General features: G+C 40.0%; 1 long non-coding RNA gene across 1 annotated transcript; it reads left to right on the plus strand.

Moving 5' to 3' along the window:
* The first annotated feature begins 5,732 nt into the window (after positions 1-5,732).
* Positions 5,733-49,484, plus strand: LOC142876864 (uncharacterized). The gene is made up of 3 exons (XR_012923700.1): positions 5,733-5,821; positions 41,768-41,849; positions 49,400-49,484. It is a non-coding gene; the product is annotated as an uncharacterized LOC142876864 (long non-coding RNA).
* The last annotated feature ends 22,605 nt before the right edge of the window (positions 49,485-72,089 follow it).

Raw genomic sequence — 72,089 nt, forward strand, 5'->3', positions numbered from 1 at the left:
GAGAGTCACATAAATGTTGTGTCCTGAAAAATTCACCATCCATTTGGAGATATATTTATTAAATATACACTATTAACCAAAATATGTACTCAATTGTCTTTTTACATCTTATCTTAAGGATCTTATCTGAAATGATCTTGTTACTACTATTCACAATCTTCCTATGAGATGATAATAGTCAAAATGTCCCTGTTTTATAGGAAATGTATCAGTTAGTTTTTACTACAAACAACCTCTCCAAAACATAAAACAATAACTACTCAGCCCACAGTTTTGTAAGACAGCTTGACAGTCTATCTGATCTGAGATTGTTCAACTGATCTTAAGCAGGATCACTCAGGAGTCTGTGGCGAGCTCACAGCTGGATGATCTAGCGTAGCTTCCCTCACTCTTGAGGTTGACCAGCCCTCATGGGGACTATGTGCTTCTCATTCAGCTAGCCTGCCCAGACTTCTTCTCTCAGAAGCCTCAGATTCCAAGAGCAGCAAGAGAGGGTAAGCCTAATTTTTAAGTACTTCCCAAGCTTCTTGCAACAAATTTGCTGTTATTTCATTGGCCAAAGCAAGTCATGAGGCCAGCCAGATTCTAGGGGGATGGAAAAAAATCCACTTCTACATGAAAAGAGTTGCAAAGTGTGTCCAATTTTACAATGTACTACATAAAACAGAACTAGGGACATTTCATAGAGGTAGCAAAATCAGGTCTTTTTTAACCTGGGACTTCAAAGCATGAGGTTTGTACATGGACTACTATTTAAACTTTTCTCCTACTTCTAGATAATTTCTTTAACAATTACTTTTGTCTTCATTGAGAGCTTTTATTAACTATTTTGATAAATGTAGGACAAGCACACAAAAATAAAACATAAGGGAAAAAAAGAGGTACAAAATAAAAAGACTTTTCCCCTATCTTTCTCATTCCTTCACCCCTCCATACCTCTCCTAAGAGACAACAATTTTTGACTGTTTCTACTTTAGGCCTTTTGAAAGTAATACTAAGTAAAATGTCCATGACTTTATGTGTGGATGTATCAATACTAGGCAATGCCTGGTAAGGCTCTATGATGGCACAGAAATATTCTCTATTCCTCTACTACCTACTTTCCCTTCCTCCTCTTATATTTATTGATTACATTTTTAAACATGTTTAACCATACAATAAAATCTCTATTTTATACCCATCAGCTTTAAGCTGCAGCTCTTGATTCCCCTACATATAAAATGAATATTATCTAATGTTCTGAAATCCTTCCACTTGGCCTTCACAACCTCCACCTGCACCCTTTCTCAGAGCCCAACCAGGCTTGCATTGTGTGGCATTTATAGCCTATTTATAATCACGTTTTGCATTCATAGTTTGGTCCTGAAAATTATGAACTAATAAACAATATTAAAAATATAATGATAATACAGAAATCAGTGGCATGCACAAACCCACAAAAAGGTAATCATGTGTCCTTTAATCAAAGTCACTTGAAGGAGAGCATTTCAAACATCCCTGTCAAACGTATCCTATTACATTCCATCACTTATTCAAGATAAGATACGTTTCATTTTTCTTCCAATATGTAGCATGATTTTCTTATAAAACTTTGTAAATTTCTTGGAGAATTTCATTGCATTTTTTTCCTTGTTGTCAGAAAGCAAGTATTTGTATTTTATCACATTCCTAAAAGCATCCACTTTCCTTATCATACTACTTGTTGGATGACATAAAATGCTTCAAGGCCATAAGCATAGCTGTGTTCTTATTTATTTTTATTGTTCTCCTGGGTTAGTTCTATTGTTTCCTAAGGCCTTTGAATTTCTCCTGGATTCTTTTAGAAATCATGTATAAAAAATGAACTTAATGAGTACTTATAGGAATGAATTTATCTCTTATTTACTAGAATTCTAGGTCCACATTTATTCCCCCCTCAGAAATTTGAAGGCATCTTTTAATATACAAGGTTGCCAAAGACAGAATTTTAATGTCTATTCAATTCTTAATCTCTAGTATGCAATACAGTTGTATTTATTTAAATTTTTTAAGTATAATAAGCATACAAAAAAGTGGACAAACTATAACTACATGAGTTAACTCGAAATGATCATATCAGCATAATCACAACACTCTTCAAGAAATGCAATACTCTGTGCCTCAGAATCCCCCCTTGCACCCCTTTCTAAATTACCAGCCCCACCTTCCTGTAAAGCACCATTAACCTGACTTCTAATAGCATAAGTTTGTCTGTTTTTAAAATTTATATAAAATAACATATATTATTTTGTGATTCATTATTGTCATTCAACATTATGTTAATGAGATGATCCACATCATTCCTTACAGAAGTGATCTATTCATTGCAATTTCTGAATATTATCACGTTGTATGTATATACAGCAACTTACCCTTTCTAATGGTGATACCCATCTGGACTTTTTTCCATCTTTTGTTATTATAAATAAAGTTGTTGAGAACATTTTTGTTTAGTGTACCTATATTCACATTTCTAATATGTTCTATTTTATTCCACCTAGAGTATAGTTATAACAAATTTTAGAAGATACTACCAAACCATTTTCCAAAGCAGTTGTACCAATATCACTTTTACCAGAATTGTATAGGAGTTCTACTAATAGTTCCACCAAATATTCACCTACACTTTGTATTGTCAGTCTATTTAATTTTAGCTGCTCTGACTGATGTGTAGTAGCATTTTTAAAATAATTTTTAATTGTGTATCTGTTTTTAAAAGACTGGTTAAGTCTTTTGCTAACTTTCCCATTGGGATGGCAATTTTATTTTTTTTCAGAATATTACAGAGATACAGATGTTTTGGTTACGTAGATTGCTTCTCTATATCAAAATATAAGTGCGCTCATCACCCAGCCATTCTCACTGGATTCAGGTGATATCTCATTGTGGTTCTGATTTGCATTTCCCTATAATTGGACACGAGCATTATTTCATATGTTTATTGGCCATTAGCCTGTCTTCTTTTGAAAAGCTTCTGTTTATGTCTTTTGTCCAATTTTTCATGGAATTGTTTGATATTTTCTTGCTGATTTGTTTGAGTTCTTTGTAGATTCTGGTTATTAGCCCTTTTCTGGATGTATATCATGCAAATATTTCACTCATTCTGTAGGTTGTCTATTTGCTCTGTTGATTGTTTCTTTGGCTATGTAGAAGAGTTTAAATTTAATCAAGTCCTGTTTATTAATTTTTGTTGTTATTGTGATGGCTTTTATCAAAAAGTCCCAAAACAACAGATGCTAGTATGGATGCTGAGATAATGGTTGCCTGTATTTTTTTAAATTGATTCATAAGAGCTCTTTGTATATACTCTGGTTAGGAGCCCTTAAATTGTTACATGTGTGGCAATTATTTTCTTCCATCCCTTGGTTTGACTTTTATACTCTTTTAATGATATGTTTTAATCACTAGGAATAATTAGTTATATCAGTATTTTCCTTTATAGTTAGCACTTTTTGTGTCCTCTTTAGGAAAGCATTCCCTACACTTTGGTCCTGATTATAACTACCTTCTTTCTGTCATCTAGAAATCTGCTGATATCTTCATTTTGCTGATGTTCCTATCTCCTACTAAAATTCTTTCTGGCCATTCCAATCTTTTATCTTTTGTTTTTACTTTGTTTTTAAATTTTATTTTATTAATTTTGAAGAACAGATAAGACTAAATGTTTGAGGCAGGATTCTTGAATTTAAGTATTAATTTTTTAAATTTGAATTTTGCTTATTACTTATTAAGGTTATATCAATAACATGAAACTGGGGAATTTAAAGTAGTAGAAGAATATGTTTGAGATTATTTTGACAATGCTTGAGAAATACAAACACTCAAGAACATACATAGGTTGAGAGAGAAAGAACAAAACCAAGGAAGAAATTGGTCCTCTCCCCAGGCAACTGTTTGGATTGTTTTCTGATTTTAATGAAGAACAATCAGAAATATGCTGGAAGAAGGTTTAAAATTTGCCTATGCTGTAAATCTTAGCACTCATTAGAAATTAACATTTTTAAAGTCTATGTCTGCTAAAATACTATTTGTCTTCATTTCACTCATACCTCTCAAGTAGATGACACATATTTTGTGTGAGATACACACACACACACACACACACACACACACACACACACACACACACACACACCTAGGAATGTCCTAATTCATCCATACAACTACTCATTCTATTAGCAAGTTAACTTTGTGCTTATACTATTTTGAAGACATGTATATATTGGTCTTGAAAACAAAATGCATACATTTTCAACTTCCCTTTCTCTGCCTCCTACCCCAGTACCAACCTCATTTCCCAAAAGCTAATCTTCATGGGCCTAGAAAAGTTAAAAATAAAGCTAGAGGGGAATTCTGGGCCCAGAGCTGATGAGTGACTGATTTAACTGGCCATGCCTACCAATATAGGAAACTAGTTGGTCAGATTAATTATTTTATAAGGTATAAAGAATTCCCATGTTATACCACATTTAATTTCTAAAACATATTTTCTCAATCTGAAAAATAATCATCTTCAAGATGTGAAGATTATTCTCATTTGCCTATTCTAATTCCCTCCTCCCATTCTCTACTCTGCTTTGTACCCCAGAAGGTCTCTTCCCTCTGGACAGCCTCTTCCACTTCTGTGGGGCCACCAGGAAGTGCTGGCAGGAGAGCGGAGGATGGGAAGTGAAAAAAGTCAGACAATTTTTCCCTGCTCCATCCCCACTTCCCTACCTCATCTCTGGCAGTAGTGGTGTCCCTCTCATCTACAGCTTCCTCCACACTTAAAGGACTGAGGTCCCTGTCATCTTCCTAACTATTGGACAGGGACCACTCCAGGGACTCCAGAGACACCAATTTGTCCTTACAGGTGGTAATAGTCTCCATCCCTTTGTTTCTCCATCCCTTGATTTTTCCTTGTGCCCCACCTACAATCTCAGTAATTAGTTTTTTCACCAATGTCTCTTCAGGGGAACTTCCTGGGTGAGCTCTGTTTCTAGTTGCAACCCTGACAGATACACCAGAGTTCAGAAATTGTTTAGTTTAAATCCCATGGGTATTTAAACTCAGATGCTATCTCTACTGTGATTAACATTGTGCCCTAAGTAAATCTCTGCTATCTCATAGCTAGAAATTCTACTGATGTCCCCTGATTGGTGAAATTTTCTGATGACTAAAATATGTATTTCTTTTAAAAATCATTGTATTGGAAGGTCATTTAATACTTTGCCGTTTGAATTATTTGATACATTTAGTCTGGTGATGCCCAATCTCAGCTGAAGAGATGCTCAATACTGATTCTGGCACACAGAATTCTAGGATAGTCTCCAAATGTCCTGTACACCCATCTCCGGGATTGTGAATTTAATGGATTTTACTTTTGTGATCAGATTATGTTTTATGGCACAGTTGACTTTAAGAAAGGAATATTATCTGGGTAGGCCAGACCTAATTATCCAAGCCCTTTAAAAGCAGAGAGTTTTGTCCAGCTGGTCACTGAAGAGAAGTCAGAGAGATCTGAAGCATGAAATGGGTTTAACAGCAAGGAGGTTCTCTGTTGCTCAGCTGGAAAGGGTCACATTAGGACATCAGAGTGGCCTTCTGAGACTAAGTGTGGTCCCCAGACCACAGCTAGACAGACAACAGGGACCTTAGTCCTATAACCACAATGAAATGAATTCTACTGGAGAGCTTAGAAGAGAATCAAGAGCCCCAGAGAGAACTGCAGCCCTGGCCAACAAGTCGATTTCGGCTCGATGAGGACCTGAGCAAAGAATCCAGCTACTAAGTGCCTGAACTTCTGACCTGCAGAAACTATACGGTAAAAACTGTGTACTGTTCTAAATTGCTAAATTAGACTGGTAATTAAGCAGGTAATTAATTAAACAGTAATAGAAAACAAGATGCTTCAAATAGAAAAACAGTGCGCCAACCTCCACGATTCTGTTTTTTTTTTTTTTTTTTTTTTGGGGGGGGGAACTTCCTACCCCAGGTGATGCTAATATCCAGCCAGGAATAAAGATCATTGCTTTTCCTCCTTAACCAAATTGAAATTATCTGAAAAATAAAACAGATCCCTAGAGTAGCTTTCTTCTTTCCGGTTCACCTACTCAACAAATAGTTACCGAATGTTTATTCGGTGACAAGTGCTAGGTCCTGGAAATTTATTTAACGGTAAGAAAATCAAACATACTCTCTTCCTTCATGGAAATTTCAGGCAAAGTAAGAGATAACACATTTTTTAAACACCATATGATTTCTTGCACATAAGGCAAGGTTCATGTTTACAAAAATTGTCTGGAAGAAAATAAGGACATGCTTTATACTTGGAGCCTTCTATTATAGGGCGTTTTCTCAATTACTTTAGTTTGAACCACAAAGCCCTGTTCAGGGAAAATAAATTTGCCTCAACTGACCTCAATCAGTGCTACTTTGGTATGCTTTACAGAGGTCACTTAATAATTCTGGAAAAAAGTAGGAATATAATTTAACACAGATTTAGTCATTATTCTTGATATTAGGACACCAAAATTGCAAGTGTAGGATGTCACAGTAAACAAGACTTTTAAAGAGTTTTGAGAAGACAAACATTAAGCAAATATTTTCACAAAGAAATGTAAAATTACTACTGTGATAAAAACTTCTAAAGGAGAGGTGCGTGTACAATAGTGGGATTTGATTTAGGGTTGGTGCCAAGAAAGGTGTCTCTGAGACAGGAAGCCAGGAAATCAAACACGAACAGATAGGAAGTGGAATTGGGAGGTGGGCTGAGAAACAAAATGCTCCACAGTGGTTGCCAGGCTTGGTTGCAAATTGGAATTCTCCAGGGAACTTTAAAAGTACTGATGCCTGAATCCCAGCCCAGATTTAATCCTGATTGAATGCGTCTGGGGTGTAGTCTAGGCATCCCCAGATCATCCCAGTGTATACCCAAACAGAAGGGCCAGAGATTGGAGGAGAGTCACAGATTCTGGAAGCTGAAAGAGGGCTGAGGACAAAGAAGCCATGACCCCTCAACATTTTCAGTAATTGTAGCCACATCACAGATACATTGCGACACAGACTTGCCCTTTCTGAATCACTTGCCGAAGCCACCTTCTTACATATTTTAAGTTTGATCTAGAGGTTTCTCTGTAGATAATGAACTGTAACCTAACTGGATATGTAAACAGACTGTGATCTTCTCTTGTGCCGATCACCAAGTTGTGGCCAATCACAAGCAGCCAACTAATCAACTGTGTTCAGATAAGGCAAACACTGAACTGTAACCAGTCCAGCCATTTTTGTACTTCACTTCCATTTTCTGTACTCACTTTCTCTTGTCTGTCCCTAAATCCTGCTCTACCACGCAGCAGCGTGAAGTCACTGAACCTATTCTGGTTGGGGGGGGGGGGCTGCCCGATTTCTTGAATCATTCTTTGCTTAATCAAACTCTGTTAAATTTAATTTGCTTTGAATTTTTCTTTTAACACTACTATTCAAAATATTTTTAAACGTGCTACCTTGTGTTGAAAGTTAATCACTAGGAATTCAATATGTGAAGTCAAAGAGATTTCACCAAAATTCAAAGGATCGTTCCAGATGGAAAAAAAAATGAAGGAGTTTCTAACTTATTTTTACAGCCCTCCACCCCCAGCCTGCTCTGAGATTTTGCCTAGACAGAAATATGTTTATAAATTTCAATACAATTATGGGAGAGGGGCAAGAGAGCTCTCCTAAAAAAGAGGAGTGGGGTACTATTTAGCAGCACATGCATTTTCTTTTTGGCCTGCCCAACTGCACAGCCCATGTTATATTGCAGACATCAAACAAAGAGTTTACTAATATTGACAGCAGTGCAGATTGTCCTTCTAATGGTATTTGGTGTCATCTGAATAATTATCATATGGCATAAGACATGAAGTTGATTGATTCAAGATAATGCTTGTCAAAAAGAAAGATTTTAGGCAAATTAAATTTAATAGAGTTTAGTTGAGACAAGAACAACTGGGGAACCAATGTACCCCCCACCTCCTGAACCAGAATAGGTTCAGAGACTCCACTGCCATGCGGGCAAAGAGAATTTAGGGACAGAAAATGCAAGTGTGGTACATAAAGAGCCAATTGGTTACAACTCACCATCCGCCTTATTGAAACACACTGAACAGTTGGCTGTTTATGATTGGCTGAAACTGTGATTGGTACAAGAGTAGGTTACAGTCAGTTTACACATCCAGTTAGGTGACAGTTCGCTATGTACAGAAAAACCTTTAGGCCAAATTTCAAATGCGTAAGGAGGCAGCTTTAGGCTAAAGTTACTTTAACATGTTCCAAAATCTCTTTTTGGCATATCACTCACAAATTAGTAAATCAGACATGTTTATGCAACTTGCCTCAGACACTTTCCTCTCTTACTCAGCTGCAGCCAAACTGGGCCAATTGTGATTTTTCTAAGCCCATAGCATGCTCCTACCACAGGGCCCCTTGCACTCTCTACTGCCTCTCACTGAGATCTCTTCCTCCCATATTCCTATCCTTCTCTTCCTCACTTTCCTCGGAGAGTCACTTAATCAGTGACTCTCTGTCACTGATTCTCTGATTCTCACTTAATCAGAGAATCTCTTTGACCACCCAATTAACAACATTAGCGTGATTCTTAATTCACCTACCTCTTCTCAACTTTATTTACAGCATTTATCACCCTGCGGCATATTGTAAAAGTAGGTGTTTATATTTTATCTGTCTCCCCACCCCCCGCCCAGCTTGGAATCAGATGCAATCAGCAGCCTTGTCTTATTTGGTTGCTAATTTCTCCTGACCACCTAGAATGGTATTCAATATATATTTGAGTGCTCAATATATACTTGTTAAACTCATATATTGGAGGGAAGTTAAATTTCTTCCCCTGAAGCTTCAATAATTTGAGTCTATAAAACAAAGTAACAAGAGATTAATAGGAAGAAAAAGGCCTACAAATTTTATTACATGAACACGTGCACAGGAGTCATACAAAATGTAAAACTCCAAGAAACAGCCAGATAGTTGACACTTTTATACCTTCCTTGAAGTTACAGAAAGAATAGGGGGTGCCTAGAAGTGTTATAAGATAGGTTTTAGGAGGGAGGACAACGGAAGAAAAGGTCTGACTTCTAAAGGTACTCTTTGTAAAAAGAAATTACTTTATTGTTTAATTGACAGTGATTGTACATATTTGTGGGGTACATAGTGATGTTTTGATACATATAATGTATAGTCATCAGATCAGAGTAATTATCATATTCCTTATCTTAAACATTTATCATTTCTTGATGTTGGAACATTCAATATCTTCCTCCTAGCGATTTGAAACTATATATTATTGTTAACTATAGTCATCCTACAGTGGTATAGAACAATAGAACTTATTGCTCTTATACTCACAGGTAGGAATCCCCAGAAAAAATAGGTAGCAGTCTATGGTTAAAGTTTCTCTTGTCAGAATTTCAAAGATGTCAAACTCTCAGGTAATCTTTCCTAGATCTGCACAAGGCAGGGCTTCAGACAAAGCCTATTTGTATCTGTTGTTTACTTCAATTTAGTTTTTTCTACAGATATAAATCTCCTCCACAAAAGACAGCTTTGCAGGGCTATTCCTGTTTGCAAACTCTCTAAATAGCCATCTCAAAATATGTCAAGGAAATATATTTTGGGAAAAAAATATTTTGATTTCCTTTGATAGGAGTGAACACAAAAAGGTGTTTTTAACAGAGAATATAGTCTTTTGAAGAAAGGTAATGTTCTTTAGAAGTTATAGAAAGCAAGTAAAACAGGATACAAATGGACACATAAATGAAAATTATAACATTTCATAGTCAGCTATTTTCTGGATAGTTGGTGATTAAATTTTACAGAATTTCAACCTTCATTGAAAACTGTTCTTCTATAGACGTGTCTATTAGAATAAAAGTTAACTTAGTTTTTAATGTGCCATATTCCATTAAATTCCACAGACATTTTATTTCATTAAGGCAAATGAAACCGTGATTTGAAGCTGAACAGTCTCTCATCTTTCTGTTAGAAATCTCTGTGAAATAGACAGTGATATGTATGTTATATGAGAAAAATAGCTATATGATGTTTTACATTAAAAGCAGTGTACAAAGTATTAATATATTCAAAGTGTGGGAAATAACAAGTGCAAATAAATATATTTTCAGTTTCATTCTTAGTTCTTTAGTTCCCAACCGTATTTGGTGTTATACCAAGATAACTAGTATGATAATTAGTATAATGAATATATTTCAGTGCCATGAGGACTGAAATCCCTTCTTTGGATGTCCCGTTTTTCATCCTAGTCCTGGAGAAACCTCCTGTGAGCATTTCTCAAGGAAAGTGAACTAACCACATCACTGCTATCCTGTGGGCGTGTTCATTGCTTAGATGTATTAATAATTAACTGTTTTCTGAAAAGAGATGCTTTTCAAAGTTGGATTTTTGCACTGGAACCAACTGGAGAGCTAGTTAAAATGCAGATCACTGGGCTCCATCCCCTGGCACCTTTACTCAGAAGGTCCTAGGTAGGTCCCAAGAACTGCATTTCTTGCAAGCTCCCAGATGATGCCAGTGTTCCTGGAACACTCTTGGAATACAACTGAGGTTCTGAGGGTGCCATGTCCTTTCTGTGTCTCTAGTCCATTCCAGAACCACTCTGTGAAGTGAAGCCACCAAAGAAAGACTGAGTCAAGAATCTGTACCTAATTATATACAAAAAGTATTTATTACCATTGTAGTGGTGACTGGCAATACTTCCATTTAATTTATCTGTAAGTGAGTGGGTCCTCTTTTGGCTTGGTTCCATAGCGGCTGACCTGATTTGACAGTTTGCCTGAATACCCAACAGCAGCTTCCTTGGTCCAGTTCATTGGGATACTTAAATTACTAGCCTTTCTCTTATGTCATTCCAAGAAAATGTCAGTTTATTTGAGTTGGCAGATTTAGTAAGTCACACTTATACACTCCTTCCTTAGATGGTTGAAAGAGTCCTTTCGCCATGCTTTCCAAGGTTAGAACTCTCTGGATGTTTTATGTGTGCACAATAGTTCCCTTAAAAATTGTGAATATTAATTTTTAATTGCAGTAAAAACACGTTCCATGAGATCTACTTTCTTAAATTTTTAAGTGTATAGTACAGTATTAACGATAGGCACAGTGCTATACAACAGATCTCTAGAACTTTATCACCTTTCATAACTGAAACTATACCCAGTGAATAGCAACTTCCCATTTCTGCCTCCCCACAGCCCTGGGCAACCACCATTCTACTCTCTGCTTCTATATATTTGACGATTTTATTAATAGATACCTTATATAGTGAAATCATGCAGTATTTGTGTGACTGGCTTATTATGATCACCATAATATCATCAAGCTTCATCCATATTGCTACAAACAGCAGAATTTCCTTCTCCTTTAAGGCTGAATAATATTCCATTGTATAGATACACCACATTTTCTTTATCCATCCATCCCATCAGCAGACATTTAGGTTGTTTCCACATCTTGGCGGTTGAGAATAATGCTTCAATGAACATGGGAGTGCAGATATCTTTTTGAGATCCTCATTTCTTTTATAAATATCTGAAAGTGGGAATTCTGGATCATATAGTATTTCTATTTTTAAATTTTGATGAACCTCCATGCTGTTTTCCATAGCGCTTGCATCATTTTACATTCCCACCAACACTGGGTAAGTTTCCAATTTCTCCACATCCTCTTTAACACTTAAGTTTTGTGTGTTTGAGAGTAGCCATCCTAACAGGTGTGAAGTGATAGCTCATTATGGTTTTGATTTGTATTTCTTTGATAATTAATGATGCTGAGCATCTTTTTATGTACTTGTTGACCATTTGTATTTCTCCCTATAGAAATGTCTATTCAAGTCCTTTGCCCATTTTTAGTCATTTTTGTTTTTGTTTTTGTTTCTTTGCTATTGAGTTGAAGAAGTTCCTTATATATTTTGGATATTTACCCCTTATCAGGTACAGGGTTTGCAAATATTTTTCTCCTAGTTGGTAGGTTTCCTTTTCACTCTTTTAATCGTTTCCTTTGCTCTGCAGAAGGTTTTTAGCATGATGCTGTCCCACTTTTCTATTTTTGCTTTTATTACCAATACTTTTGCTGTCATATCCAAAAAATCATTGCCAAGACCAATGGGATGAAGCTTTTCCCCTATTTCTTCTAGGAGTTTTACAGTTTTCGGTCTTATGTTTAAGTCTTTAATCCATTTTGAACTGATGGTTGTGTATGTTGTGAGATAAGGGTCCAATTTTATTCTTTTGCATCTGGACATCCAGTTTTCTCAGCATCATTTGTTGATGCTGAGACTATGCTTTCTTCCATTGTGTATTCTTTGCACCCTTATCTAAAATCAGTTGACTGTACATGAGTGGGTTTATTCCTGGGCTCTTTTTTCTTTTCCATTGGTCTAACTGTCTGTCTTTATGGCAGTAATATCATCAATATTTTCAATTATTTCAAAATTGAGAAAGTATTTCAGCACCTGAACTCCTCCTACCAATTCTTTAAAGATAAAACTCAGACATGGCTGAATCTGGCCTTCTTCCATTTCCATCCTTCTCTTTCTCCTTCTCTTCCTCTTTTCTTCCTACCCTCCTAGAGATAACCACATAAGTTGGTAGGTGGTATATTATTGCATATGTTTCTGTAAACAAAGAATCTCTTTTGCATGTGTGTGCTTCTTTATTTTAATTTTCATAAATAGTATCATTTTCCAAATATCCTTCCTCAACTTCAAACATTTCAGATTGAAGATTCTTCACATTGAAGATTCATAGCTTGTGTTAGCTGCAGCTCCAGTTCTTTGTTTTCTCTCTGCCTTGGTGTTTGTTGTGACTTTTCCAACTTTTTAACTCTTCTCTTGGTGAACATTTAGGACCTTTCCAAACATTTTTTTTCTTAATTACAAATAATACCACAATCAACAAACCTATACATGTCTTTTTGTACCTATGTGTCAGAGATTTTAGGAGTAGAATTGTTGGGTCATAGGAAATTGAATCTTCCATTCCACTTAATGAGCCAGATAGATTGAATGAATGGCCCCAGTCAGTGGCCTCCCTTTAGTCATACTCTTTTCCCTGTAATGTAGTTGCCCTCCTCCACTCTGCTTCTGAGTTTGGCCATGGGACTTTCTTTGGCCAGTTAGGGAATATGATGTAAGCAGAGGCATGAAAAGTGCACCTCCGCTTGTTCCTGTGCATGGTAGAGCTTTCTCATGGTTGCTTCTCTGAAACTGCCAGGTAGAATATATCTAGCCAACTGGAAGGGTATAACAGACACATATAAGAGACAAGTGGAGGAGAGTTCAGGTGTGTCTGCATGGCCAGCCTAGACCAGCTTTCAGCCAGCCACCACCCAATCACATGACTCATCTAGACTTATTAGATATGTCTAGCTGACCATGGATATATAAGTGAGCCTATCAGCTTTAATCAATGATTCCTGTTTTAAGACATTAAGTTTTAGGGTGTTTTGTTACACAGTATTATTGTATGTAAAAGATAACTGATATACTTGATATTGCTTAATATTTTGCCAAAGTGGTTGAACTAATTTCCACTTTTCATAAAAGGTGGTTTCTTATATCCCCCTAACACTTGATAATATCAGACTTAAATGTCTTTGTCAATAAGATGGTTATGAAACTGTACCTTACTATAGTTTTAATTTTATCTCCATAATTACTAATTGGGACAGGCACAGTGGCTCATGCCTGTAATCCCAGCACTTTAGGAGGCCAAGGCAGGAGGATTGCTTGAGACCAGGAGTTTGAGACCAGCCTGAACAACATAACAAGATGCCATCTGTATAAAAAAAAAATTAACTGGCATGATGGTGTACACCTATAGTATTAGCTACTTGGGAGGCTGAAGCAGGAGGATCACTTGAGCCCAGGAGTTAGAGGCTATGATGATGCCACTGCACCCCAGCCTGGGCATCAGAGTGAGACCCTATCTCTAAATATATACATACATATATATATATATATATATATATATATATATATGTATATAAATTAACAATCGAGCATGATTATATTTTCACATGCTTTTTGGCCATCCATCCCTTTGGATTTTGTACTTTTCTTTGCCTCAGCGTGAATTACAAGAGTTAAAACTGTTCTAGGATCAAAAAAAATTTTATGATAAAAAGTATGGGACTCTGATCAATGGAAATCATTCTTCCAAAGTAAGACCCATCAAATCATCCTCAATTATTCTGACTCGTTGTTATAGGATGGTTTTCTTCATAAAAGATAGATGTCATATGGTGCCCAATTTCAGTGTGACATGACATGGCTGGATTTGTCATAAAATAATATCAATAGCAACTGTGCTTTTATTTAAGGCAGACAATCACCAGCTGATTCCACTTATTTTAACATTCTTATTTTGTCATTGCAAGAACTGAAGTGATAGTCCCAGCTAGATAACAAAAGAGCTGAATCTTCTGAATCGAGGACCAGGAGCCTTTTCACTGAATGTGAAGAGTTCTCTTCGTCTTCTCGTTAATTGGCCACATTTAATAGTTTCCTACAAAAGAAGTGTACACATACACAATTGTCACCCATTTAGACATTTATACCTCTTGTTTTGCATTCAGTATATTAAAAGAAATATTTCTAAAAGCAATATATCATCATTTTTTTTGATATATAATATTTAAAAATCAGTATTTTCCAGATAACCCAGGGGCCCTTTATTAAATGAAAAATTACACTGAGATTTTTTTTTTGGAGCATCTGAAATCATGTAGACATTTTGTTCCCTCACTGGCGCCATAAAGCATTGCTCATTCATTTTCTCTTTATGGCATACATCATGTGTAGTGCCTGACATTTACTGAGTGTTCAAAAAATGGCAGTATAAGTACTAATAGTGTTGGAAATCATGGTAACAATAAGAGGAGAAAGGGAAAAAATAATAACACTTGTAATCACATTTGTACAGCTTTCTTTTTCTATACACCAATAGCTGTCACTTCTATTATATATCATCTATACCTTCTGAGGAAGGGCTTTGGTGTGGTTCCACCTTTCTGGTAGAATTATATGCCTGTATTTTGTGGCTTCTGTTTTTCGCTCTGAAATCTTCATAGGTCTGACCCTGGTTCTTGTCAAGGATTAGGAAAGTTTGTTGTGCAACTAAATGGAGAGGTTGTGCATTTCAATGAGTCAACCATCGTTGAGTGGGAGCCAAAGACAACTGGCAAGGACCAGGAGGAGTGACATGAAAAGGTCATGCTCAAGAGCTCCAGATAAATAGCAAAGTCTCTTAAATATCAAATTTGTGGTAGGCATTTTTCTAAGAGTTTTCCATGAAATACCTGAATTAATCTTTACCAAAATAAATAAAGAGACACTGTCATTATTTCCACTTTACAGACAGGAAAATGGAGATACAGAGGTGTTCACTTGAAGAGGAAAACTCCAGCATCCTCTTTTTTGTGGCTATCTGTGTCTTATGGAATGTTTTCCTGATGCATGGCCTTGATATTGGTGCTTCATCCAAATCTCTCCTGGTCCAGTGCACCCTCCCCCAGCTGCTGGGAGTGTTGGCCACTGACTGCTCATAGTTGTCTTTTCTCTGGAGACCTGTCCCTGGTCAGTGGGTGTCATCTTGGGCAAAATGCTCAGGAGGTTCTGCTGTCCCTTCCCACTTCAGTTGAGGCAAGCAGCCTGTAGCTGGTGACAGACTGAAATGGGAGTACAAGGGCCTGTCACTTCAGGGTCCCCAACGCTATGGTGCCATTTATGCTCCAGAGCTCTCCGTGGGATCAAGGTGAAGAGAGACTATGCAGCTCAAGCTATCTTGTTGCTTGATTTCTTCCTCCATAAGATCTTCCTTCTCTCCCTCCCTTTCCCCTGGGAGCCCTTCCTGAATTACTCACTTGCCCTAGAATTCCTGTCTCAGGCTCTGCTTCTAGGAACCCTGAGCTAAAATTGACTTTCTCTCACCCTTCAGACTTTACTGCCAGCATTACTTCTCCAGCTTTGCCTTTTCCTTCTTCCTTAACTACAGTGCAGGGTCCCCTCGGCTTCACTTCCTTTAGCTTTAACTTAAGACATCCCACCTGGTCCAGTACAGGCACCAGAATACGTTACTTACATAAATACCATGCACCCCAAAAATCTGATGAATGCTTAATGGCTGAAAACAAAAGCATCAAATTCAACCAGTCAAATATTATAATAGCAATAACAACAGCAGCAGAAAGTGCCTCCCTGAGGCTAGCTGAACTAATCAAATAAGAAAATGCTAAAGTTATCAGAGATAACATGCAGCCAACTGATATAGATTGGTATAAGCCTTCAAAATCGTGTGTTAGGACCAGTGGAAGGATCATTGCTTAGTCCCTGTGCCTGCCTGATGACCTCCAGTTCATCCCTAAAGACCTGGACCTATAACCTTTTTCCTTCAAATTCTATCATAAGTTCCTCCTCATCCCACCAAGGCTGAGCTGACCACCTGAACACCAGACAGCACCTGCTGCTCATTTCTATTGCAGTACTTGTCCCGTTGTACAATCATTCTGTTGGCATCCTTTTCCTCCCTACTTACCTGTGAGTCCCTGTTTAGTTATTGCTTCATCCTTTATTCTATCAAGCCTGAAAACCATAAATAAACAATAAATGTCTCTTCACAAAATGAATGACTAATGCTGAAGAAGAAAGCAGGCAGGACTGGAACCAACTCTGGATTCATATAAAATGTGCTCTCATCTCTCTTGATTGCAAAGCAAAGAACTGTTATTTCTGATACAAAGGAGAAGTGAGGATCTCCCTTCTGTTTCTAATATTATCAGTATTTAATTCATGTCTCTGCTCCTACTTTAAACTGGGACCTTTTCCTGAACTCAGAAGACATGGTACAAATTGCCATTCCGTTTTTTCCATGAAAAACTCTTTATTTTGCCAAATAAGATTTTGCCACCTAAAATGTTGTCTATCCCATCTATACAAATCTTACCAGCTACTCATGCACAACCCAGGTTCTCTTTTCGACCCTTGAGGATACCCAAGGATTCCAATTTTGCTGGAGAGGATTTTTTCTCTTGCTGTACGGTAACAGCATTTATTTTCTGGCCTCTACCATCCTGAATTGCTTTGGTATTATTCCTTAAAGCCTCTCCTCTAAGTACATCTGTACTTAAAAGACTGCTGGGAAAAGCAGTTATCATTGCCATCAACCAGAAGAAAGCCTCCATGCTGACCTTTCTTCATCTGCAGCATTCTCCGGTTCTTGGTCATTTTTACATCCAAAGAACACATCTGTGCACGCACATCAACATTACTTCCAGCTACTATTGACAATGCAAAAACCTTGCTAGGACTTCTGATGCTTGTCATAAAGTAGTGACTTTCCACTTAGCTCCTAAACCCTCAGCTGGCCCATTGGATTATCTGTTGCCACAACAATACTGCCATTCAAACAAGCATAAAACTTTGGCAACATACAATAATATGTTCATTGCTTTTGAATCTGGGATCATATGGGTGTTGCTTCCGTGGTTCTGCTGATCTTGGCTATGATTGCTCACATATATGGGGCTGGATAATTGTCAGCAGGGACTACATAGGTCACATGACTCAGCCTCACATGTTTCATGTTCCAACAGGGTAGCCCAGACATGCTCTTATGGAGATAGCAGAGGTGACAGAGAGCAAGCAGAAACACGTGCTTCCTCTTAAGTCCTAGGCTCAGAACTAACATATCATCACAGTGTGACTCCCATAGGCTTGGTCAAGTTGAGTCCAGGATATCAGTGGGCCCATGCTTTGGAGTGCCTTTCTCAAATGTTCTGAAGCTCTTCCAGTGACTGGGACCAGCTGGGGCCAGTAGTGTCATCTGGAAGGACACTTGACCAAACTGGACCTATTTTCATGTGGGTCCTGGTCTTCTAAGACACCTACTTTGGCTTCTTCTAAATCCCTCTGTTCTGGCTGGGACCAGCTGGAGCTGGCAGTGCCACCTGAGCAGGACATGCCAGGCTAAGAGCAGGACCCACGAGGGCCCCACTCACTGCTTCTCCCTCTGTAGCACTTTGTGGCTCTCTACTCCATAGAGTAAAGTTGTGGCATAGAGTTGACCTGATGCCCCAAAGATCTTCAGAACTCCTGCATATGGAGTTGTCCTTGTGTCCCAGGATGGTGGCAGGGTGAACACATGGAATCAACTGGTCAGCAGAACATTTCTTTTATGAGGTTGCATGAAATTGGACCACCAGAATGCTGCTGACTTGCTAATTTTGGTGACTCTCACTCAAATCAGACATGGGACAAGATCTGGGCTCTGATCTGAGCCTATCCTCGAGCCTGATTGGTGCCCACCCATTTGCATTCTGATCAAGGTGGCTCCATTGGTGCACAGCACCTGAAGGCAACAGGTGTGACAGAAGCATCCTTTACCCTGCAAGCTCTCTGCAGCTGGTTCTGAGATTTGCCACTGCCCCTTGCTCAGGCTCCACACCCTATATTAGAAAATTCCTGGGAGTTGGAGTCCCTGTGTTGTCCAAGATTTTGGTAACCGTTGGTCTCCAATGTCAATGTGGTAAAGTAATACTTTCTTGAATCAGTTCTAGCCATGCCTCACAAAGGATAAACATTTCTTGTTCTTATGGAACCTCTGTACTTGCTCCACCTGTGGGCCCTTCACCTACCCTTCCTGCTGGTGTTGATGATATAGGGGTGGGATCAATATTAATAGATCACATTCTAGAAATACAGTGATTATGGCCTAAACAGTTCAAGAGAAGAAATGATGGGAAGATATGTCACTCTGTTTTCATCCTATAAAATTCCATATGGTATTAACGGGACCAGAAAACTATCATACATATGTTTCTGCATAGTCTGAGCAAGACACTTAAATTGTGATCATCTTCAATAAGTCACAGCAACAGGCTTTGAGAGTTGCTAGGAGCCAGCACCCATGCAGGCATGGTAGGTGGTACAGCATCATGAGTAATGAAGTCATCAACAGTTTGAGGAAACTGCAAAGTCAAAAATGGTCTGGATTGTTTCAAATAATTATGATACAAACAAATTCTCAATAGTTATGATTCTCTGAGGAATAAAAGTGTCACTACCTTTTTTTCTTGCAGTGAGAAATATGATATTAGCCCAGAATGGCCTATCTGACAATAAACAAACAAACAAACAAACAAAAAACATAAAGAGATGGTTCCTACACTAGTCAGAAAGAGATGTTACCTGGATTATGCATAATTCTCCCCTATCATTTATTGAACAATAAGTAAATGGATAAGTACCTCTTCTCCACCTATTATTGTGAATCTTCATGTATCACTATATTCTCACATGATCCTGTGGATTTTGTAACACATTTTTAAATCTAATTGTCAATATAAACAGAGGACCCCCCCAAAAAAAAAATTGCTAGAGTCACACACCCTCATTGCAGCTCTGAGCTGTCACTGTTTTGGCCCATGAAAAGGATATGGTTAAGCCACATCAAGGAGAGGGACAAGTCACTCATGCCGTGGTCTAGAGAACACAGCAAAGTCATGTGGCAAAGGGCATAGATAGGGGGAGGGATGAAGGATGGGAATGATTATATTGCCATTCTCTACACCTTGCATATTCCCAGTCTGTTTCCTTCCTGATCACCCAGCATCTAATGACTTTTATTTCTCCAGTTGCTCCCCTTGTTTTTGGTGCTTCTTCACTCTACACTGGGTGCAAGACTGTCTTCATGGTACTGAGCCTCTGGCATACTTGATTCCCTGCTTTTTCCTATCACCACCACCAGTCTTAATCATGTCTATTTCCATTTCCAATTTCAAGAACTATTTATTAGGTGCCTACTTGTGCCAACACTGCTGCACCCTGGAGACACAGCGATGGAGAGGCTGCTTGTCTCATGCCCAGCACAGAAAAAAAGACATTTAGAGGTGATCACACTTCTCCTGGGGATGACATTAGCCTCCACTGAAGTCACAGTGGATGCTTTACCCTGAGTGTGTTGGGACTTAAAACATAACCCACAGGCTTAAGGGGCTAGTGATATGTTTAAGGTTAAGTTAGTTGCTGTTCTTAGTCTATAGTCAGTTACATTTTCTCATTCTCATTCTCTCCATAGTAAAGAACACACACATTAAAAAAAAGAATAAATTTAATTATGAATATGAGCATAATGTCACATTCATTTCAATCTTGTAGAAAACCTGGTTAAAACTCCCCGAGGATCCCTCTCTGTGTCACAACATCATCTTCCCTGTGACACATTTCACATTTCTTTTATATCACGGAGTAATGACTAAATTGCTGCTCAGGGAAATGGTATTTGGCTAAAGGAAAAAAAAAAAAGATTATTGGTGCAGGGGGAAAGATTTGTGCCAATATGAATGCCTAGGCCAATTTCTAATCTGAGGAATAGAATACAAATCATGTAATGAATCAATATATTCCTCATACCTTGGCAGAAAAGAAAAAGGAAAAGGGCAGTGGCCGTCTCAAATGCGATACACTACAGAGCAGAATAGGACTCTAACTCATGGAAATTTTCTATGTGTCACATGCAGGGGAAAAAAAAATGAAAAACAGGAAAAGTGCCTTTTATGCCAAACATATATCAGATAATGACATATAATGAAATGCACACATCTTTTGGGGAAAAAGAGAAGCTATTATATTCCATTGAGAGATATTATGTGTGGAAGAACTAAAAGGCTCCTTTCAATGCCATAATTTTCTTCAAAAAATATTCTGGAAGCATTATATCACTGTAAAATATACCCATTAAGACTAATATTATCTACAACAATTTTAAGGACTACAGATTGAACTTGAATATGATTCTTCATATACATTCCCTTGCATAATAAGGAGAGATAAGCAAGAAATTCTGTGTACCATAGTACATACTGCCAGAACTTCACAATAGTTCCACATTTCTCTACAGAAGCTTCACGATTGGTTTTATAAGCCATCCACTCATTACTATTCAACAAATATACACTAAACACATACCATATGCCAAGCGTTCTTCTAGGATTGAAGATAAAATGGTGAAAGATGAAATCTCAGGCATCATGGACATAGAGATTTTTAAGCTTGTAAATAAGTACATTCAGAGAGCATTAAGTACACCAAAGAAAATAAATTAGTACAAGAGCATAGAAAGGGAAGGGGAGAGACATGACCCACATTAGATACGGTGATCATGGAAGGCCTCTTGGAAAAAGTCCTAAGACATGAAGGATGAAGGAGGCATCTGGACACTTGTCCTGCAGCCTCCTTCAGAGGTCATCTCTCAGGCTCCCAGAGCCAGAGTCAGAAGATGATGTCACCTAAGGGGAGCCAAAGCCAGAGGCTGACTGCTACAGATGTATGAAAGCCCTGCTCTTTGAACCCAAAGGGAAAGACCTCTGCAGGGTTGCTCGCACTCCTGAGATCCTCAAGGGATCAGCCTGAGGCTGAAACTTGACCTGAAATCATACCCTTGCTTGGCATCTTCTTCTTCCTTAAGCCCCTTCTTCTATAACCTCACTGGCTTCTCATGGGAGCACAGTTTAAAGAAATCACCTTCACTCCAGTCCTTATTGCAGCATCTGCTTCTGGGGAAGCAGCCCCAGGAGAGCTTCCATGGCAACACGAGTAACAAAAAAATACGTCAGGCACATACAATGCTTTGTCCTGGCATTTTTGAGTGGTGGTGGAGTTGTGGAAAGAAACATGGACGATGATGATGGGTTGTGGTCCCATCTTCTCCACCACATATAACCCTGGACAAAGTCATAACTCTGGGCTTCTGCTCCTCATCTATAAAATGGGAGTACTGGGTCCATGGTGATCTCCAGGGAACACTTCCTGGTCTAAAGTAACATGTGTAGATGTGGATGATGTATTAATACACATTCACATATGATACATGGCTCTAGAGAGATAATGATGTTGCACCCAATGGGATATGGAGGAATTGGTGAGTATTTTTCTAGTAAGTGGTTTCTGCTGGGTTTACTACTATGAGCCAAAATGAACAGCTGGTTAAGTCCAAGGGCCATGATCAGAGCCCAGGAATCAAAAGGGTTATGCTGCAATTACAGTGGTTCTCCCTAAGATCTGAGTAAGATTGAAAGAAAGGCAACTCAATCAATGAAGGAAAAGAAGGAGAAGCCAAATGTTAACATACTTTGAAAAAAGTCTGTTTTCTTGGTGGGAAAAGTGGAAGCAGGGAGGAACCATGATGAAAACTGCCAAATGATGATTATTACGGAGTCCCTGGACCTGGACATAGTCACTAATTCTGACTGCACTGTAGCTAGAAAGTATTTGTTAAAGGTTATAAAGTGAAAAAACTGAGAACAAGCAGAAAGAAGCTCAACTTTATACGATGCAGAGGAAACAGCTCTTTATATAACAGATGCTCAGAACTGATTATTTAACATTCCCTTAACAACCATTACAGCCAGAAAAAAATAGATTTAAAATTAACTGTATGATATCAGTGACACTATTGAGTCTCAGATTTCCAACTCTATAAAATGGAGACAATAAATTTCAAAGGGATACAGTGAGGTTACAGAGCAGAAAAATAGTTGGTATGGGAGGCAAGACAGCATGAAATGGTTTAGAATCAACTGGATGGGTCGAGCCGCGGCTCCCCATCCCTAGTGGGCCGTGTGACCTCAGACAGGTTATCTAACTTCGAGTCTAGTTTCCTCTAGTGTAAGATGAGACACTTACTGTCCATACTTCACAGAATTGTCAAAAGTTAGGCAATTTTGCAGGTTTTATAATAAGATGTGTGCCCGATAAAGATCAGTTCCCTTTGGCCACATTTTCCAACTGAATTTTCTGGAATATACGTGAGATGTCAACGAGCACCCCATCTGGCATTTTTTGAGCTCAGTCCCCTCACTCTGCCTTCTCTCTTCTTATGCTATGGCTGGCTCTGTCCTCACTATTCACCTGGTGACCGCCACCTTTTCCTTGATAAATTACCAATTTTGATAAGTTATATAGTTTATTCTTTGCACGTTTCCTCTGGCACCCAACACTGCAGGGGGTGCGGGTGCCTGACATCTATTCCCCAGCCCTGCATTTGCTTCCCTGCAAGTGCAAGTGAAAACCATGGCGTAGTTCGTTTTTCCCATGCTTATTGCAAGCTTTTCCATATAATTTGATCTTGTAAAAGATAAAACACACACACACACATACACACACACACACATACACACACATCTTTACATCCCCAGGCATTTTGTGTCCTTATCTAAAATTAGCACCGTTGCTGCTATGCTATTTTAGGAAATGCAGGGCGTCCCTCACTCTAGCTCTACCAGCTTAGCCAGCTGAGGAGCCGTGTGCAATATGGACTATGTCAGTTCAGCACCAAATCCTGAAACCACCAAGCTGCTCCTTCTGCTCCAGTTTACCAACATAGTTAGCAAATGTGTAAGATTAGGTGGGTACAAGAGCCAATACAAAAGATAAACATCACATAGGTGTGAAGATGTAAGTGAGAGAACTAAAACCCCAGAAAGATGACGTCCTGGGTCTGGTTCCCTGGAAGCACAGCCTGAGACGGGGATTCCTGGCAAGGGAAGGGGTGCTTTCAGGAGGGTCCCCTCAGAAAGTGAGAAAAGAAGAATAGAGCAGGGAAAGAAGACAAGCAAGTATGGAGCTTCAGGTGAAATCTAGTTCAGCCTGGTCCCATGGGAGTTCTAAAGTAGGAATGGCACCAGCATCCTCCTGTCATTGCCCAAAAGCTACCTAAAAGAAAGGACATGACCTGTAAGAATTTCTAGATGGTGTAGCAGCTCCCAGAAGCCTAAAGCAGTTTCTCAAGGAGAAAGGGGGCAGCTGAGAGCCAACAGCAGCCAACACACCACAGCTGGAAACTAGGGCACCACCCAGGTTAAGGAATTTATTAAGGGGCACCAAACCTGGTGGGAAAAATAACAGAAACATCAGAGCAATGCAAAAAAAAAAAAAAAATTGCTGTGGAATGCTTAGGATTCGGGGATCATATCTTACACATTTGTTAAATTCTCCAGCACTAATATTGAGATAAATTCATTGATGTGTTCAAGGACACAAAACATAAAAAAACACAAGTTTGTATTTTCTGACACCACATCCCAGGAGATATCCATCTTTTGTCTCCCCCCAAATCTTCCTTTTTCCTGGGAAAAAAGTGCTCACTAAATGATTGGTGCTCACTAAATGATTAAATCAAAATTTCTTTGGGATAACGTGAGCTGGAAAAAATAGTTATTAATCTCCAAGTGGGGACATCTGAGTTCATAGCACATGGAGATTTTGATTTCCATACAAATGGCAAATTATACCTAATGAATGGGTGGGATCTTTCTTGTTTTACCTTCCTACCCTTTAGCAGCATATAAACTATATGGTAAGGAAGAAAGGCATTGGACTTGGTGTAAAAAAGAGGAAACGCTAATCTCATTTGGTCACCTATTAGTTTTATCTCAGCAGATTGATCTCAAATAAACAGATCTCAGTTAATTCAATTCCAGGATGGAAACTGTAATAACTGTGCCATCTAACTCATGGTGTTCTTATAAGACTCAAAAGAGCTAATGCATTGAAAACGAAGCCTGTGTCTTTTGAATGCAAGTGACAGACCCCCGCAACTCCAAGGGCTTAGGGGAAAAATTGACTATATAGAGACACCCTAAGAATGTTATGTAGAACATGGGATCAGCTGGCCTCCTGGGCTGGCACCACCCACATACAAGCCATTAGGATTCCCTTCTCTCTCTTCAACATCATTTTCATGGACTGGAGTGTTTTCTTATGAGACTGGAAATATGACAGAGAAGAGCTTTGAATTTTATCACCTGAGAGGGAAGAACCTTCTTCCCTTGGTTCTCACTAGAAAAAAATTGCTGACTGGGACTCTCTTTTTATTGCATAAATTATAAACCCTGGGAAGAGGTGTCAGTAGGACACAGTGTTAGCAGCTACTCTACGACTTTCATCTGTCAGGAAGAAATCGTTTCCCAAAAGGAGGCCTGGTCCCAGGAGAAAGGAAGATTTGGGGGAGAAAAAAGATAGATTTCCCCTGGGATGTGGTGTCAGAAAATATAAATTTGTGTCTTTTTTATGTTTTGTGTCCTTGAGCACATCAATGAATTTATCTCAACATCTTATTCATCCTTAAAATGGGAATACTAATATATATTTCACCAGGACATTTGAGGATTAAAGTAGATAATTTATGGGTACAGATGCTTTGTAAAATGTAATGTTCTTTTAAAATTATAAAAAGATGTTATTATGAATGATTGTACATTAAATACAGAGCACTTCCTGGGCATATGTACATTTTAGATTCGTTTGTAAAATGGAAAACAAAAATAAAAGTTAATGGCTGCCTTCTCAAAGCTTGCAGCCAAATCCACCACACCACAAAAAAATTAAAACATGTGCTCCAAGGAAACAGCTTTGGCTGAAGGTGGCACCATCTTCAATCAGTTGCTTCTTTAGAATAGTTGTTCTCTGTAGGGAGTGACACAAGGTACTGTTTAGAGAGGTGTCAGTTATGTAGAGTTTTCTCTTTTCATTCTCAGAAATCGAAAGTGATCCCCACATAAAGCATTTGCAGCTGTGTTGGGAAATGAGCTAGTCACGCCTCGGCAATTTATGGCCAATTTTCCATTAATAAGAGAGAATGGAGTGCGGTTCAATCACTTTACAATCCAAACACTTGTTCTTAAGAATGGGGGAGAGAGAGTACAATAGTTTTGTTCTGTTTCTAAAAGAGCATTAATTCAATATTGTGTATCTCTGAAGAAAAACATTTAGATGGCTCTAAGTGGTAGGAAGGTAAGTTATACAGGAAAATACTCAGAAAGCAAGGCATTAGAGATACCACCTGCCATGCATTAGAAATACCACCTGGGGTCTACATGCAAGAGACAGGCCGGAAAGCCAGGATCACAGTTCAGGTAAGAGAAAGGATGAGGAGAAAAAGAAAGACAGAGTGGGAAGTGAGACTGGGAGTTTCAGGGAATAAGTCCAAGACAGGGGTCTCAGTTCAGTGGTGAATTCTAATAGCAGGGACCTGGAACCACAGGTAAATTGAAGGTCTAGGTGAAGCAGAGCTAGCAATCAGGATAAGAAACAGAAATCAGACCACAAAAGGTACCAAAGACCCATGATGGCCAGTTTGTAAAATTTAAGGCAAATGGAGAGTTAAAGAGGTGAACTAGGGAAGGAGAATGAAGACAAGATATCAGTCTAACTCTGGTCCCAGCCAGAAGCTTGTAGCACATATCTTCCTAGGGCTTGCAAAGAGGAAGGCAAAAAGTTGATTTCAGGGAAGGACCATGTGCGTAAATAGAAGGATGAAAATTGCCTAACAGTCCGAAGAGGGAGAGGCCAAATTAGATTTCCAAAAACAGTGGAAGGTTTGTTATGTATTTTCCATTTAATCCACTCACCAGGACAATTCTCTCAGTTCCCTCTATACAACAGAGTGATTGGTGCTTGTCTTAATTTAGGTGCCCTCAAAAGAAGACCTAGGCTCAAGGATTGGGGGATAAGTTGTTTATTTGGGAGGTGATACCAAGAAGACCCATAAGAATGGGGAAGGGAACTGAGAAAGGGGCTATTAGCAGGTGGCCACTGTGGGTATCTTGGGGACTGAGTAGAATCTATTTTAGAACCATCCTACTAAAGCACAAGAAAGCTGGAGTATTTATCAATCCATGCCCATCCTTCATGAACCTCATTCATTAAGGGTTGCTCCTGGGGCTGCTGGCTCCCCAGCAATTCCTGACTTCCCTCAGGTAGAGAGACATGGGCATTTGAGGGAGGAGGACACCAAGGCTGCAGGTGACATCCAAAGTGAGCCTAGGAGCCAATGCAGGGCACAGTCAGCCCCTGCTGCAGTGCCCCAAACATCAGCATCCCTCGGTCAAAGCTTCTCTCTAGTAAACCAACACACCTCTATTCTGCTCGATAATGGGAATACTTACCAAGAGTCAGTTAGGTTTATTACCAAATGTGTTAGAATTAGAATTGTTACATAAGTAAGTAAGCAAATTAATGAATCAATGAACATGAAGAAAAAGATATTTGAGTGAAAAATAAGTTGAATGGTTTGATGAAATTGAGCCAATAAAAATGGTTTGTTGAATGAGGTGTGGCTGAGAAAACTGTAAAGGTGTTGGAGAGAAATGGTTAACAATCGAGGATGATGATTCAATCAGATTGCTTTGCAAGTCACTTTAATTCTTGCTGCAATGTAAAGAAACTGAAGTTGGAAATCTTAGGGGATGCATTAAGTGTGTGATATATTGAGAGAGACAACACATGAGCCCAATTAAGAGACCCAGAGTCAGAGAAAAGACCTTAGCTTTACATCAAAGATTGGCAAATGAACACCAATTGACATGTTTTAAGTTAAAATAAAAATGTTTAAGGCATGTATGAATCATTTTTTATGAGCCCTTACTTCAAATGATTTTTTTTCAGTTAATCAACCAGCCACTAGCCTTGCATGTGTTACATGAAACATGCTTCAACTCCATCCTGAGGAAAATACTCCAAGACTATAGCACGATTCCTCATGTAAAGTTGGCTGCCTGGAGTGTTTAATTTTAAGCTTCCCAGGAAAATCGAAGTACAAAGGAAAAAGCACTTCCTCAGCAACTTGGAAATTGGGCTTAAGGGTCAAAAAGGTGAAGATTTCATGCCGGGTACTATTTTAGACCCATCACAAAGAACTATGGGAGAAGGCTAACAAAATTAAATGAAGATTTAGGGAGGAAAACATTCAAGCTTAACTGCTGCACCTCAGTTAAGCCCTGCACAGTTGCGTGGAGCACAGCAATACAGCTTCAAAGATTAAAAAAGGAAAGAACTGAAAAACAAACTCTAATTTTCAGAATAAGAAAGGTGTCAAATTCTTAGGGGCATAAGATTGCAGAAGCTTAAAGTCCAGAGACTGTCTGGAGTCCCATCTTCTTGTCATTTAATGCCAAAGTCAGTTTATTTAATGCTCTGGCTACTTGGACACTTGTCACTTTACAGAGAGAGTCAGCATGCGGCTCTTCAGGTCGGCAAGATTCAGAATCACTAAGGTTGGGTACCAGGCTTTGTAGATCAGAAGATTGTTCTTATATCATATTTGTATCCACTGGCTTACTGTGGATAAATTCTTATTTCCCTGGAAGTGTTCCAGCAACATCAAAGTAAGCCTAACATATTTTTTTTTTTCTTTTTGGTAATGACTCAACTTTTCAAAACAACAAGGTAACCATATTTCAGCCTCTCTTTCCTCCAGAACGAACACAAGTCATCCATTGTGTGATTACATGAAATTATAAGTTAACACTATGTGATATTTCTGAGCCTGTGTGCATTAAGAAGAACGTTTCCAGTCAAGTTGAAAAGATTATTTATTTTATTTATACCTCATTTTGTTCCAGAAATAATTGAAGCCAAACTATAAAGCAACATAAAGTGCAGCAAGAGAACAGAAACATCTGTGATTTCTTTTCTCAAAAATATCAAAGAACTTACAGGATTGGGGTTTAAATATCAATTAACCTTCTTTTAACCAGAAAATTGAAACACAACTTCTTTTTTTTCCTTTTAGTGGTGTAGCCTGTCCCCACACCTCCCCATGCTGTGAGGCCCCCCACCAAGGTGCAGATAGAAGCTCCCCAAGCTGGCTGACAGTCTGCCCTTTTCGCACCCCACCCACGTGTCCATCAGGACTGCAAGGGTACTCCCAGCCTGCATGTCCAAACTTCTTTCCTCTCTGTCCCCAAAAGCTGCCCCTGGGCCACCCCTCAGCCCTAGGGTGCTCTCCCACACAGAGAGTCTGCATTCAGAGGATAGACGCGATCTGCTCAGGTTTGTCTAGGGAGAGGATTCTGGAGTCCTGGTGTGGGTGGCAGAATAAGGACCTCCCAAAGATGACCACACCCTAATCCTCCAAACCTGTGCATATGTTATGTTACATGATAAGGGGGAATTGAGGTTGCTGATAGAATTAGGGTTGCTAATAAACTGACCTTAAAATAAAGAGAATATCCTGAATTCTCCTGGTGGGGCAGTATAATCTCAAGAGTCTTTAAAAGTGCAAGAGGGGGGCAGAAGAGTAAGAGTTAGATTGACGGGATGGGAGGAAGCCTTGGTGGCCATTGCTGGCTTTGAAGGTGGAGGGAGAAGCCAGCAGCAATGCAAGGGGATCTCTAGATGCTGGAAAAGTGAGAAAACAGATTCTCTCTTGGAGCTTCAAAAAGGAACCCAGACCTACCAACACCTTGATTTTAGTTCAATGAGACACATTTTAGACTTCTGACACCAAGAACTATAAGATAATACATTTGTGCTATTTTAAGCTCCCATGTTTATGGCAATTTGTCACAGCAGCAATGGGAAACTTATACATCTGGGTGCCTGCTGTCTGGTCTCACAGGGGGTGTGCAGGCTCTGGGTGAAAACATCCCTTTGCCCTGTAGACATCTTGTCCCGGAAGGAAGGATGTGGCAGAAGTGAGCTGCTGTGTGTGTGTGTGTGGGGTGGGGTGGGGGGGGGGGAGTGGTCTCCAGAGTGCAAGTGCCTGCATGTGTTGGTCTAAAGGAGGTGGGTACTGCTACAGGCAACAGGAAAAAAAAATGCTGCAAGAAAGGAAAAAAGCCTTACTAGACATGTTAAAAAGGAAGGCCCAGTTCTGCCCAGCAATTTGGAGGGACTAGGTAAGCCAATTTGCTGGAAGGGAACAAGCCCTCCTGCCCTACCCCTTTTCAGCCCAGTGTGACTTCTGCTTATTCTGCTTTGCATAATAGAAGGAGCATGAGGAATAGTGATTCTGACAGAGATGGGTGAGACCAGAGCTGGGCCAGGAGAGGAAGTAAAGACTGGGCCAGGGAAGTGGTGGAAAGAATACTCCTCATGACTCCCAAACCTGGTTAAATTATACTCACTAAATACTTTCTCTGAAAACTGGTGGAGGAATGGAGTTCTCTGCCTGCAGAGGTGTGAGGTTAGAGCGGATGCTAGAGAAAATCATCCAAACCCCCAAGGAGCAAGGTTCTTGGTCTCCTAGCTCTTGGACTCAGCTGCTGATGGTGCAGAGCTGAGTCCCTCTCTGAGAAGTGCCCATCCAGGGGACAGGCTGCAGCCAATGAATGCCACATGAGGGTACAAAGACCTGACTCTGTGCCCCAGTTTGAGATAGCTCTGTGGGGCTACCCCAGTTCCAGAGCACCCCTTAGGCTCAGCTGAGGCTTCTGTGGCAACTGCATTGTCACCCAAATTCTCTCTTGGCCCCATCCTCCCTCTTTCACTCCCCACAGGGGATTCCCAAAGAACTTCCCATAAGAATTCCTGTACAGAAGTCTGAGTCTCAAAGTGGGCTTCCTGTGATAACTGATCTACAGCAGGGGTGAAATCAGCAAAATAACCTCAAAGACCATGAAATCAGATGATGTTGGGGGAGAATGGTCATCAAAGAGAGGTTTGGAGTGCAACCAACTGTGGGATCATAGTGATTTAGATCCTTGAGGGTCAGAACATCCTCAGGACTGTCAGCAGGAGTCACACATGCTTTAGATGCAAGTGTCTTCTCAAGGCCCACGAGGCTGAGGAGAAAAGGGAATAAAAGAATCACCCATCTTCATCCTTGGGTCACCCAATCATTTCCAGGGCTTCTGCATTTTTGTGTGTTTGCCTAATAAGCTGCCTTATCAACTTTAATTAAAAAGCAAAATGGCTAGAAACTAGAAGACAGGAACAGATATGCTTAAAGAGACAGGGGAGTTTCAGTGTATAGGCAACTTTTAATCCATTGGAAGAATATTGTCCATATTTTAAATAGCTCAATTTTAGATATGAATCAATATGTGAATAAATAATTTTATTGTTTTCATTCCCAACAGTGCTCCTAACAGAAACATCAAGAGTATAGCAGTTATAATAAACTCAAATTTAGACTTTTTCACAGCTAGAAGTACTCTAGAAGTATCTACAGAATTGGAGAAGCATGATTTAGGACAGATAGTGATGAAATCATTAGTCAGTGGTTTTCAAAGTCTGGTCCCTACCAACAATATCCACATCACCTAAGAACTTGTAAACATGTTAGAAATTTAGAATTTCAGGTCCGATTCCAGCCCTACTAAATCAGAAACTCTCAGGTGAGACACAGCAGTCTGTTTAATAAGCTCTCTAAGGGATCCTAATGTAGGCTAACATTTGGGCACCACTGGTCTAGAAGAATAGTCCTCTCCTGAGATTTATGAACTAGTAGAGGTGGGGGAGGGGAGGACGAGACGGCAGAGTTGGGTATGTGACCTCATGTCCCCTACAGTTTTCAAGGGAGTTGATCAAAAGCTCTTATTAGATTATCAAAAGAGTTTGCGATTTGGAAAAAGGAAAAAAAAATAGCAATAGTAACAACAACAATAACAAAGACATGACCCTTCTAAACAATCAGAAGCCTCCCTTTGTCTCAATGCCCCAGTGGTTATGATGTGGTTTGTAAGGACAGATAGATTTCTGTCACTTGGAGCAATTTTTTTCATTAAAGTCACCAATTAATGGCTTCCTGCATCCTGTAAGTGGAAGACCAGTGATAGAGTGGTCTCCGCTTTTTTGGTCTGCCTGATCCCTTCTAATAGGACCAACTCCAAGTTCTGGGACTGGCCCACCCTCTGCTCTGTAAAATACATCACTATATTCTACCTTTCTGGCCACAGGAATAAACTGGTGATTTCCAGAAACAGCACTCTATCAGTTTGGTCAAATGGGTTGACCAAGGAATTTCACTTGACCAAAAATGGACCAAAGGAGTCCTTTCTTGAAATTTTATATGCATACTTAGAGATAAGAAGTTTCCTCTTTTCTCTGAAGTTACTGAGCTGAGTTTATGTGAACCTGTACCTGTGTGTGATGCACTTGTAATGCAATTGCATGAAGGAAACCATATGTATTAGGAGATAATAAAGCTACTGAAAATCACAAGACAAAGAGACAGAGATTGCTAGTGGACACATTCCCATCTATGGAGTATTTGTGTGTGTGTGTGTGTGTGTGTGTGTGTGTTGTAGGGTTCTACGAGTTGGCAAATGCACACAGTTGTGTATCCACCACCACCATCTGAATATAGAATTGCTCCATCACTCCAAAAAATTCCCACACCCTCCTCTGTAGTAAACCTCTCCCTAGGTCTAGTAGCCATTCATCTGTTTTCTGTCTCTGTGGTTTGCCCTTTGTGAAAGTGTCATGCCAATAAAATCAGATAGTATGTGGGATTTGGAGTCTCATTTCTTTTACTTAGTACAACGCACTTGAGATTCATCCAGGTATGGTGTGTATCAGTAGTTTATTCCTTTCTTTTGCTGAATAGTATTCCATTATACACATAGGTGTATAAAAATTGGTTTGTTCGTTCCCCTACTGAATACCATTTGGTTTGTTTCCAGTTGGGAGTAATTATGAGTAAAAGCTACAATAAACATGTGCATACATAGATTTTCATCTCATTTGGGTAAATACCTAGGAGTTAGATTGAATCATACAGTTTTATAAGAAACTACCAAACTCTTTTCCAAAGTAACTCTACCATTGTGCATTGCTACCAGCAATGCTTGAGAGTTCATACCCATTCACCTAGGAGTTCTTAAGGCCATCCAACCCCCTGATTTCCCAGTTGAGTAAACTAATAAATTCCTAATTTAAGTTCAGTTTCTATTATTTCCAGCCAAAAAAGTCTTGACTAATATAAGAAATTGTAATTAACACAGCTCACAAACCCTGTATAATTTATTCTTTCTCTGTATTTACTCTATCATCCCTAGGGATACTTGTTGGGTATCTACATAGAAGATGCTACTTTCTAGGAACCATAACAAAATATATATTTTTTAAGTTTTTATTTTTCCTCAAGGGACTCTAGAATTTGTTGCTATCATTAGCCATGGAAGATTTAAGACAAAGTCTCTCCTAGTAGCGAGGTGAAATATCCCAGTATCTCCTGTATCTCCCTTTATCTAATTTTCACAATAAGAGCTAGCCTTCTCTTATGACTCTGAGGAGGAAATATAATACATAACCATCCCTCAAAGATGCATTATTAATGTTCACTTTGGGTGATGGGGATCATTTCCATGGTTATATTAAAACCTGATATGTCATATATATATATATACATATATAAAGTGACAATAATCTTTGGGAACATTAGAGATTTTTAGCAGAAAGATGTTTTAGCCAAGATCAGTACAATCACCTCAATGAGATGAATCACCATTTGCTGCTAAGCAGGCTTTTTGACAAAGAGTTACTTTCCTAGGAAATCTGAAGTTGAATATCACCTTCCTAGAAACTATTTCCTAGTAAGATACCCAAAAGTCAGGCACCCCTGAATTAGTCCCCCTTGCCCATAGGCAAAACTGAGCAAAAAGTATGTCTATCTGAGACCTTAAGCCAGGGAATTTGTTGGCAGCAGACCCAAGAGAACACCATTGTAACAACTTCTCGGTTGTATCACACTTGATACAAGGCTCCTAGATAATGCATTAGGAAGTACCCCTGACCATTTTTAGGAGATACAATGTCCAGTTGCTTCTGACTCTCCCCTGCACCTTCAGCAGACACAGAGGAAAACAGACTGGCTTGTCTCCCTCTACGTCCTGTTCTCCAGGACAGCCTACAGGACCTTCATCCAGGGCTATGAGTAGGCTCTGTCAAAAATTTGGTTTGGAAGATTCCCTTTGTATAAAATCCTATTTTAAAGTCTGTCCAGATTTTAGGTTAATTAGGAGTATTTTAAAAAGTGCACTGCATATTAACAAAATCACTGAACTATTTCCTCTCTACTGAAAACCAACACTGTTCAGTGTTTGTACTTCACTTACTGCCCAAATAGAAACAGAGGGATGGACCTGGTCATTACTCAATGTCCATTCCAGTGACATTAATCTCTGGAAATGAAGACAAAGTGAAAATAACCAAGAGTGTTTAGTCTGGTCTGGTTACAATGTAACAGAGAAAATTGTCCACTTCACATAAACCTATGAAATAATGAACAACAGAGTTGAAATTAGAAAGGCTTTCTGAAGGCCAACAAACATATGAAGAAATGCTCAACATCTCTAATCATCAGGGAAATGCAAATCAAAACCACAATGAGATATCACTTAACCCCAGTGAGAATGGCCTTTATCAAAAAATCTCCAAACAATAAATGCTGGCGTGGTTGCGGAGAGAGAGGAACACTCCTACACTGCTGGTGGGACTGCAAACTAGTTCAACCTCTGTGGAAAGCAATATGGAGATACCTTAAAGCGATCCAAGTGAATCTACCATTTGATCCAGCAATCCCATTGCTGGGCATCTACCCAAATGATCCAGTGACACTCTACAAAAAAGACACCTGCACTCGAATGTTTATAGCAGCACAATTCATAATTGCAAGGCTGTGGAAACAGCCCAGGTGCCCATCAATCAAAGAATGGATTAATAAAATGTGGTATATGTACACCATGGAGTACTATTCAGCTCTAAGAAACAATGGTGATATAGCACACCTTATATTTTCCTGGTTAGAGCTGGAACCCATACTACTAAGTGAAGTATCCCAAGAATGGAAAAACAAGCACCAGATATATTCTCCAGCAAACTGGTATTAACTGAGTAGCACCTAAGTAGACACATAGGTGCTACAGTAATAGGGTATTAGGCAGGTGGGAGGGGGGCGGGGGGCGGGTATATACATACATAGTGAGTGAGATGTGCACCATCTGGGGGATGGTCATGATGGAGACTCAGACTTTTGGGGGGAGGGGGGAAATGGGCATTTATTGAAACCTTAAAATCTGTACCCCCATAATATGCCAAAATAAAAAAAAAAAAAAACAAACAAAAAAATAAATAAATATTTAAAATTTTTAAGAAAAAAAAAAAAAAAAAAAAAAGAAAGGCTTTCTGAGAAGATTAACAAGTGATCTTAACTTTGAGAGAATTAAAAAAAAAAAGGAATTGATATATACATATGTGTGTGTGTGTGTGTGTGTATCTCCTTACTTTTCTTAATCACTACATTACTGACATAGTGTGGATATTTGTGCTCGCCAAATTTCATGTTGAAATTTGATCCCCAAAATTGGAGGTGGGGCCTAGTAGGAGATGTTTGGGTCATGGGGGCAGATCCCTTATGCACTACTTCCTGCAGTGAGAGAGTTCTACAAATTTCTGCAAGATGTGAATGTTTAAAAAGAATCTGGCACCTCCTTTCTCTCTCTCTTGCTCCCTCTCTTGCCATGTGACATGCTGGCTCCCCTTCCCCTTCTGCCATGATTGGACACTCCCTGAGTCTCTCACCAGGAGCAGGTGCTGGTGCCATGATTCTTATACAGCCTGCAAAACTGTGAGCCAAATAAACCTCTTTTCTTTATAAATTACCCAGCCTCAGGTATTCCTCTATAGAAACAAAAAGCAGACTAAGACAACTACACAAGAGCTTTCTGTTGTGGCCAATAGGGAAGAATTTACGGCACAAACAGCTAGTACTGATCATACCAAGAGCTACTACCAAGGAAAGGCTATGTAGGACAAGATAAGGAGAAGCATGCTGGTGGAGACACAGGAAGAATAGATTGAGATGAGAATTTGGGATCATCGAAGTTGCTAGATGATGTGTAACACTTACTTCCCCCTCTGAGGCCCTAAAAAGAACAGTGTTTAAACCCAGGGAAAGGGCAGGCAATTTTCCCCCACAAAGGCAATTTACAACTGTCTTTTTCTTCCTCTGGCTGGCAAGTACCTAATGAACCTTTACATATGCAGCATCTCTCTCCTACCAGAATAGAGGTGCTCACCTGCTTTAATAGATACGCAAAAAGAAGAAGACCTCTCTATCTCTCAGGTTATACCTCTCAGGCTTAACAATGTTTCAAGAAGCCAATGATATTATCACCATACCAATATTGCAGTGGTGACTATACACTCAGGATTGTATTAGGCAGTATAAGGGGGTAACAGTTAGGTGGTACATAGTGCCTAATGTCAATAAATTTAAAGTCTGCTACAATCAAGTTAAGGAGAAAAAAGTTAAACTTTTATGGCTAGATGATATTTGGAAATATTAACTTATACTTTTCTCTCACTTTTCTCTGCTCTTCCCTTATCCCATTCATGTATTCATTTGAAGATATTCCTAACTGAATATGCTTGGAGATATTCATTTATGGTTTTCTCTGTGTTATTTTTCCCCTTTCTTTATCCCATTCAAGTACCTCCAAAATGAGATAAAGAAAGAGTTATGGCCAGTCCAAGATCATGTTACCAAGTTGATTCCCACTGGGACAAGGAAGAGGAGTATTTATTTATCCTCCACTTTCGTTGACTCTGTGTGTGGGGGGGGGGGGAGCTGTCTTACATGAGAAATACACGCATGTGACTTTTGTCTCCAAAGACCTAAATCTACTGAGGGGAAGGGGTATTAAAAGAATACCCCTTCCCCTCTGAAGAAGCAGGAAGGCTTCCCTTCCATATGAAGTAAATAAAATATACTCTCTAAGCTTTGGAGGGGAAGAGAGAGAGGTGTATTGAACATAGGAATGTCTGGCAGCTAAAGTCTTCATTAGATTGAGGCAGTGGGAGACAGAGCTTATCAGGATGAGTAGAGAGTATTCTAGCCAGATGTTTCTACAGCAACTTTGAAGCCAGAGCTTCAAAAATGTTGGGTTTTCCACAATGAGATATCACCTAACCCCAGTGAGACTGGCCTCTATCAAGAAGTCCCAAAACAACAAATGCTGGTGAGGATGTGGAGAGACAGGAACACTCTCACACTGCTGGTGGGACTGCAAATTAGTGCAACCTCTGTGGAAAATAATTTGAAGATACCTCAAAGACCTAAAAATAGAAATACCATTCGATCTAGCAGTAGCACTACTAGGCATCTACCAAAAGAACAAAAGACATTCTATAATAAAGACATCTGCACCCGAATATTTGTGGCAGCACAATTCACTATTGCAAGGATGTGGAAACAACCCAAGTGCCCATCAATTCATGAGTGGATTATTAAAATTTGGTATATGTATACAATGGAATATTACTCAGTTATAAGAAAGGACAGAGATCTAGCACCTCTTATATTTTCCTGGATAGATCTTGAGCCCATTATCTGAAGTGAGGTATCACAAGATTGGAAGAATGAGCTCCACATGTACTCGCCATCAAGTTGGCACTAACTGATTAACACTATGGTGCTCACACAGTAGTAATATTCTTCAGAGATTAAGGGGGCTGAAGGGGTAAACTCACAACTGATAGACATGGTGAGCATTATAGAGGGGAAGGGCATGCCTCTAAGCCTTGCTTGGGTGAGGCAAAGACATAAAATATAACCAAAATGTTTGTAACCGCATAATATCCTGAAATAGAAATAACAAAAAAATAAAAGAAGAAAAAAATTTGGGTTTTCAAAGAAATAAGGAGAAGTGGGGAACCAGGCTAATATTTACTCCCCCTTCTGGTCTGAAGGTACAAACATCTTCACCTTACCTGGCTATATATCCTCCTGTTGCTTTCTCATCTTCCTTGTGTCACTCTTCCCTAGACCCCACTCATTTCTTGGGCTTGATTACTTTCCACGATAAACCACCTGCACTCAAGACCTTTCCTTGGGCTCTGTTTTGGAAGGGAAACCCAAACTAGGACAAGAATAATGGTGATGGTTTGAAAGCTTTCAGACCCATTTTGAAGATGTTTATTCTTGTGTAGACTTCTGCACCATGATTCATTCCTTGTTCCCACTCCACTTGGTTTCCTAAGATACTACTCAATCTGGGAAGTCCCCTCCTAGAAGTCAAACACAACTAGCTTCTCACATTTTCCATTCTTCTTGAACCTCTTTACAGTGTTTGATGGTGATAACTTGACGACTCCTTGTCAAAGCTTGGATTTTCTTTGTTCTTCAGTGTACTAGACTTACCATGTTCTTGTTCTCTCTTTCTGAACATTTGTCTCTTTTTCCTGCTCCCCTTGTCCTTATGAATGAACTCTTCACCTTCATTTCTCTCTGGGCTACCTCTATTCAGTTCAGTATCATGAAATCCAACGGTGTCTCTTTTTACGAGTGGGTTTCAAATCTGAATTTTCTTGCAAATCCTGAGGTTTCTCCTGAATTCTAATCCTCCATTTATACCCATTTGGTGAAAATGACATCCTAGATATCTTATACAAACTCAGTTTATCCAAGAATTAATCCAAAAATTCACTATAAACTGGAAATGAAAAAATGTAAAATAACAACAAAAAAATGGATGTAAGAGAGAAAAAGACAAGAATAAATGGCCCATTTAAGTGTCTAATCTTAGAAAACAACAAGAAGATAAAAGACACAAGGATAGAGTATTCCAGCTAGTAAACTGAAAGAATGATAACATTTAGGAGAAAGTTGGGGGGAGTTAGGAGAAAAACAATTTAGGATGAAAGGAGCTGAAGAGCTCTGTTTTGATCCTATCCAGTTTCTGGCCTGAGTGTTTTCCCTGCTCAGTTTTATGTGTTTCAAAAGACCTGGGGTCTTCCCCTACTTTTCTCACTGATCCTGATCAGACGTTACTTCTTTGATTTCTACTTGCTTTAGTCTCGCAGTGACTTCTTCAGGAAAATGTCACCATCTTCTAACAAAGCATTTCTTTTCTCTCCTGAAGCCAAACTGTTACCTTTTTAATTGAAACAGAAGGGAAAATGTATAATAATATAAACAATAGAATCAAAATTAAAAACAGTACCTATAAAATATTCAACAAACAAAAATAATCACCAAAATTCCCAACTGCAAACTTACAGCATTCAAATCTTCTGAAATTACTCTTTATTCTCCTGAAATGGTGTAAATGTTTACTGTATGTTATTTTAATGCTTGAGATATAAGAAAAAGACCATTCTTTAAATGGCTCTACCAGACAGTAGAAGGCTGGTGAATAGAAGCAGATCTATAAACTCATGTGAAGAAGCCAACAGCACAGAGAAGCTGTTTTATTTTGTTTTTAAGTCCTGGAAGCTTCCTTCTCTGCTTAGAGGTCTGAAAGCAGCCACTTTCCTAAGAGCCTATTTTGCTTGTGACTCACCTCTGTGCCATTAGAAGCCTGTTAATTGCTGTCTTGGTAACAAAGAAAAACAACACCATTGTGCTACTAATAAAACACCGTCTGAATTGCTTCCTTTCTGAAATGCGATGATTTTAATTGACTTTATTTTCTTCCAAAAAGAAATAGAGATGCACAATCATGGTGAGGTCTGCCCTCATTAATAGAGATGCGTCACTAATTTGAGATGAAAATTAAAGTCTCATCAATATCCATCTTGCAGCTACCCAGCCTGCATGCAACACATACAGAATTGGGTGTGTGTTTCTCTTATTCCTCTTCTTGCTCAGCTTTTCCTCCTGGGACCCAATAAAGGACTTGGGAGCAGGTAAAAAGCAGCACATTATTCTGTAGCTTTATCCTGGCTGCACTTTGGAAAACAGATTTGCAGGCTCTGAACCAACAGGCAATAAGTCACTCAGCCCATTTTCTCAGAATTACCGCAGCACGATTACTGTTTGCTTCCCAATAACTCTATAACCACGGACAGTAACAAATACGCAGACATTTTCTTCTCTGCACTCAGAAAGCTGTGCCTTCATGAATATCTCTTCCTTAGCTATTTCCTAATCCAATTTTTTCATGTCAGAGCTAGGAATTTGTGTGACAGGGTATTTGGTGCATTTCCACAAGGCAAGGCTCAGCCACAATTGTGCTGGTTCTGGGCAGCATTGGGTTATAGCTTCACCGGTTAAATCTGTGATAATTAGCTGTCTACTCATGTCTGGCAGTAATTATATTAATGAGAGCCCTAGATTATAAAAGAAGCCTGAGGGACCAGTATTAATAGTGAATATTTCATATATCCTTGTTTTGAGCTGTTGGAAGAGGTGCACGATAAAAAATTTCAGCCACTCATCCACTCAACAAATGTTTACTGTACATCAATTCTGTGTTTAGTGAGCACCCATACTATGTGGGGATATAGTTATGAACAAGATCCCCTATGCTCCTGCTCTTGTGGAAATTACATACTGGACAGAGAGTAAGATTAAAATGAATTATGCAATTAAATAGAATTCACAAAATAAGCCCAAGTAATGGTGCTATGAAGAAAATCAAAGAGGTATTATGCTAGAGAGTGATTCCAGGGAGTGGGCACAGCTGCTTAGGAGGAGGTGGCCAGGCAAGGCTGTCTGAGATAACATTCAAGCTCCTGTGGCAGTTTCAGAACATGGCCCCCAACTTCTTTGACACTCCTCCCATCAAGAGGCAATGTCTATGTCCCAGCCCTCTGAATCCGGGCTCTCTGACTGTCTGACGAATAGACTACAGCCAAAGAGAGGCTGTGCCAATTATCCAGCTCAGGCCTTCAGAAACTAACAGCCTCTACTTCCTGTCTCTAGGAGGATGTTGGCTCTCGGATAAGTTGGCCACAGTGCTGTGAGAAAGCCCAGGCAGCACGTGATGAATGCTCTACCTTACATAGGCCAGCTCCTCATTGCAATATCTGCTTCATGTCACTTCCAAAAGCGGGTATCACCTCCACTATTGTACAATAGCCTCTACCCAACCAAAAATGCCATTTATCCAGACTGCATAGAAATGTAGCTACTCAGACTTAATCCCGACCTCCAGGCTATTTGTTATATATGTGGTATCTATAAGGTCAAAGTATTTATGGTCTATAAATACATTATTCTGTGCATAGAAAAAGGGCACTGTAGCCCTGCTACTGCTGGGATGTAAGCTTTGAGCTTCAGGCAAGCAATAGGTCAGCATAAGAAATACTCTGGGATCCAGCAAGCCCTGGAGCAGCTTTCGGATGTGTGGCACCCGTTGACATCTGTGCACGTTTCCTACAATAGGTCTATGCTCGTCCCTGGGATAAGACAAAGGGAAGTCAATCCCAGGTGCTTCTCCTTGGGATGTCAGAAATTGAATGGTTTGTCAGGATTTTAAATGGTGGCTCCAAATTCCTTTCAATTCTAGGATGAGCTAATTAAGTCATTTTGCTTCATGAGCAATGAAGGGTTTAGGGTTGATTTTTCTCCTGGCAACAGTTAATTCTGGTGAAAAGACATCATGAAAATATTGATGGAGAACAGCAATATTAATACATCAGCCGTTATTTATTAGTGATGTGTTGGGTAACAAATACAACTCATAAATTTAATGAAATGCAATGTCATTAATCATTCACCATTTATAATGAAGGCCCATGGAACTTCCTTTGAACATTTTCTTCTCACAATCTGCTTATTACAAGCTTAGTGGTGGCTGCCTTTTCTTTCCTGTGACAAATCCCCTTTCCTTCTTTACTTCCTAATTACTAATCCTCCTTTACAATTCTAAGGAAAGTAACTGCTCTCTCTGTCTGTTGCTATGGCTTCCCAGCCTAAAGCAAGTTCTCCCCTGCTTTTCGCTGAGAGGAACCCAATGGTTCTTTTTCCTCAGGCAGCCACATGTACAACCCGCAAAGGACAAATCCTAAATGGTCTAAGCCAATCAAAGAACCCTGTCAGTTTTGCCTGTGATTTGTCTAGAAGTAGATAATGTAACTACTTCTGGGCAGCAAAATGGAAGGGGAATTCTGCTGGGGCACTTGAGTAAGATTTTCCACCCTGAAGAGTAGAAACCAAGAAAAGAAAACCTTGTTGATGCCCCCTTGCTTCTCATCCAGGGCACTGTCATGTGATGTTTGGATGGTGAAGCAGCCATCTTGGAAACATGAGGACAGATGTCTCTCATTCTGAAGATGACAGGTGAGCAAAAAAGGAAAGTGCTGAGTTTTTGATGCTGTCTTGAGTTGCCCAACCAAGCCTGAGACTGCCTGACAACAAGATTCTTAAGTGACTAATAATTTCTTCATGGATTTAATCCGTGTTTATTTAGACATTTGGATGGATGAGTTTTTATTTAACCAATTCAAAGAGAGAAGGAAAGATCAGAAGCATTCCTGTAACCGGTGGGACCCAGGGCAGGGTAGGAATGGTGACCCACATACCATATATTAAGTATCTGAAAGTTACAAATTAAGTCACACACTGCTAAATTAAATGTGTCCTCAAACTTTGGAAAATAGTATGCCATCATAACAACCTGAAAAGTCAAATTGCAGATTTGAATGTTTGGACTCCTTTTGTAGCATCACATTGAAACGTGGTATGCAAGGAGATTCTACCACAGTCCCTGACACGTGGCTTGGCCCTCTTCCCTTGCCATTCCTCAGCTCTGTCCTACCTGTAAGGTGACTTGACAGACACAGTCAGATATTTTAGCCTGCAAATTCAAGTTTCACTCAACTCTCGCATGCCTTCAACAGCCACACCCAGCTACCCCTTAGACACCACAGTGGGTATAGCTTTGGGAGGATGGTCTTGGGGAGGAGTCATAACATGGGCTGTGAAAGCAAATCATGGCAGTTTAGAAGAAATTTCAGAGCCCCAGGCACCTGAAGAATAGTCTGGACAAATAATCTTGGAACTTTGGAATGTAGCAGAAGTGAGGACCGCCAAAGCATGTGGTTTAGAGCAGGGGCCCCTCTGGACTGGATCTAAGGTGGTCCTGAGATACTTCACTTAGTGGTATGGGTTCCAGCTCTATCCAGAAAAATACAAGAGGTGCTATATCACCATTGTTTCTTAGAGCTGAATAGTACTCCATGGTATACATATACCACATTTTATTAATCCACTCATGAATTGATGGGCACTTGGGTGGGGGGAGAGGGGCCAAGGGCATTATTTGAATCCTTAAAATGTGTACCCCCATAATATTCTGAAGTAAAATAAATAAATAAATAAATAAATAAAGTGGTCCTGAGGAGAAACTTTTTAAGGGAAGGTGTTAACCCAAACATCACAGAGAGGTGGACTGAAATGTCAAAGCCCAATCTGTATGATGGTTCTCAGAAGCACTGAAAATAACTCTTCCCTTGTTCACTTTATTTTATTTGTAGGATCAGAACGTCAGTGTTTTTTAGCAAGTGACAAGCAGTTGTTTTTAGCTATAAATCCACAGAGATGGATTTTTCACGCAGCTAGTGAAGCTTAAGCTCCAAGGCCTCCCACTTGCACAGGTTCTCAGGAAAAGCCTCAACAATATGTTCGCAGGATGCTGAGGGCTGCCTACCATCCTGTGAACATGAGGACAGACATCACCATACACTGGAGATGGCAGAATGTATTTTTGTAATATGTGTAAAGGTAAGATATTTTTTTCATTCTTAAACTTGAAAAGCTCTGCCTGCCCCCCAACCCTAAAAATGTAAAATGGTACAACCACTGTACTAAACAGTTTGGCAGCTCCCTAAAAAGTTAAACATAGAAAGAATCACAGAATTGCAAAGATGAGGAAACAACCCAAGTGCCCATCAATTCAGGAGTGGATTAACAGAATGTGGTATATGTGTAGCATGGCGTACTACTCAGCCATAAAAAATAGTGAAGTAGCTATTGTGTTATCTTAGATGGAGCTGGAGCCCATTCTTCTAAGGGAAGTATCACAAGAATGGAAAAACAAACACCACATGTACTCACCATCAAATTGGTACTAATCAATCAACACTAATATGCACATATGAGAAGTAATATTTATAGGGTGCCAGGCAGGGTGGGAGGAGGAGGAGGGGATGGGTAAATTCACACCTAACAGATGTGATGTGTGCTGTCTGGGGGATGGGCATGCTTGTATCTCCGACTTGGGCAGTGCAAAGGCAATTTATGTAACCAAAGAGTTAATACCTACATAATACTCTGAAATAAAAATAAATAAATAAATAAATAAAAATCCCTCCAGTGCTGTAATGCCAAAAAAAAAATCACCATGTGATCCAGCAATTCCATTCCTAGATATATATCCCAAAGAGTTGACAAGAGGGACTCAAACAAATGCTTCTACATCAATGTTCATAGCAGCATTATTCACAATAGTTACATGGTGAAAATAACCCAAGTATCCATCAAGGGATACATGGATAGATAAAATGTGGTGTATACATACAATGGAATGTTATTCAGCCTTTAAAAGGAATGAAATTCTGATGCAAGACACAACACGGATGAAACTTGAAAACATTATGCTAAGTTAAGCTTGACAGAAAAGGGCAAATAGTCCATGATTCTTCTTATACGAGATGCCTAGATTAGGCAAACAATTCATAGGAACAGAAAATAGATGACAGGTCACCAGGGGCTAAGGGATTGTAGAATGGGCAGTTATTGCTAATGGCTATAGAGTTTCTGTTTCGGGTAATAAAAAAGTTCTGGAAATAGATAAGAGGTGACAGACAACATTGTGATGTATTCTTACACTGAATTATATAATTAAAATGGTTAAAATGGCAAATTCTGTATTATGTATATTTTACCATAATGGAGCCCCCCAAATCTTCTCAGCTTTGGGTCCCACAAGACTGGGCTTTTCCTTGGTTGCCACTCATTCAATCCTATCACACATTCGTTGAATATTCAGGAAGTACAAAGCACCACAGGCGTTCAAAGGCACAGCCACCATCATGCTCCTCACTTCTCCCCAAAGGGTGTTGTGAAAGTGAGATTTGTCAATCTGTTTTAGTGAGTTGGACATGACATTTGACCTCAAAGAGTTTTTGCTCTATGTCAACGGGCAATCTGCACAAGAATAACCCTGAGCGAAGCCATACAGGAGATGTAATAATCGAATGTGCATATGGCGCTTAGCAAGGGCCTGACATGAATTAGACACCACAAATATAGCTTCACCGTGTCCCACAATATCACCAGCCCCACCCCTCCTCCCACGCCCTGGAAGGTTTATAACTTTTCACATCTGTAGTTAAGTATTGTGCTGATTATATGCTCAGTGTTTGAGGAAATACCAAAGAAGGAAACTGTCATTTCCTATCCCCTAAAAGTGCTAGAATGGAAAGAGCACAGCCTTAGGAGTCAGTCAGTCTTAGGTCTATTTTAGGCTGTGCTTCCCCAGAAGATTCTTCAAGGCAAGGTAAGAGAGGTTTCTTGGCAGATGATGCTAGGAAACACCCCTGGGGAATAGGGCAGTGAGAGTGGAGGGGCAAGAGGCCAATGCAGGGTGAGTTATGAGCAGGTCGCCACCCTGGCCCTGGGAATAGCACCCTCATGACTTCTGGGAGACCCTGTGGAACACATTAGCATGGCCCTACCTGCAAGGTGTATTTATCCCCAGTTCCCATTGTTTGAAGGTTGCTCCTAAAGGTGTTAGCTTCCCAGCACTCCCAACTTCCTCACCTTCTAGGCCAAGAGAAAGCCCTCAGGTGGAGAAGAATAGGTGTCTGCAGACTGACGCCATCAGCATACGCTGCCATGGTGAGGGCCACAGGGATCTAGAGGGAACCCACTGGTGTCTGCCTCCACCTCCAACTTGGATAACCTTGGACATCATTTTTTTTTAATTCTCTGTATTAGTTTCTTAGTGGCTTATAACTACAGAGGTTTGTTTATCTCACAGTTCTAGAGCTAAAGGTCAAAAATCAAATTTCCAGCAGGGCCAGGCTCCCTCTAAGGTCTGTTCCTAGCTTCTAACAGTGGCCGTCCATCCTGCATTCCTTGGCTTGTAGATGCATCACTGCAATCTCTGCGTCTGTCATCACATGGCATTGTCCTTGTGTGTCTCTGCCTTTGCATGGCATTTTCCTCTTCACATAAAAACACCAGGCCTAATGTACTAGGGCCCACCCTTCTTAACTCATTTTAACTTGATCACCTCTGCAAAGACCTTATTTCCAAATAATTCATAGGTACCAGGGGTTAAGTACATATCATTCAACATATCAGTTTAGGAGACACAATTCAATCCATAACAATTTTTTTTGTTAATTTTATTTTATTTTATCATATTATGGGGGTACAAATACTGTTAGGGTTACATATATTGCCCCTGCCATTCCTCCCTCCATCCCCTGCCTTACCAAAACATCAAGTGTGTCCTACCCCAGGTGGTGCGCATCGCACCTATTTTTTTTTTTTTTTTTTTTTTGAGATAGAGTCTCACTTTGTTGCCTAGGCTAGAGTGAGTGCCGTGGTGTCAGCCTAGCTCACAGCAACCTCAAACTCCTGGGCTCGAGCGATCCTTCTGCCTCAGCCTCCCGAGTAGCTGGGACTACAGGCATGCGCCACCATGCCCGGCTAATTTTTTGTATATATATTTTTAGTTGGTCAATTAATTTATTTCTATTTTTGGTAGAGACGGGGTCTCGCTCAGGCTGGTTTCGAACTCCTGACCTTGAGCAATCCGCCCGCCTCGGCCTCCCAAAGTGCTAGGATTACAGGCGTGAGCCACCGCGCCCGGCCCGCACCTATTTTGTAAGTATAAATTCTCCCCCTCCCCTGACCTCCCATCTGCCTACCACCTCATAAAAGCTGGTTTGTTTTTTTTCTTTTTTTGACCTTTGGGTTGCATTATATATCTTTGCCTTCTCCTAGGAAGGATTAGAGGTATTCCCTCCCCCCCACACACACACTATGTTCGCCACAACCCTAAGATGTGTATCTCCCCCTCCCCCAAACCCTAGTGGGCACTATCACCATTTGAGCACCATAGATTTAATCAGTCAGTACCAATTTGATGGCGAGTAGATGTGGAGCCCGTTTTCCAGATCTTGTGTCACCTCACTTTGGATAACAGGCTTAAGCTTAATGCAGGATAGCATAAACGGTGCTAGCTCAAGTGGATAATTAAAATTTGGTATATGCTCACAATGGAATACTACCCATAACAACTTCTTTGGTATTAATTTTTTATTTGAAAAGTGAGAATTATCATTTGTATTCTATAGGTTTGTTTTGAGTGAGGAAAAAAATCCTGAATTGCATAAAATATCACTGAGCAATCTGTGAGGATCATATGCAGCCTGCTTTGTGATAAACCCAGAGAACTTTGAAATAAACTTTGAAATGAACAGAGAGTAGAAATACAAAAAATCATTTTTTTAAAAAAGGCCTAATGGATAACCCAATTGAAGTATTCACCTCTCTAAAGAATGTCTTGATTGGAAATGGTTTGTTCAGTCCTGGGAAGAAGGGTCGCAAAGGCAGACCCTGAAGACTGGCCTGTCCCCATCCTGATGGATGCAGGAAAGAGTATGCCCTGGGCTGGCCTCCACAGGGTCTTCATTTTAAGCAGAAGCCTCTCCCTGCTGGAGCCCCGAACCCCAAAGCCTTGGCTCTGACTCCTAGGGGTGCCTGCTTTCTGCTCACCTGCTGCATCTGATTGCATTTTCACTGCTGTCTGCCTTTCCAGAGAGACTCCTCCAGCTGTTGCACGTCTCTCACCTGTTCTGTTTCTCATTACAAATGAATGCACTGACATTCTGATTTCATGCCTCAGTCCTAGCAACTTGCTTTTCCATCCCTGAGAAAGGCATCTCTTCTTTCTGGTGCTCATACTCGGACTTAGGGCATGGTGACATTGGGCAGGTAGCCTGGAGAAGAGGGTGGCCAGGCCCCTTCAAGTCAGTGTGCATCTTAGTTGCCTTGGAATGCACCTGTCTTCTCCTTAGTGTCTGTTCTGGTGCTTCTGCAACTTCCTTGTGCACTTAAATAGCCTGAAAATCTTCTTAAAAAGCAGATTCTTCTGTCACCAACTTGGTGACAAGGATCCACTTGGTATGTGGTAGGAAGGTGACACCTCTGGGATGGAATCTGAAAGTCTGTGGTTCTAACAAATCCACTGGTGTTGCTGATACTGCTGGTGTGGCGTTCACACTTTCACAGCCACGAGACCTCACTCCTCAAAGTGCAGTCCAGGGACCAACACAATCAGCATCAGCTGGGGGCCTGCTAGAAATGCAGTTCCTTGGCCCCATCAGACCTACTGAATCAGAATCTGCAGGGGTGGGACTCAGCCATCTGTGCTCTTAAGAGCCCTCCCAGTTCTCATGTCTATGAAAATATTGGTCTAGAATTTGTGCTTAACTAATACTACAGCTTTGTTTCCCCCTTGTCTGCCATGAAACACTGAGGGAAGTAAGAAATATATACGACACAATCGTATCAGCATCAGTGAACTCAGGGAGCAGGAGAACTCGGGGGATTCTCTGGGATTGAATCAGATGAGTGAGCACTGCATGCAGGGATAAGGGAAGGAGGAGAGAGAGTGAGCCTAGGACCGTGCAAACCCATGGAGCCTGCAGACTCTACGCCCAGAGAACACAGACTGCAATCTTAGGGAAAGACAAGGACTCATAACCAGGAGAACTAGGAACTCTCACTCATCAAAACAGGAAAAGAATTGCCCTGAGGACTTGCGGGGTACACAGGAAGGTGTCTCCTCTTTTTTTTTTCCTTTGAATGGTGTTTATATGATTGCAAAGCGATGCTTTATATTTATAGCATATTTAGAAAATATAGAAAGACACAAGGAAAATAAAAATTACCCACAATCTCACTTTTCAGATATGACCACTTCATATGTTTGACATTTTAGTATATATACTATATCCTAAGATAGACATGCACATAGCTAGATATACATAGTAAGAAAGATTTCTACAAATATACACATACCCACATTTACACATATGCTATATATAAATGTAAGTATGCATACAAATGTATGGTATATATTATACATGCAGATATACCAATATTATAAATAGGTATAGTACATATATAACACTCATACATTAATATATACATATGTAAGAAAACTTTTAAAATAGAACTTTACATATATGTACCTATATAGCATCATTTATATAAAATATATGTATATATTATATACATCTATAAATTACATATTTTTCTACATAATACATATGTACAGCTATATGTACATATAAACTATATAAAACATTTCTGTAAATATACAATTTTGTTACCTACTTTTTTATGCTTAGAACTATATGGTACTTCACCTATTTAAGTAGGACATTCACAAAGTGGAAATTGAAAATCCCCTAGGCATCTACCACTAACCATACCCCCTTTTTCCCACACATGCATACATAACTAGAGGCTATAAACCATTGCGGATTACATAAAGACTCAGAGGAAAGTGAAGAGGTAAAAATGAGCCCTTCCGTCCCATCAGAACCAGTGAACCAGGTAATTGCGCGAAGATAGCCAGCTCTAATGCCCAAGCGCTGGGTCACCACCTCTCACATGGACGCCCTTCACTCCCCAGCCCTGGGGAGTGCTCTGAACCCAGGGGATAGGGGATGAGCTGAGCCAGCCTCTGGAATGCCTTCCTATATATTTCAGTTCAGCCTCCCTAACTCTCTAGTGTGACATCGAGTCAAAAAATTCAAAATAAACCAAAATTAACTTCGTTTCAATATATTTTTTTTAAATTTCAGATCCTCTCTTGAATGCTTCAAGGAACAGGGGATCCACTGTGGTGTCCTAACCAGGATTAGAAATCATGACCATACAACCAGCACAGGCAGAGCTATTCAGAGTGTCCCAGACCTGATACAAACCTGAAGCCATCTTTTTCCCTTTGTCTTTATCAAGAAGTCTATCCAGGCAGAGTCTAGAAAATTTTTTTAACAAAATGATGCAGCCTTTTATTTAGAGCCTTTAAAAATAAATGATTTCACAGAGCTCATTTCCATGTTTATTCTATTGATTCAATTTAAAACAAATTGTAACACAGAACTCATAATAAGCCCAAACAGTCCAGGGATCATTTTCATTTTTGGAATAATAAGTCTTACTTTTTTCCCTCCCGCCTCTACTGCTGCAATTATTATGGAATAGAAAATTAGATTTTAATTAATCAGCAAGGGTTCCTTTTCTCCAATCACTGGAAATTTTGAGGCTGTAAAACTACCAAGTAGAGAAGTCACAGGGCTTCAAAAATAGCTGGAAAAAATAAACTATTCTTTGGCCTGCTGTTTTATATTTTTTCAGACATTAAAGGACAGTTCAAAGCAAGGTTCTCAAGGTAAGTAAAAATCTCACACAGGCACCGACCAGGGTGGCTGCGAGCAGGAAAGCGTTTGCTAAAGACAGAAACTAGATGCAGCACCCATAGTCCCTCCTAGGACTTCACAGGGGCATTTAGCCACTTTCCTTGTCAAACAAGCTTGAGCCAGTGGACTTACTGCCCAGAGACACCCACTCCTGTCGCCAGGATCCCACTTGGTATGTCATAGAAATGCAATCGAAAATACCATTGCTATACTTCTTTGCTTTCTCCTCCCAGCCACCCAAAGATCTCTTTTGTCTCAGGTACTGGCATTATGAGACTTATTAATTATAGATCAGCCTCTAATTTGAAGGTATGAGCCAAGACTGTAGGGGGTCTCATTAACATAAGATTAAAAGCTGACTCAGAGACTAATTATTTTGTAACCATAAAAATTCAGGCTGGATTTAGGTTTGGGCAATGCAATTTCTCAGCAATGAGCACGTCTGGAAGGGATATTTTAAGATACACATATCGTTTTTTCTGAGCCTTCCTGTGACTCTACCTCTGTTTAATTTTTTCACTGCTGATGCTTAAATGTGCCTGTGTGTGCTTATATAGGCACACGTATCAGCACACAGCAGGCAAGAGCGGTTTATGAATTGATGAAAGGAATTTCTATAGGAACGTGGTACGAAACTCTGAAGCCTGGTATGAGCCAGAAAGACATAGTCAAGTTCAAACACTTATGAAATGCTAAGTGAGCTTCATTTATTAATGATTACTGATAGAAGCTAAACAGAGACACCACAGTAAATGAAAGCTTTGTTTGCCTGAACTATCCATCTCATTAAGGAGAGAATATGTGTGAAGTCTCTTCTAGTAACTACCACATGTTGGTTTAAAGACGTTGTAGATCTCTGACAAAGAGTTTTCACTTTTGTCACTTATCTTCATCATAATAAGGAAAGATGTATTCAAAAGCTGGATTTATTCAATTATATTTTCTACCTTTTTTATATGAGTTTAAAATGAATATTTTTATGCAATGATGATTATGGTAGGTGGTAGTATTATAGTTGTTGCTGTCATTGTTGTGTTCTTGGGACTTTTTGTTTTATTTTATTTTTATGTTCTAGCTTAAGAGAACAAAGTCTGGTAACCTTAGGTTGTTTTCTGTTTTGGAGGGGGGGTTTAAATTATACATATGGTTTGTTATCAGTTAGGAGTGGTTGGAGCTATAAGTAACAAAAAAGACAATTCACTGTGGCTTAACCAATAAAGATTTCTGCCCCAAATAATGCAGTATCTGAAGGTAGAGGGCCATTAGCATTGTTTAGGTTTTCCTCACTGGCCACTTGCCATCTTTATCTTGTTGGTCTCTTGCCTTTATGTATGTGTGCTTGTGGTTCCAAGGAGGCTGTTTTAGTTCCAGCCATCATTTCTGTGCTGAAAGCCAAAGAAGGGGAAAATACAATACTTGAAATGCTATAATATTAAAACAAGCAATAACCTTCCCTGAACTGCCCCTAACTCCTTGTAGACTTCTGTTTAGGTCTCATTGGCTAGAACTGTGTAACAGTGTCACATGCTCGCTCCTAACTGCAGAGCAGTCTGAGAAAGTGACCATTTACCCTTTCTTAGCTTCTATTTGGAGAAAGGCTAGGGGAAAAAAAATGGGTCCTGAATGGGCGTTTTATTGGCTAACCAATAGTGTCTATCATATCCAGGAAATCAGAAAGTCTGATCCACATCACGCTATCTTGCAAGCTATTAGTTGAGTGGTTGGCAAAACATGGTTCCTGAACTAGCAGCACAAGCATCAACTGGGGATTTGTTAAGAAATGCAAGTCCTGGCACCCTACGCTAGACCAAGTGAATAAAAACCATGGGCTCTGAGCAAGAATCAGGTAACTCTGATGCACATTCAAATTTGAGAACCACTGCCTTAGATAGTGCCCCGGAATTATTTCCTGGCAGTGATTCTTAATGGAAGAGTGAAAGCATGCCTGCTAGAAAAACATCAAAATAGTCATGTATGAGCAGGGAATATTTCAAACTACTCATGGCTCCTTTACCCAGATTTAGTTGAGCTCTCGACCAGTTATCAAACATAAAAATCATTTTGCTTGGCCCTGCCCCTGAGTCTCTAATTCAAGAAGTCTGCAGAGGAGTCTCTAAACTTGCATGCTATCAAGTACCAGGTGATGGTATTGCGCTATCAAGTACCAGGCTGATGCTGGTCCCAGCTGTCACATATAACACTCGAGTGTGGTCTGCAGACCAGCAGCATCAGCCTCTCCTGGGAGCCTTTTAGAAATGCAGATTATGGCTCCATCCCAGGCCTACTTAATCAGAATCTCTGGGAGGGCCCAGAAATCTGTATTTTAGCAAGTTATCAAGATAACTCTGGTGCACTCTAAAAAGTTTGATAACCAGTATCCTAGACCAGTGCTTCTAAACTTTCTTACACACGTGAATCACCTATGGACCTTGTTAAAAATGCAGATTCTAACTTAGCAGGCATCTTAGTCTTCTAGGGTTGCCATAAGAAAGTACCAGAGACCAGGCAACTAAAACAACAGAAATTTATTTTCTCACAGTTCTGGAGGATGAAAATCCAAGATCAAGGTATCTATCAATGGGGTTGATTTCTTCTGAGGCCTTTCTCCTTGTCTTGTAGATGGCCGTCTTCTCCCTCTGTCTTCGCATAATCTTTCCTCTGTGTACCATACATGTCTGTGTCCAAATTTCCTCTTTTATATGGACAATAAAGATTTCTGTCCCATACAACGCAGCATCTGAAAGTAGAGAGCTATTGGAATTGGTTAGGTTTTCCCTACTGGCCACTTGCCATCTTTATTTTGTTGGTTTCTCGCCAGTCATATCGGATTAGGGCCCCCACTGAAGATCTCATTTTAACTTAATTACCTTTTGAAATTCCTTATCTCCAAATATGGTCACATTCTGCGGTACTCCTGCATTTGAATTTGGGGCCTGTGGGGCTCACTATTCAGCTCATACCAGTAGGGAGAGGGTAAAGTCCGAGATTCTGAATTTCTAACCAGCTCCCAGCTGATGCTAAAGTTGTTGGTCTGTGGACCACACTTTGAGTGACAGTGACAAGATTCTACATCTCACGCTGTGCCCGGGCAAGGACTGATCCAGCAGTCTCCTTTAAGGAACTCTTTGTATAATTCATGCATTGACCATTTATCTTTTATACATCTTTACACTTTAATGCAGTACATAATATAATAAACCGTCCATTATCTGATCTTCTCCAAATTGATTCCTCCTGGAGTTCATATAATTCTTAATTCAATTGTCCTGGGGACTCTCCTTGAGCAATAGGAATTAGAATGTTGGACTGCAGGATCAGAATTCTAAGTAACTTTGACAAATTGGAGAACCGTTACATTATAAATGAACAGGATACAGTCCAACAGTGATAGGTGCAAGACAGTGCCCTTAGGCATGAAGAAGAAAGGATATACCATAAGGAGAACTATAAAGCACACATGAAGTGGAAACCTAGAATCTCATCACTCAAGGTGAGAAATTATTCTAAAAATAGGCATCCAGGCAAGAAATGGCAGAGGAGCAAGGCAGCAAATGCCTCTTTGCTAACGCAAAACTCCAAGGTAGGAAGAAATAGATAACTAAGCATTAAAATTACTCATCATGTTACTAAGTTTTAAATATTATACCTGTAATAATTATGTTTGCATGGCTCCTAAGCTGATTGTGACATTATGTTCTACTTAGGTTATACCTGGTATATACTTAATCCCCTTAATTGTGATAAAAATCAATGCTGATTGCATATTAGAATTAACTTGTAAAACTACAAATGTCCAAACCCTTCTATATTACTTTCCTAAGGCTGCTATAGCAAAGTACCACAAACTGGGTAGCGTAGGACAACAGAAATGTATTGCCTCACAGTTCCCGAGGCTAGAAGTCCGAAATCAAGGTCTCAGATGCTTCCTCTGACACCCGTAGGAGAAGGATTTTTCCCTTCCTATTCAGGCTTTTGGTAGCCTCAGGCATTCCTTGGCTTACAGCAGCATAACTCCAATCTAATCTTTACTTGGTATTTTCGCTGTCTCTTCACATTCTCTGCCTTCTGTGCATGTCTGTGTTCAAATATTCTCTTTTTGCAAGAGCACTAGTCATATTGGATTAGGGTCCACCCATACAATCTCATTTTAACTTGATTCCTCTATGAAGATGTTGTCCCTCCCCCCCCCAAAAAAAAAAAGCATATGCTGTGGTACTATGACTTAGGACTTCAACATTTTTGTGGAGGGGAAGATACAATTCAAGCTTTACACCACCTCAGAACAATTATATCAGAATATCTGGGGTGAGGCCCAGACATCAGTATTTTGTAATTGCCTTACACCTTACAAAGGTGTAATATGCACCTAGGGTTGAGAACCACTGGCCTGGGAGAAGGTCCCCAGCAGTCACTGCCGTCATGGGCAGCTGCTAGTACTCACATTAGTTTAAGTGAACACTGCATAGGGCTTTATCTGCTGTCTCAGGATTTTGATTAAAACTCCAAAGCTGAGGCAATAGGTGATAAATACTGAACATTCTAGAGTAGTGGTTCTCAATTTTGGGTGCACCCTGAAATAACATAGGAGTTTAAAGAATACCGAAGGCTGGGTGCATCGCCAGAGATTCTGATGTAATCAGTTTGCAGTGAGACTTGGGCATGGAGAATTTTTGAAGTTCCCCAGGAACAGTATGGTCAAGATGAGAGCCGCTGTTTATAAAGAAAAATTTGCTAGTGGTCCTCCAGAATGGAAGAGCAGGGACAAGAACCCAGGGCTTCAAACCCCAAGACTTTGCTTTTTCTGTTCACCATCTTACTTTTTAACATAGTATCTTACATCAAGCTGAAGCTCTTTAAACATTATCTTTCCAGTTTTCATATAAATATGGATAAGCCATTCTCATCTTTAAAAATGTAATGTTCCCCTAACCCTATTTCCCAATCAATTACCCTCTCTCCCCTGCCAGGCAAAGCTTCTTGAAATATTATTCTAAACTTGTCTTTGCCAAGTTCTCACTTCTCAGGTGCCACATAAGCCTCTGAAATGTGGCTTCGGCCCTGGCCATTTCCTTGAACTTGAACTCACTACAGTCACCTATAGCTTTGTAATTGCCAAATACAACAGACAGTCCTTATCTTCTTGAGCTCTACTACCTTCAAACATTGGCCCATTCCTTCCCTTTCATGTACTGTTCCTCCTCTGCCTTCCGTTGAGTTGTTCATTTCATTTTCCTCTGGGATCTCTTCTTATTCACCTGCCTGTTGGTTACATTTTGATGTTCATCTTAGTCTTATTTTCATCTCATTGTAGATTAGGCTGAAGAATACAAAATTATGTTTTGTCTTATTTTGTAGAGACTGGGTCTCGCTATGTTGTCCAGGCTGACCTCAAACTCCTGGCTTCAAGTTATCCTCCTGCCTGGGCCTCCCAAAGTGCTGGGATGACAGGCATGAGCCACTGGACCTGGCCCTCAAATCATTTTAATTGTAGGCCAAAAGTGGTTAAATATTGGCCACATCATATAGTTTAACTTAATACTCTCTCCCAGGGCACGGTTAACCATATTATCCATGGTGTCCGCTGCTGCCTGCATACAGGGCTGGTGTTCAGAGGGGTTGTTAAAATACTGCAATGTTTCCTACCAATCTGAAAATAGATACTGCATATTGTCCTCCTCCCACAAGGGCCCCCCACTGCCCTAATTGTCCTGCCCCCTTTCTTGGTACTCCTGACACCTCCTAATGATTCAATAACTAAAGGGAAAGTTCCCGGCACGAAAAGGAAACCCTGGGACCCACTTCAAAGTATAGCCAGAATCTGTTCTGATTGGTTGGTGTCCATTTTGTACTAATCATTAGGTATTTTTGTATTACCCCTGCCTTTATATTCATGCTTTCCCAATTCATCTATCCAGCTCAAACATCTTTTCTTAGTCTCAGACCCATATTTTTATGTGGCTCTTCCTACTTTGATCTCTCATAGACACACCAGAGACAATATGCCCAAGATGGAATTCATCAAACCTCCCCTTAGTGACATTTTTTGCTTTAGTGGCCCCAGTGACCTACATCTACAGGTATCTATGCCCTTATGTAGTCCCCTTTCACACTGACTTTGGACTTGGCCATGAGACTTGCTTTGGCCAATGGGAAATCATCAAAGGTGATCGAAGAAGATGCTTAAGAAGCACTTGTGCTCTTAGAATAAGAGCTGTGCTGGGGACAGCTGCCAAACTCTAAAGAAGTTCAGACTAGACTTCTGCATGATAGAACCACATTGAGAGGGAATGGAGCATGTGGCCCCAGGCGTCACTTCATTCTTGGAGTGGACAGGACACCCTCCTGTCCATATGCCTCACTTACAGAATTGTGAGAAGTGAAATGGTTGTTGCTTTAAGCTTTACTATTAGTCAGAGTCCTCTAGAGAAACAGAACCAAGGTCTATACACATAGAAGGAGATCTATTGAAGGAATTGGCTCATATGAGTATGGAGACTGAGAAGGCCCAAGGTCTGCAGGGTGAGTTGGCAAGAAGGAGACCTGGGAGAGCCAATAGTGTAGTTCTGATCTGAATCCGAAGGCCTGAGAATCAGAAGAAAAGATTATGTAGAACTGATGGTATAAGTTCTAGTCTGAAGGCTCACAGGCCCAAGGCCCAGGAAGAGCCAATCTTTCAGTCCGAATTTGAAGGCAGGAAAAAGTTGATGTTCCAGCTCAAAGACCATCAGGCAGTAGGAATTCTCTCTTTCTTGGGGGAAGGTCAGCTTTTCTGTTCTATTCAAGCATTCACTTGATTGGATGAGGTCTACCCACATTAGGGAAGGCAATCTTCTTTACTCAATCTATCAATTTAAATGTTAAACTCATGCAAAAACGCCCTCACAGAAACATTACCCAGAATAATGTTTGACCAAATATCTGGGCACCCTATGGCCCAGTCAATTTGACACATATGATTAACTGCCATAGCATCTAAGCTTTTGGGTAGTTTGTTATGCATCAATAGATGACATAAAAACACTTACTTCTTATGTAATATGATATAATACTGACCTATATAATACAGACTCAAGCCTACTTCTTATGTAATATGACCCACTTTAATAAATGACATTATCACCCATCCAGCACCCAAACCCAAAATTTAGGATTCTCCTAGACTCATAGTTTTCCTTCATTTGCACTTGGTCACTAATATTTTTTAATTCTAATTATTTTCAAAAGAGTCTTTGGAATGGCCACTTCCCTTAATAGGACAGAGATAGCAAATACCTGCCATGTGCTATCACTCCTCCCTTCAATGACCTTGGTGGACATGGCCAATTCATCTACGAGCCCTGCCAGTGTTTGGCTCACCCAGAAAGGTGGCCACGTAATTCTCAAAACCCCACTCTAGGTGCTTACTACAAATCAATCACACAGTCTGTAACCTCTTTGCTCTCCCTGTCCCAGAACGTCCTGATTTATGACTTGTAGTAAGGCAAAGCCACTTTGCTGGTTATACCAACCTCTCTCATCACTACTGAAGTCAATTTGTCTTCTACCTCCTTAGAAGGTTACCAAATTAATCTTTCTAAAATGCATTTAGAGTTGTCTGAGTTGCCAGCCAGTGTGCTCGCCCCAGGACTTGGAGGTATTTAGATGTGTGGGAGTTAGATTGCTTGCAAAGATGCTTTTCATTCTCTATCCCTACCTACCTCCATGACCTTTGGGATGTGGCTTTGCAGCTCCTCTCATTAACAGATAAAGTCTATATCCCCACCCTTTCGATCTGTCCTGGCCTGTTGACTGCCTTTGAATAGTAGCAGTGACATCGTGCAGATTCCGAGTCTAGACCTCAAAGGACTTCGAGTACTTGCTTGCTCTCTCTCGCTCTTGAAACCCTCCCAGTGCCATGAGAACAAACCTGGGCTAATCTGCTAGAAGATGAGAACTGGAATGGAGCTATATCTCTCAGGCTAAGTCCACCAGACCATGTCAGAGAAAATAGCCAGGATAACCAAGCCACCCAAGTACCCACAGATGACCACAGATAGGCTTGTGGGCCAAAGCCACTTGGTTGCCAAGTAGACTCATGAGGTTATGAGGTTGTCACACAGCATTTCACGGCCATGGGTAACTAATAAAAAGGTTACATGAAAGACCGTGAGGTAGGTCCATCACAGATTTATTTGGATGAGAAACTGAAAAACTACTGCAAGGGAACCCATGCAACTGAGTTAAGAAAACAAATGTAAGAGCCAACAAAATCGATAAAGGCTATTGTAGAAAAACCTTTTTGAGGCTGTGAGAACACAAGGGGTCACCTGCAGATCCATTGACACCTGAGCTAGCACTTTCATCACTGGTGGGAGACAAAGCCTGCATCAGCACCTGAGTAGCCCCAGGATCTTCAAAGGGCATTTGCCAGCATTAGCCGCCTCAGCAGCTGACATTCCTGCAGGGAACTGAAGCAGGGAAAATGGTAGACACCACATGGTAGCAAAGACGACTGTGATTGTGAGAACATTTGAGATGCTGCCCGGGGACTGCCAGAAATAAAAGAAGGCACCTTGAAAGGTCCTGATAGAGAAAGAATACCTTGTGATAACATACATATTTTTTTAACTCTATCTTACCCCACAACCTGGAGTGGACCCAGAAAAAATGATTTGTAAGTTCTATTTAAAATTCTTTAAAATCGCCCAATAACCTTCTCCTTTGTTATGAAAAAAGCAAAACCAGTTAAAATTCAAATACAAATTCATTCATCTCTCACCTCGTATGCATGCCCACACACTCACACACACAATTTCCATCTGCATATTTTCTACTTATTTCTTCCTTCTTACTTTCTCCCTACCTCTTAGATCATATGGTCTCATGTGCTGCCACATCAGCTGGAGAGGTGAATCCCTCTCTTTTTGAGAGAGCAGCCCCTTATAAAACACACAATTTTATGCAAGGAGCAGCAGCTAGAGTTCTGTTCCTCAAGCTACTATGTCAACAAGGGGAAGGTGGCTTCTTCTCTCCAGCGGCAACAGTGAAATTGGACTTGCAGTAGAATGCAAGATAAATAAATAAATAAATAAATGATGGCCACCGATTCTTTGCCTGTCCAACAAGGAAGAGTAAATCCTTTTTCTATACCCCTTGAATCTGGGCCTGGACACATGACTTGTTTTGGCCAATGTGATATCAGCAGATGTAATGCAAGGGGAGGCTTGGAAAGCACTTTTACATTGAGGCTTGCCCTTTTTCTGTGTGCTTTGAAGTAGGAAATAACGATGTGAAGTGGCCCAAGCTGGAGAGGCCAAGTAGAAGAAAACCAAAGCCTCCCCCAGCCTTCAACCTGCCCCCCACCAGACACGTGAGTGAGGTCAGCTTAGCCCAGCCAGCTCAGCTGAGCTGCCAGGTGCCAGAAAATGCATAAGTGAGCTTGGGTAAGACCAGCTGAAGAGTGGCCCAGTCTAGTCCAGCCAAATGGCCAGCCTACAGAATAATGAGCAAATAAGTGATTGTTGGTTTAAGCCACTAAGTTTTGGGATAGCTTTTTTATGAAGCAAACCCTAACGGACGCATCACTAAAAATAAGCTATACAATGTCAGAAGCATATGGTGCAGGGAGGAGTCATGACATCTCCTCACATAGAACCAGCTTTCCAAACCATAGCAAATTGCAAAGAGGGTAGGATGGAAGTGTTTGTTTCTTTCTCCATCATCAGAATCTCATTTTAAAAGCCAAATGCTGGCGTGGATGTGGAGAGAGAGGAACACTCCTACACTGCTGGTGGGACTGCAAACTAGTTCAACCTCTGTGGAAAGCAATATGGAGATACCTTAAAGCAATACAAGTGAATCTACCATTTGATCCAGCAATCCCATTGCTGGGCATCTACCCAAATGATCCAATGACACTCTACAAAAAAGACACCTGCACTCAAATGTTTATAGCAGCACAATTCATAATTGCAAGGCTGTGGAAACAGCCCAAGTGCCCATCAATCTAAGAATGGATTAATAAAATGTGGTATATGTATACCATGGAGTACTATTCAGCTCTAAGAAACAATGGTGATATAGCACATCTTATATTTTCCTGGTTAGAGCTGGAACCCATATTACTAAGTGAAGTATCCCAAGAATGGAAAAACAAGCACCAGATATATTCTCCAGCAAACTGGTATTAACTGAGTAGCACCTAAGTGGACACATAGGTACTACAGTAATAGGGTATTGGGGAGGGGGGGGCGGGTATATACATACATAACGAGTGATATGTGCACCATCTGAGGGATGGTCATGCTGGAAACTCAGACTTGTGGGAGGAAGGGGGAAGGGCATTTATTGAAACCTTAAAATCTGTACCCCCATAATATGCCGAAATAAAAAAAAAAAAGCCTACAGGGAAAGGAAGGTGAAACAAACAATGAAAATACAAAATAAACTCAAAACAAAAGTTTCTTGCAAATCTTAGAAAATGGAACAGGTGTGATATTCTGAAAAGAGTAGTTAAGGTTATGTAAACTAAGTAACTGTTCATGTTTTCTTCTTCTGTTAAAAAAAAAATCAGATCCAGATTTATGTTCTACCTCTAACAAATGAATAATACTTTCCAGAATACACTATGTTTACTGGTCATGTATTTTGGGTCACATTTTTCACATATTATACAAATATTTACCCCTATTTCACTGCTTTTCCACCTTTTAACTATAATATTTTTCTTTAAAGCATTTAAAATGCTTTTTGAATAAAGGCTTGATATATATGACATTTACTTATTGATTTGTTCTACTCTGATTTAAAGATAAACCTTAAAATCAGCTGTTTTCTCCTACTTTGTTTCACGTGGCTATGGATAGAATCAAGGGAAGGGAGGAGGAAGTGGAAAATAGAGGTGTTAAAGCATTTTGCAGGCTGGGCATGGTGGCTCATGCCTGTAATCCTAGCACTCTGGGAGGCCAGCGTGGGAGGATCGCTCAAGGTCAGGAGTTCAAAACCAGCCTGAGCAAGAGCGAGACCCCGTCTCTACTAAAAAAATAGAAAGAAATTAATTGGCCAACTAAAAATATATTGAAGAAAAAATTAGCCGGGCATGGTGGCGTGTGCATGTAGTCCCAGCTACTCGGGAGGCTGAGGCAGGAGGATCGCTTGAGCCCAGGAGTTGGAGGTAGCTGTGAGCTAGGCTGATGCCACGGCACTCTAGCCCGGACAACAGAGTGAGACTCCGTATCAAAAAAAAAAAACATTTTGCAATTTCCCAAGTGCTAGAGATAATCTAAGATATATACATTTTCTATTGAAATAGTTTCCCCCATAATAATGCACATTCTTATTAGAACCATATTTTTGCTGACAGAGCCCAGAGTTGCTTCACTCAGCATCCTCCATATGGGGGGGCGGGGAGCCATGCTTGCCACTATAAGTATACTTTGATTTGCCCGATCTCTTATTTTTTTTAGAACTCCATATTCTTTCTTGACACTTCCAAATGACTCTGGGACTGACTGCATTTGAATCAAGTTATTTGAATTTTGATCTATGTCTTTAATCAGGTGCACTGTTTTGAATACATTAGTTTGAATACGTAGAGTCAAATGGCTATTGTTTTTCTGTAATGTGAGTAAAGAAATTAATAGGATTTAGAGATTAGCTTAAATGTCTTCTTTTATGTGACCTAGATAATATAATGTCTTATTACTGCATTCCTAATAGTGTTTCTCAATAAGTTAAAACAATAGCTATATAAATACAAAATATATTACTCATATCTGTTATGTATTTAGTTGTCCATGATTAATATTAATCATCTCTTTCTTCCAGGGAGCTTAAAGTCCCATATATTTTACAATCAAAACTGTCAAGAATTATAATACAGGAGTAGTGTTATGATCTCTATAAAAGGAGATATAAATGCCAATCAAAAGGGCCATTGGTTGCTTCATTTATATTCAAAATGCTTCTGCCCATAAATTGCATTAATAGTTTATATTCTTCTTACACAATCTAAGAAGGAGCTCAAAGCATGTTAAATCCTTAGATTCTTGTAACCTCTGCTTGAAGAGGAAGCAACCCTGGCAAGGTCCTAGGATCCCCTGTGCCCCATATGCCCCCAAAACATGAAGAACAGGCCACCCTCTGCCTCTCTCCCAGACAGTGTCCAGAGAGAGTGACTTTGACCTTGTACGTGCTGAACTGACTTGATTTGTGCATCTAGGTCCCTCTTATTATCGTGACCACCAGGTTAAAGCTGTTTGAGGCTATGGCTCTTATTTCTCTTTACTTTTTCAGGGGAAAAACTTTGTCAAGTACTAGATACACTGAAATATCATCATAAGCCCATCTTAGAACAGACTCCTTTTGAATTTATGGGACTATATATCTGATGATGGTGTCCATGGCGTACCAGCCCGATACCAATGTGTATTCTTTAGTAAATAATATTTAAATGAAATTCAAGAACACATCAAATTTAAAGCATCCTTGATTAATCCATTCTGAAATGTCACTACTTTACTCCAAACACCTTCCTAGGATGGTGCTAACAAGCTCAAGGTAGTGACTCTGCTTCAAGAATGCTGCTGAAATAAGAAAAGTTGTTCATCAAGGAGAGCAAAATTACCCAATCAACCACATGATGTTATTTGAAGTCATTGTCTTCCTGCTCTTTTTGGTATTTTCTAAGGCACCTATTATTTGATTGTGAACATTGAATTAGACTCCGGGAAAGCCACCTTCTCATTGACTTACAGGTCACCCCCTTCAGATGACAGACAATGGCAGGAACATCAAGCGGACACCTACAGGTTCACTGTCAGTGTCGTGTCTTATCTCCTGGGCATCCCCTGTGATTTTCTTCTGTCTGTTCTTATAACTTCTTGGCTCTAATTGGAAGTGGGGAAGCACCGTGGGAGCAGAACTGACTAGTATCCATACTGGTCAGCATTGTCACTTTGGGGTGGGGAGGGGAAAGCTATTACGAATAAGTGACTATGAAGGGAATACTACCAGTTTATTGTTGATTTTTTCAAATTGAAAAATAGATGCTGTTGTTTCCAGCTAAAATATTTAATGAATCACTAATTAAATAATAGAATGTCGATATGCTTGTCACTGTGCTAGGCAGCTAAGGATCAAAGTAAATGCGAACAAATGGTCACTGCCCTTTCTTATGTCTTAAGAGGACAGGTGTTCATTAAATTACTTGAACATGTATTAATGGAACTCCCACTATGTGCCAGGCTTTCTGCTAGCTCTAGAGAAAAAGCAATAAATACAACAGACAAAAGCCCTAACCTTCTCGAAAGTTTACAGTTTAATGGAAGAAACAAGAAAACCCAAAATAAATAAGATATGCAGTATGTAGATGGTATTGAGTTCTATGGGGAAAAAGAAAGCCAGGAAGGGATTAAGTAGAAAAGTGGGTTTTAATTTTTCACAAAACATCCAGGGAAGACCTTGCAAAAGAGAAAATATTTGAGTGGAGATGGAGTCCATATCCACCTCTGCTGGAAGCTGGACAGGCCTTTAGGGTTGCCTGGACTTGTAGAGAATGGCAAGTATAACAGAAGGGACATTATGTGATGACCAGACTAGGTCATCAAAGATCATAAAAGGCAGTACAGCTTCTGCACAGATCTCTTTCATGGGATGCTTCCCTTTGGAACCCGGCCGCCATGTTGTGAGGAAGCCCAGGCCACGTGGAGGCCCACGTGAAGAAGGGTTGAGGCTGAGCTTCTGGCTCACAGCCCGCAGCCATGTGAATGAGCCTCCTTAGAAGTGGAGCCTCCACCCCTAGCTAAACCCCTCAGCTAACACTGTACAGCAATAACACACAACTTCTCATCAACTTCTATTGCAGGATTGTTAGCAAAATAAATGATTGCTGTTGTTTTAAACCAACATGTTTTGGGGTGGTCATAGCAGTAGGTAACCAAAACAAGCAAGGAAGAAGAATGTGGTAAGAAGGAGCTAGATTAGGAAACTGTAAGAGAAGAGGAGGGAGCTGGATCCTGAAGGGCCTTACGGATCATTGTAAAAACTTACTTTATTTTCCACTCTAACGGGAAAGCCACTGGACGAAGCATTAGATGATGATCAGGTGCTGGGTGTCTTCAAGAAGACAGTCTCCAGAGGAAACATCTTCTTAAACATCCTTTAAGGGGAGAGTCTTTTTCCAATAGAAGGAGCCTTCCTCTTCTACCTCCCCCGGGCAGCATTTGGTGCTCATGGCAACAAACTCACAGACTGATCTGACCAGCCCATTGCCTGTGACAAGACTGTAATCTTTTCCTCTGTGTAGGAACTAGTGCTAAGGATCCTAAGAGCGTGTTAGTGGGCCAGGTCACAGACAGACTTCCCACTTCCATGCCTATTTAGGTTTCAGCTAATTTAGACCTATAAATGCCCAAATGGCTACGAGAAAGGATGCTTTCCGTGGAGGCTTTGGGCATTGTTTTCCCTCTGGCTCAAGCAGCCTCTAGTTTGCTGACTTTTAAGGGCTGCAGTATGGCCCATCTGTCACAGAGACATTTGCTTCATTGTGTGGGAGGACAGGCAAACGCTGTCCCAGAAACAAAGCGTTTTTCAATGCTGAGAGGCCCAGAAAGACGAACATTAAAAGAATCCATCATTGCCAAGGTTTTAAACAGGTGAATGCACCAATGTGAGGTGCAGTATCGGCCCCTACTTGGAGCCGAGTTTGTGAAAATGCTCATTCTGGAAGTTTGTGAAACTGGACAGCCTCCAAAAAGGGGGCCAAAAGAAGCCCAGAGATGATGATGGCTAAGGTGAGTCTAGAGGTGAACAGCCACTGTTCTCCCCCCTGCTTCTCAAAATGTTAGTGCCATGTCCGATTGGCCCCTCAGAATAATTCCAGGGTCTGAGATTGAGGTCTAAGATTAGCCAGAAAAAGCATTTTACCACTCGGTTGTTCAGTTTGAGGGAACTACAAACAGTGATAAATTTCCAAATGTTACATTATGTCCCTGGGCAAATTAAAAGGGAACATTTGGGTAGGTGGATTAGCAACAGGATTTGACAAAATATCCTGTAGACTAAGCCCAGTCAGGAAGAAATAAACACTTCTGTTCTTGTTGTTTTATTTTGTTTTAACAAACTCAGGACCATAGATAGGATGGCAACATGCTGAACACCGCTTCTGGTAAATGTCATATCGAGCTGCCTTGAGAACCTTAATGTTCTCATCAAGGTCAAGATGAAGGAGGATGGTCCTGGCGCTGGAAGGCATGCCAAACACACAGAAGAATAGTGGCTTACTTTGGGGTTTGGATTTGTTTCCCCAGATTTCCAATCATGCGGTTCCATCAGAATGATGTTAAGCCTTTATTAAGTGAATCCAGTCAAAGAAAGTATGAACTACAAGGTTCCTTTGAGATGTTCTTCTTATTTTAAGTATGAGGACACTGAGCCTCAGAACAGTTAAATGACTGCCAAAGGCCCTCAACTGTTTTGGGGCCAATGATCAGATAGTTTCTGTCCTAGGGCTTAGAGACTTTACCACTATTTACTGCAGTTGCTGATAACATGAGTCAGTTACGCCAACAGCACCTGTCATACAAAAGTCACTCAGTGATGGTGGTCTCCCCACACAAACCTTAAGGTTTTTGATGGTAGGGCTAGATCTTGCTTTCTCTTAACTCCTCAGTACCTTACAAATTGACTTCCACGTAATAGGGGCTACTTTTAAATAGATAAAGGGACAAACGTGGGATTCCAAGCACACTAAAAAACAGTTGAACTTTTCATTGTTTCATAATGCAGAAACTGCAATATATTAAACACTCATAAGTGTTATTGAACATTTTCTATGGGCTCTATGTCGTGGATACAGTAGTGAGGAAATAAGATGAACTCCTTGGCTTCGTGGAGCTGACACTGCTGTGGCCATGGCCACAGTCAAAACAGGTGAACTGGCTCAACCACCAGACTCACAGGCCAAGCAGACCAGGGAAGTTTAAATACCCTCAAAAACCCAGGCAGCTATTGAAGACAAAACAGTGGTAGCAGTGACTAGTAGTGACAGTGACTTCAGTGACTTCAGATAATAAGTCACTTGGTTGTTCAGCATACAGAAGGATTGATGTGGCTGAAACAGTCTCAGGAGGCCCCAAAGATACTTTGATCACTTTCCTGAGGCTATGGTAGAATTTGCAAAAGCAGAGAGAGGAGATCATGCCAGGTGGGGGAGGGGGGGATAAAGAGATCATGTATGTGGGGCTGGGAATGATGATTCTGGTCAAAACAGATTTTAGGCCAGAGACAGCAAGGTTAAGTAGGAAAGATAAGGTCAGATGGTGGAGGCATCAGTTATGGAAAAACTCAGGAGACAAAACGTTCACTTTGAGAAATGGCTAGAAAGCGAATGATGGCTCATCTGCAGCTGCATGCTCTCTCAATGTGTGTATGTGCAGATGGAAGACATGCGAGGACACTCTCTCCTCCAGCACCTTTCCATCCTCCTCAGAAAACACCTACTTGGTTGAGGAAACTCACTGAAATAAAAGGCTCTTCTGATACGGACCATCAACTGTGAGAAAGGTCCATAGTCACGTTCTCGGGACACACTCCAGCTGCTAATACTTCAGGAAATGAATACCAAGTATGTATCTTCACTTGTCCATCTATCTGTGGATCTACCCTTTTTAAATTGAGACCAGAGCATAAGAAAACATAAGAAAACAAACATAAGAAAAGTAAATTAGACTTTTAAAAATACAGGTATTTGCATATTTTATGCATTTATGTCTATGCCATGGCTAAAGGTCAAATTTCAAATATTTCCCATAATGGATGAATGTGTGGGTGGATGAGACCAAGACCCTATTTATGAATGAAATATCTATGTATTAAGTTAATCACTTTGATGACCATAGTGTTAAGGGTTAGGTCTAACCGGTAGATTGAGTATAGAGTTGGCGTTATTATTGGCTTCCCTATATGAACGCCCTTGGCCCTCTAACTTTGAAGTCCCTGCCTTCTCAGACTCTGGGCTAGCGCTTTGACTTTCTTTAGAAAAGAAAGTCCAATGACCAATAGAACATGATAGAAGTAAAAGCCTGCTAGTTCCGAGTCTGGGACTTAAGAAACTGTGTGCTTCTGTTCTATTCCTTAGAGCCCTTCCAAGCCCCATGGGAAGATGGGGCTTGGAAGGGCTTAAGATGACTTAAGGGTAATAATACATGTTTGCATTTTAATCCACTGCGTTTTGGGTGATTTTTTGCATAACAACAGTTAACTAATACAGAGTAGATCCTGGCTGTATGTTACAATCTCCTGGGAGTTTTAAAATATACCAATGTCTGTCCTCCTTCCTCTCTACCCTAAGATTATATTTAATCCACCTAGGTATTGCTTTGTTCGACATTTCCCAGGTGATTCTAATGTGTGGCCAAAGTTAATTAAAACAAAACAAAACAAAACCCTCCTGGACTAGAAATCTCCCTGACTCCTCCAAATATTAAAATTCTAAATGAATGGGGCAATTGTTGTCATAGATCTAGATAATACTAAAGCATATTTGCTTTTGCACACACATCACTGAGAAGAAAAAGATGAATTTGTCTTCCTACATACAAAATAATTTCCTAATTGTCCATCAGTTGTTCCAAGCAAAATCCAACAGCGATTTCTCCCCCAAAAGCCAAAATGTAGGGTTATTATTTATGGGGTGGATGAGAGAGCTTGTCCACTGAAGTCCCCTCCACCTTCCCTCCAGATGCTGGCTGTAACAGATGTAAGCCTTTTTGCTGCTTAATATAGGCTGTGACTTTGGCAAAACCAGGCCAAAAGGGATATGAGAACAGTAGATCGTGGAGGAGGTGGGGGGAACTTTAAGAGCCTTACACTGTTTTTGTACTCAAATTAAGTATGTGTTGTGTTGGAGAGTTGGTCTGGGAGAGTGTGTGGCCAAATGGGGAGGAGGGAGATGGAAAAGAATATTTTATTTGAGAGTAAGAAGATTTGTGCAGTAGATTCCTCATTGCCCCACCCAGATCCTCTTTTCTGGACAGGAGTACCCCTTCCCCAGCTACAGTAAGTGCTGGTGGCCAATGGCTCACACCTGCCCTCTTTGCCAAAGAATTTCCTTCAGCATACAGAAGCCACCTACCTAGAAATGCAGTCATGTGTTGCTTAATGAAAGGGATACATTCTGAGAAACATGTCCTTGGGCAATTTCTTTATTGTGTGAATATCATAGAATTTACTTACACAAACCTAGATGGTACAGCCTCCTATACAGCTAGGCTATAGCTTGCAGAACTGGAAGTTGTCTGGGGGCGACGGTGAGTGAGTGGTGAGTGAATGTGAAGTCTAGGACAATACTTCACACTATTGTAGATTTTACGAACACTGTACATTTATGCTACACTACATTTATTTTAAAAATATTTCTTTAATAATAAATTAACCTTAGATTACCATGACTTTCTTACTTTATAAACTTTAATTTTTTAACTGTTGGACACTTTTGTAATAAATTATCTTAAAAACACACTGCAAATCTCTGCAAAGATAGCTTCTTTCATTATATCCTTATTCTACAAGATTTATTTTATTTTTTACTTTCTACACTTTTTTGTTAAAAACTAAAACAATACAAACACACACATTAGCTTAGGCCTACACAGGGTCAGGATCATCAATGTCACTGTCTTCCACCTCCACATCTTGTCCCACTGGAAGGTCTTCAGGGGCAATAACACACATGGAACTATCATCTCCTATGGCTGCAGTCCCCACCTCCTGGGCCTCGGGCCAGTATAAGTCCATGGCCTGTTAGGAACTGGACTGCACAGCAGGAGGTGAGCGGCAGGTGAGCCAGTGAAACTTCATCTGTATTTATAGCCGCTCAACATAGCTCACATAACCACCTGAGCTCCGCCTACCCACACCTCCCTCCCCAGTCCATGGAAAAATTGTCTTCCATGAAACCAGTCCCTCGTGCCAAAAAGGTTGGGGACCACTGTCCTGTGGTACCAATTCCTTTCTCTGGAATACCTCCTGAAAGATCTACCTGAGGCTGTTTTACAGTTAACTTTTTATTATACATAGAAGAAGTATACTTTAAATAATGATTAAAAGTATTTAAATACATAAACCAGTAACATAGTCATTTATCATTATCAGGTTATTATATACTGTACAAAATTATATGTGTATACTTTAATATGACTGGCAGCACAGTGGGTTTGTCTGCACCAGCATCACCACCAATACATGAGTAATGTGTTGCTCTATGACATTATGACAGCTATGATGTGACTAGGGTGTAGGAACTTTTCAGCTTCATTATAATCTTATGGGATCATTTTCCTACATGTCCACCATTGACCAAAACGTCATTATGTAGTATATGATTGTGCCACTTGCCCCACCCAAAGGCAACCTAATGGCTAATGGACACAGGGTACAAAAGCCTGGTCCCTTTTCCTCAAGGCAAAACAAACCCTGGTGCCACCCACACTCCAGAGCTCCCCATGGAATCAGGGTAAGGCTCTATGTTAGCCAAAAGCCTTTTACTTGCTGCCTTCTTTTCTTACTTTATCCTGACTCCTTTTCTTCCTCCCTTTCTCCTGAAACTCTCCCCAATGAATCACTTATACTGGAATCCCCACTGTAGGTTCAACTTCTAGAGAACACAACCTAAGAAAATCTGCCTCCCTGAAAAGTCTCTAACCATCCATCAGAAGCTCTCTCAACATTTCTCTGTATGTATCCCTTCTTCTTTCCCATTGGCTCTGAGAAAGAAACAGTTGTCCACTGCAATATTAGTGGCTTATCCACACTCTAAATTCCATCTTCTCAAAGCACAGGGATTGTGGCTCCACCATTGTTTTCCTTGGCATTTTAAAAGGTCCCTTTCTCTATTAATACTAACCCTTCCTCTGACACCATGCATGCAAGGTAACCTCCGCCTTAGGCAGAACCCTAGAGAACTGTCTCAGCCTTGGTGCTCTTCTCCTTTCTAGAAAGCACGCAAGGTCAAAATAGAGCCCAATTTTTCCCTGGAAAACTTCTCCCCAGCTCCAGCCCACATTGATCTCTTTCATCTCTTTCTTCACTTAACGTCTATCCAAGCAAGTAATTTAACCCTAAAAGAAATCATAAAGTGTTGTCTTTATGGGTAACACTTGCCTTCACCATTTGTTTTATTCATGTTTCTTGTCTCTCCAGCTAAATAGCAGGTCCTCGTGGATACGGACTGTGTCTTTCTTAGAATTCTGTATTCCATAGTACCTTGTTGAATAGATATGCATCAACTGATTAGTTAAAAGAAAAGCCTGGAGTCATACTTAGGTTTCATAGTGCAAGGGATACACAATCTAACCTCACTGTCAGAGCACAGAAAAGGTTAACAAAGTGGTTGGGACTTGCCATTACAGAATATCACATCTTTAGCAATTAAATCCTCTACAATAAGGACCCAGTAGGCTGAAATACCTAAATGCCACTTCCCTAGTTAATTGTGAAGGTAGATACATTTTTCCCCTTTTGTAAAAGCTGTTGTTGTTTCACATAATAACTTTAACTATAATGGAAATGAGGCAGGACCAATCAATATTTAGCCCTCAGCGAGTTAAGTATGTCAATATAGAATGTAAACAGCAATAGAGATTGGTAGTTAATACTACAGTTTTATTCAAATATTATAATACCTCTCTTTTTTCTTTCCCAATTAAACTTAAAATCTTCTGTAATTAACAGAATTTATTCAGCCAGTATAAAGGTCATCTCTGTATCACCTACTCTAAGTCCACATTATGGAAAATGATTTCAAATTTCAACTTTTTATGATAACCAAAATGCATACTAATACAAATGTGGCCAGTGTATAAAATGGAGGCTTTAAATTCTTCCCCCACCCCAGAATTTTCATGCCATAGATTTTTAATGATGGCAATTAAACTCCAGTGAGCATCCTTACCTTGGATTTAAATGTATACCTCAGAAAAAGAGTAAAAATGTAATTCAGTTGTTCTTCATTCATCTGAAGGTCACTCTTCTACTGGGAAACTCAACTGTCTAGAAAACAGCACATATAGCTGAGCAATCCAAAGTCAATTTATGGGGGGGAAAAGGAATTTTTTTAAAAAGTCACTTTGAGTTGTTGAAATGGCTGTAACAAAGTACAAATGCTGAGGGTCATGGCTTAACAGATGGGCCCTCAGATCAGCACTCCGAGCCTACTGACATATTTTGCATATTGTTGTTGCATACTTGGTTATCTATCTTAGCAGCCCCCAGCAGATTAAGATCAATGCATTATTAAAGGCAGAAGAGCTTCAGGAGGCTAGCCAGGCACCTCTAAAGCCACAAATGGAAACTGGAGATCACACAGAAAAACACTGCTTGGCACGATAAGTGACATTTGCTATGTTGGTCATGACTCATCAGGAAAAGACAGGTTGAGTTCTCAATCTTTGTTTAATAAGGAATAGAAATGGATAATATGTTTTTTAAAGGCTTTCAGCAAACATTTCAAAAAATCTGTCATGCTTTTAAAGAAAAACACTTTGAAAATCTAAAATATTCATGAATGTTTTAGAATGATCTTGATTCTATGGGTCAGTTTCCACTTCGCATACTCCAATGTATGTCCTCATAAATTAAATAAATGGCCCCAAAATGTTCCAGACTTCCTATTAGACTTAGAAAGAGGCAAATGTTTTTACATGGAAAATAGGGTGACTGTAATTATTAAGAACAACTTATTACCTAAGAATAAAGGGGAGGGGGGAAGAAGTACAACATGAGAAAGACTAATATTACCGAGTGGGATGTGGTTCCATTTTCATTGAGTCAATGTGGGTGACAAATTGGGTAGAGCTGAGAAAATACAGGAAGACATTATAGCCTTACCCCAACTTATCCCAAGAAGATTTTCATCTAAATTGAACTAGATTATTTCAGGTTTCCGTTATAAATCTAAATTGCCAGAGTCTCTAAAATAATATAATCCTGCTCTCTCCACCCCTCCATGACCCATGATTTCGCAGCCTTATCACAGGTGAGAAAGAAGCAAATGGTTGTGATTGGCTGAGGAAGCAGCACTTTTAAAGACAAAGGA

This window comes from Microcebus murinus, chromosome 16 (assembly GCF_040939455.1).
Source record: "Microcebus murinus isolate Inina chromosome 16, M.murinus_Inina_mat1.0, whole genome shotgun sequence".
In the NCBI taxonomy this organism is placed as follows: domain Eukaryota; kingdom Metazoa; phylum Chordata; class Mammalia; order Primates; family Cheirogaleidae; genus Microcebus; species Microcebus murinus.